This window comes from Neolamprologus brichardi, chromosome 6, assembly GCF_056152115.1.
Source record: "Neolamprologus brichardi isolate AB-2024 chromosome 6, ASM5615211v1, whole genome shotgun sequence".
Taxonomy (NCBI): Eukaryota; Metazoa; Chordata; class Actinopteri; order Cichliformes; family Cichlidae; genus Neolamprologus; species Neolamprologus brichardi.
Genome location: NC_142109.1, coordinates 16,309,269 through 16,381,357, shown reverse-complemented (window position 1 = coordinate 16,381,357; position 72,089 = coordinate 16,309,269). Strand labels below are relative to the sequence as shown.

The 72,089-nt window shown below is 39.6% G+C and overlaps 2 protein-coding genes, 1 long non-coding RNA gene and 1 pseudogene across 3 annotated transcripts in view; 2 read left to right on the top strand and 2 right to left on the bottom strand.

Moving 5' to 3' along the window:
• The first annotated feature begins 22,728 nt into the window (after positions 1 to 22,728).
• Positions 22,729 to 23,495, top strand: LOC148102515 (uncharacterized; annotated as a pseudogene).
• Positions 23,496 to 43,270: 19,775 nt separating this feature from the next.
• On the bottom strand, positions 43,271 to 43,979 carry LOC102792648 (uncharacterized). Its single transcript, XR_436780.2, has 3 exons — positions 43,897 to 43,979; positions 43,694 to 43,735; positions 43,271 to 43,594 (listed from the first exon to the last, which is right to left on the bottom strand). It is a non-coding gene; the product is annotated as an uncharacterized LOC102792648 (long non-coding RNA).
• Positions 43,980 to 46,415: 2,436 nt separating this feature from the next.
• On the bottom strand, positions 46,416 to 69,558 carry suclg1 (succinate-CoA ligase GDP/ADP-forming subunit alph). Its single transcript, XM_006787175.3, has 9 exons — positions 69,424 to 69,558; positions 67,490 to 67,590; positions 64,378 to 64,494; positions 63,918 to 64,130; positions 63,431 to 63,488; positions 62,094 to 62,177; positions 59,398 to 59,549; positions 55,040 to 55,228; positions 46,416 to 49,072 (listed from the first exon to the last, which is right to left on the bottom strand). The coding sequence occupies exons 1-9, from the start codon at positions 69,455 to 69,457 to the stop codon at positions 49,046 to 49,048; spliced, it is 975 nt and encodes a 324-aa protein (XP_006787238.1). The 5' UTR covers positions 69,458 to 69,558; the 3' UTR covers positions 46,416 to 49,045.
• Positions 69,559 to 71,024: 1,466 nt separating this feature from the next.
• The window catches only part of cisd2 (CDGSH iron sulfur domain 2), a 4,172-nt gene continuing 3,107 nt past the window's right edge, over positions 71,025 to 72,089 (top strand). The window contains exon 1 of the mRNA XM_006787174.3: positions 71,025 to 71,233. Coding sequence (XP_006787237.1) covers positions 71,131 to 71,233 — 103 coding nt within the window. The 5' untranslated portion in view covers positions 71,025 to 71,130. The remainder of the gene's footprint in view (positions 71,234 to 72,089) is intronic.

Genomic DNA, 72,089 nt, shown 5'->3' with positions numbered 1-72,089 from the left:
ACTCCTCGCACATGGGCGGTGCGTGGGAACGCATGATAGGAGTTGCAAGGAGAATCCTAGACTCAATGCTGATGCGTACTCCCTCCTCCAGTTTGACCCACGAAGTCCTGTGCACCCTGATGGCGGAGGTGACGGCCATCATCAACTCCAGACCGCTTGTCTCTGTCTCTTCAGATCCTGACATCCCTCAGATACTTACCCCGGCAATGCTTCTCACTCAGAAGCAGAGTGTTCCACCTCCTCCAGGGACATTCACTGAGAAGGACCTGTATAAACAGCAGTGGCGCCAAGTGCAAAGATTGGCCGACCAATTCTGGAATCGTTGGAAACGCGAATACTTGCAGACACTGCAACTTCGTCGTAAATGGCAGGAGACCAGCCCAAACATCGAAAGAGGCGACGTTGTCTTGATGAAAGATGATAGTACATGCCGGAACGACTGGCCCATGGCTCTTGTAACAAACACTTTCCCCGGCGGTGATGGAAAGGTCCGCAAGATCGAGATCCGGGTCGTCAAAGACGGAGTGGCCAAAGTGTTCCTCAGGCCTATAACGGAGGTTGTTATGGTTTTAAAGAACCAGGACTGAAAAGGTTATGTTGTGGTCTGAATATTGATATATGGCATCTTAACAGATACCAGACGGGGAGTGTTCCGCTCTTAATTTTATTGCAATACAGGCGCTCTTTGCAGTGAGCTAATTTTATTTTGAAATTCGTTTTATTTTGAAAACCAGTTTCGGGAAGTGACCGGAAGTCAGCCATGTTTTGTTTAGTTCCTAGCGGATCACATGTGGAGATATTTGATCCGGCGACATCTGCCTTTTGTTTGTGCCATCGACACCACCGTCTGTAAGTTTTCATTTGTATTGAATTGTAGGATTGTATTTTATGTATATTTTGTGAAAATATTTGCTGTAGATGAATACTTTAGTAGTTGCGTGCTAATGCTAATGGATGTGTATTGGAATCTAATTTTGTTGTGCTAATGATGCTAGGTTAATTTTAGCTATGTTATTTGTATTTCAGTTTTACTCCATGAGGAAATACTTACTAATTAAAAGGAGTTGGACGCTACATCCTGACTTCGCGCGTTATTTCAAGTGGAGTTAGGCTACTGCTGAATTGTGTAGCGTACACACACAAGGAGAGCAGGATATATATATATATATATATATATATATATATATATATATATATATATATATATATTAGGGGTGCAACGATACAAAAAATTCACGGTTCGGTTCGGTTCGATACTTTGGTGTCACGGTTCGATATTTTTTCGATACAAAAAATGTTCATGCCTTTTTATTAATTTGTCATTTATTAAATTTCCACGGCACATTCTGCACCACATCTCTGTGCGTTCATCATTTGTTTAAAGCCAGCTCACCTCCTGCAACCACTTTTCCGAGAATATGCGCTTCTTTTGTGGTTCGGACTCCTTCTGACATTTCTTTTGAGGTGGAGGAACATCACAGTAATTGCTTAAAGGAGCTTCTTCGACATCTTTAAGAGTTCTAAACAAATGTCTGTCCTCCTCCAGAAAATCTTATGTATGCAAACACGCGTTGCAACTTCTTATCTTGTGCGCGTTTTTTTATTTTGACAGCGAATGCGCACCTGCGGACCACTTATGTGCAGCCCTGGTTATTTAGCTCGTCATATTGCAGCCACAGAAATTCGTTTGTCCATGAAACCATAAAGCTGCACTTTCTTTTTGCCTTATAGTCTGATTTGTCATAACTTTTCCGTTTTGTGGTAAGCTTTTATTTGGCTGTCACTTCTTCACCCTGACCTGTCTTATTTGGCTCAGCAGGACTAAAATATATATCCTGCTGCTTTTACACACGCACTCACATAACGCTCAGCGATTCTCTGCGCGATCAACCTCTCACATGTTTAAGCTGCGGGAGATTTCACTTGTCATGTTTGCATAGTAAGCTAACGATTGATAAGATGATGTCAGAGGAATTGGTGCGCAAATTATCATCACTCACCAATCAGTACTGTCGCTCTCTATACACAGTTGCGCGATTGCAAAGTGAAAGTAAAAAACAAGCGCAAATTCAAACGCGATTTCAATATGTCACATATTGACAGTGGCTCACCGATGCCAATGACATAATTACCCAGCTACATTTCCGAAAGAATGCAAAGGCATTGACATATATTTTTCCTTCCTACGATAGGCCGACGGGCAGGGCAGCCCGACTGGAAAAATCGCTAGCCCGGGACATCGGGCTTGCGATTTTGCGAGCCCTGTATCTGATTGAGGAATCACTCATCTTTGGAAAAGAGAGTTTATTACAGAGAAATGGCTCTTTCCAAAATAAAAGCTATACTATATGCTTCTTCTGGGCTATATTCTCAGCAGCATATTAAACATATCAGGTCCCCATAAGGAGAATCATGTGCTAACGGCTGTCTAAATGACTCGGGTAAAGTTTGTAGCATGCCTGCTTGTTGTTTTTGTCTGCTTCCACTTGTCTTTGCACTAGGATGATGTCAGTATAAATGTGCAGTCATATTCGTTGTGTTCCCACTAGTGCTGTCAGCGTTAATCTGAAATGAGGTTAACGCCACAACACGGCAAATCTCCTTTAACGAGCTACCGCGGAGCGCCCTGGGCACGGGGCTGGACGGCCAACACATTAACGAGCTAACTGCGCTAACACACTAGTTCCCACTCATGTAATTGAACATTGCTGGCACATCCAACATACTGTTTTACTTTAGTCCATGACGCGCTTACCTTCAGGGTCATACATCACATGAAAACCAAAATAGTTCCAAATGCCAGATCTGAATGAGGGTGGGGGAGGTTCAATTTGCCATGTTGCAAGGAGAGCTTAACTTCTGTCTCGCTAGCTTGCACTGCGCTCAGTGAATCTGTGTTCGACTACTCCGCCTAGGCTGCACTGTCGAGCGCAGATCCACTGAGCGCTCAACACAGACAGCACCGTCAGAAGGAAAGTTGATAAAATAAATTAAAAATGCTGTATTGTTCGATACATATGCGTACCGAACTGAAAGTACTGTATCGAACGGTTCAATATCGATACGAGTATCGTTGCACCCCTAATATATATATATATATATATATATATATATATATATATATATACACACTTGTCAGGTTACTACTATCAAATTATCCACCATTGCAGTAGTATTCAAATATATGTATCAGGACACAGTTTTTACTTATTTCCCTTTTAAATAGAAAATTACAGTTTGGACCAAGGGATCTTGAGATCATTTAAATTGTTAATCTTGTGAAACTTTGGTTGGGTCAGCTAGGTTTGGGACCCAGTGAGCTCATTAGTTTCACTTGAACTAACTGCAAAAGTGGAAAATACTTACTGATGACTCAAGAATATCAACTATCTGATAAGATATCATTTATTAGTAAAATTCAGTCTTTGTGCTTAATCCTTTGTATTAGCAACAGCTGAAAGGCAATGTACTGCAGCACAATTAACCCAACATATTTTTGGTGGTGGGACAAATTAGAGCCCCAGAAAGAAACATGCCTAGGTTTTGAACCCGGCACCCTCTTACTGCAGTAACGGTTCTAAGCATTATGAGCGACTGTGCTGATTTTTTTCAGTGTTCATATACCTGTGGGTGTCTGCCATGGACCAAGCATGATTATTTCTCTCCATTGAAATCTCTAGGCATTCTTATAACACTCAAATTTTTCATGAGAGTCTAAAGATGCTATAGATTTCCACCCCCAGCACTCATAAGAATTCACATAAAAGATATAGGGAGGCATTGCACTACTTCTTTACAGTGGGAGAGCTGAAGAAATGGGCAAATGTGGTTATCTCCCCATAAGATTCAATCAGAAACACCAGAGCCTGCACAGCTCATCTCACCTTCATTTTACTCATGTGGAGTCAGTTAGAGATATTAGTCCTCTTGGCATACATTCAGAAAAAGCAGCAATCCCTGTGAAGAGGATATTATAATCAGATTGGCCAAAACATGCAGAAACATTGTGGCTGCCCATTAAATCCAAACCAGATAAATTTTGCTCCATTCTATCGTACACGTTTATGAGAAAATCTTCTTCTGTTACTACATATATTGCCTTTTCATATGATATAGTTGTAGCTGGGTTGCAGTTGCATCCTGTACAAACACAATAACAGGATTTTGTGATCATTTATCTCATCACTGATTAGATTCTCTTGTCTCAAAGCAAGACAAAAATAGATAGATAAATAAATAAATACATTTTTTTCATAAAAGCTCATCTATGTCGGAACCCAGATTGTCAAAGATATGAATGTTAATAATGTAGCATTCCCCACTGCTCTCGTCACTGTTAATATTCATGGTTACAAATGCAGCCTTCAAAAGGACATTATGTTTTATTAGATATTTGGATATGTTTGTGCTTAAAATATTTTGGGATCATAAAAACAACAATATTAATTACAAAGTGCTTCACACATGCTGTAAATATCACTTCACATGTATTTTAAATACTCCATGTAAACAGTGGACTTGCATTATTATATGTTTTTCATTTGCATTTTAACAGATGCTTTATGTTAAAATAAAAGGTATTTGCACTGGAATAAAATTAAATTACCAAACAATACAGTTACGCACCACTGTACTACAATTAAAATAAAATTACACAACAGTATTGTTATTATTTTGGTCTCATTGTGTCATTCTATTTGAATGTGATAAAATTTACATTCAATATAATTTAATATGTGTTTAATGTTCTATTATGAAATGAAATGGTAGTAGCTTTATTTTTTTAAATGATAGACAGTGTGGATGAATAACATGAATTATAGAATGATGGAATTTAGTTTTATAATCACGTCTCTTAAATAGAAAACGGCCGCTCCTTTAGAACCAAAACTAACAAACAAACAAACAAAAAAAAGAACATTTAGCAATTAAACTAAAACCTAAACTAAGAATCATATTGAATCCTTCTTTTGCTGCAAACACCTCGAACAATTTGGCCACAGGAAATCTGTGTGACAACCCAGGCAAAAAGGGTCAGGTTAACAGTGAAACTACTACCCAGGAAAAGGGATGGTACCTGAAGCCTACTCAGGTTACACAGGTGGTCCAGCTCCTCCAGGATGGCACATCTGTGCATAAAATTGCAGTTACACTATGGAGGCACTCAAATGAGGTTGCATTTGGCACTAGCTCAACAAAATTGGACAACAGAAGAAGAGGAAAATGTTCTGTGGTTTGATGAATCTCAGCTGTACAGCAGCATGTAATTTTGTAGGGGATATTTTCCTTACACACTTTCAACCAACTGAGCATCGTTTAAGCACCACAGCCTTCCTTTGCTGATGACATCCATCCATCCTTTATTACCACAGTGTACTAATGGTCTAATGGCTGCTTCCAACTTGATAATGCATCATGTCATAAACCTGCGCTTATGAACTTAAAAACCATTATGAAACATCAAAATTGGCCACGCCGCCAAAGACCTCACTTTTAACAAAAACTCAAATCTACCATTACAAAGGTCTTTAGATTTGAATGCTGTCAACCTGGCTTTGTGACTCTGTGGGAGTTTTTAAAGTATAATGCCCAAAGATAATGGAAAATGCTTTTCCCTCTTTTTCCCCATATTTTTTTTTCAGCTCTGCAATATTGTTTGACACTTCACTAAGACAGTCTGTGCCCACAAAGTCTCCTTCAAGTGCAAATACTTCATTCCTCTGTCCTCTGATTTTCCATTGAGCAGTCAAACAATATTGCAAAGCTTTTAGAATTCAGTACATTGAACTGGTTGACACAAGACCGCCCACTGCAGCACAAACAGCTCTCCAGCCAAGAGCGCAGAAGTCATTAGAAATGCTGTGTATTATTCATGCACACACTCCCAGCATCTGCCCAAATACACATTTTCTGGGGAGTGTGTGGAAAACCCGTCTTGCGACATAGATACTTGACACAGAGCCTGATTTTAGTTAGCATTGAGACTTTATTTAACATTCACACTGAGGCTCACAGCATCATCTAGGAACATTTACTGTAGGATTAAATCATCATTCAGGGCTCTCTATGCACATTCACTTAACAGGATTTACATTGATAAAACAGCATGGGGGTGATAGATGACAAAACAAATTCCAAACCAACTCAAACCAACCTTAAGTAAATGTAATCCATTACTGTAAATTTTGTTCAAAGATCCCATTAAGTCAGGAAGATTCACATGTACCTCCAGGTTAAAAAAACTTAAAAAAAAAGGGAGACTGAAACTAGCAATCGAGCAATCACAGGCATAACAATAAAGCAATTACAGTTGTGTAATGTAAATGTCAAGGTGATTACATTTTTTAACCTATTTAAGGTTTCAAACTTGATCCACGTCCATATTGAAAATTTCAAAATTGTTAACAACTAAATTTAAAATTGCTGACCTCTTCATTCCCAGACTACACACTGGGGTTTTTTGTCATATAACTTTATTTATGAACAAAACAGGACGGCAACATAAAAAAGGCATATCCAGAACGAGAATATAAACGACTTTAAACACAGACAGGAAAACAATCATTGACACAAGGGAATATAGGAGTGAGTGTGGTGTGTATAATAAGGAACCTCCACGTAAGAGTTTTAACCATCACCCCGCAGTGATTAAGCAAATCATAACAACAGACTAAACACTGTCAAGTGCTGGTCACCCATCCAAAGGAAAAGAAATGAATAACTTGACTACTATAGAAACAAAAATTATAAAAGCCTAGCTTTAAAGGTTCTGTCTAACTAAAAGGAAAGTTATCATTTTGAGAGTTCAGAATAAAAGTCAGACTAAAGCTTATAGTTGTGAACGTAATTTCAAGAAGCAAACAAAAAAGATGTTTGCATTTGGAAAAGAGTACTGGGGGCATAAGAATGGACCCAGCTGTTAGGATGCCTGGGTCGTTGACCCAGGGTTTTGAGTTTGTATATTATTTATCATTTCTATTCTTTGGTTTCTTCGTTAGAGTTATGTCTTATGGTTTATGTCTCTGTGTAATCCTTAGTTGCTTTATCCCCGTGTCCAGTCAGTGTCTGTCTGCCCTGGTCCCATGTCTTTGTTCCCTCTGTTGCAGTGCCTGCATGTGAGTCTGTGTCTTTAGTTCAGTTTGTGTTATGTTTCCTGTTTTATTTTGAAGGTCCATGTCTGATGTAAATGCATCTGGTTTTGCTTGGTTTGTCTCGTTAGGCCTGATTTGCCGCAGCTGTGTTTCCCTCCTGTTACCCATTCCCTGATTGCTCCCTCTGTGTATTTAAGCCCTGTGTTTCTCTGTGTCCGTGTTGTGATCTACCCCTATCTTTCTGTGTGTTCTGTCTGCGTAAGGTTATTTTGTATTCTCAGGTTTGTTACCCTTTTGAGTTCAGCATTAAAGCTGTTTTGAGTTCACTTTCCGACTCAGAGTGTCTGCACATTGGGTCCTCCTACTACTACTCCTGCCTGCACACAGCCGTCACATAACACCAGCGGGAACTGAAAAATAAATAAATAACAGTTTAGAAGTTCTAACTTCAGTGTGCTGATAGTCTAATAATATCCTTTGTCACTGGAAACCTGCAGCATCTTTTTTGGGTGTTATCAGCAATGCCACGTGTCTTCACTGCAGTACTCGTCTGTTGTGGTCTTGTTGGAATTGCATTTCTTTGCTATAACAGGTACAGACATCTCTTTGCATTTCTACTAAGAATGTATTCAAGTTGTAAGTTGTAGTTATGCAAATAGTTTTTATATAGTATCTATGTTATATATATCAAAAATACCACTACAAAAATGTTAAATAGCTAATGCAACTACATAATGACTATATTACTAATATGTAATATTTATTTAATATTAGATACATTTTGTTAAAGCTCATTTATTACAACATTGTCAAGTCAGGCAGCTGTCAGTAGAGAAACAAAGAAGGTCTCATTCTCTAACGTGATAAGTCACAAGCAGCGGACTGTTTACCCTGGCTTTGGAAGGATCATCCGGGTGAGTGGAGAGGATCTGGAAGCTGAAGAAAAAGAACTCTTTCTGTCAAGCATGTCTTGAAACATACACAAAGAGCACTGAATGCGAAGTTGCAAAGAAGAAAGGGTGGTCCCACGATGTGATACAAACGGGATAATATGCAATGAGTGGTGTCATTTTTTTAAGTATGTGACAGTTACGTAAATGGCAAATCAGCTTTGCAGCTTTGTCTTTATGTATTAAAGCACCTTGCAAGTACACAGTGTAGTTCTTCAATCAAGAACATCTGTCAAAGTCATCTAGAACAAAGAAAGTTTTATGCTCCAACTGACAGACCTGAGTGCAGAAAGAAAGGGGGGAAAAGCTGTTGCTGCACAGTGTCTGTCAGGTGTTGAAAGTCTCTGATGTCCCACTGATAGGGGACATGGTAGAGTGGTTTCAGGATTTTCCAGTTTCATTTGTTATTTTAAATAGAACAATGTGTACTTTAGGTTGTGGCTATCTTATGATTGACAAGTCACTGATGTGTGATGGACATTGTAGCAAACAAACATGGGTAAATTTTACTCTGCAGTGGTTGACTGTAGAAGAGGCAAGCCCAGAGGAGTTTACACAGTCTGGGATTACTGCTTCACCTCGTGTACCTGCACAGAGGCATACAGTAGTACATGCAGAATTAATGGACAAAAGAAGAAATAATAAAAAACTTTGTCTGTAGAGCACGCCAAGACTGAAATTCTTTATGTAAACTCATGCATAATTATTTATTTTACATTTATTGCATTTGCTCTTTAAAATGTTTTATTTTTATCTTTGAATTAGTTGGCAGGAACTGTACTATTAAGATCAAGAAGAAATACATGCCATATGTGAAAGACATGAGTCTGACATTTGCATTTTCTCTTTAATATTAGCAGAAGACTACCTTGTGTGCTTTACTTTCACTGAATGTTAAGTATGTTGTTGTATGCAACAACTGTCTATTTCACATCCCAGTAGTTTAGCTTTGCTTATAAAGTGATACCCTCAGGCTACATGTCCCACTTATTTTTGTAGAGAAGCTGTTGTTGACTTGGCTTTTTCATACACCATGTCACCAGTGACACCTTCTTGGGCAATCAAGGCTTTTGGAAACATTTTGTCACAAAAGGGGAAAAAAAGAAAGGGAAAGAAAAGAATAAAAGACAACACGAATTAAAAAAAAATGAGGACAACAAGAGATTTGCAAGCTGAGTTCAAATGCAATCAGCAAGGAAGGACTTGCTAGTATTTCAGACATGACATGCAGTTGTATTCTCTAAGTAGGCATGGGGCACAAAGTAAACCCCCCTTTGTACTTTTTTGTGTGTGCATCCACTGGCTTTTGTACCTGTGTGGTGTCAATCACACAAATGTTGCACATTAGATTAGATCTTACCAGACATCAATCACAGGGGTGTAACTGAAAGCGGCAACAGTATTCTCCTCAGGATTAAGCTGCTTTTAAATTGGCTGCAGTGAACAAGATGAGCTGTGGACCAGAAACGTAAAGTAAGCCAGAGGATGAGGGAAACAAAGGGAGGAGGAGAAAGCAGTGGATAATGAGCTTTGTGAGAGGAAGAGGGAAAAAATGTGATGCTGTGTTCAGCTTTAAGAATTATGGGCCTGGCTGTCTGAAATGAGAAGAACTTGAGGAAATTATTCACTGAGTGGTAATTAAATTCACTATGAAACTTTAAATCAGCTAAATAAATTGGTTTTCTCAATTAGCTTTCCTTGATTCCTCCTTAGAGCAGCTTCCAGGTTCTAGTTATGTGTTTATTTTACCCAATATTTGCAAGATGAAATGTGTTAGGACACTTTTATAAACTATTTTCTCAACTCATTGATTCTTTCTTGGAACACTGATTTGCCTAACAAATAATTTCATCAAATAATAGATAATGTCACTTTTCATGTTAATATATGTTCTAACCTAGGTGTTATTATTTTAAACCACACAATGTATAAAGGTGTTGACACCCCTTGTATATTGTTGCTATATTTATTTCTATATATTTTCCTTAAAACATATCAAACTCTTTACATTTAAACTAAAATGAAACAGCATTGCCAGAATTTGTCTACCCTAAAAGATGTAAATATTAAGTGGACAATAATCAGAATTGGCCATTCATTTTAACATATGTCCAATTATGAAAACAATCGCAGCAGCACAAAAATCGCACGGATACTCATAGCCACTTGCTAACATGAGTGGACGTTATTGGAGACAACATTTGCCAAAATAAACTGTGAGAAGAAAACCACCAAATACCTAAATCACATTTACCCAGCTAAACATGGATATTTTAAAACACTAACAACTGCAAAGCTAAAGCTATCCAGAGCTCAGAGCCAGCAACAAGCTAGCAGCCTCAGTATGAGCAAACAACCAAAGCAGTTATGAGAAATTATAAGAAATCAAGAAGAAATAACCTTTGAGTATTTCTTACCAAAACAATGTATGCACATCTTTATCTTCGCATTCAGCAAACCTTAGAGCATTTTCCTCACTTCAAATCTGTCACAACGGGACTGAACGGACTCACGCGCAGGCTCTAGGTCATGAAAGCACAAGAGTCTTTATTATGATACACCAGGTGAATATTTACAAAAGTGAGGGGAAAGCCGGGCTCCGGGGGTCCACACACAAACGGGAAAGACGCCGAAAGTCACACACACACACACTCCGTCCACTCCTCACGCTCCTCTTCACACTCCAATCACTCGGGTAACACAGGGGTTGGTCCAGGGAATCTGTACACAGAGACACGAAGGGATTACAAAGGAAGATCGCTGTGAAAACACTCTAGAGTTAACTGAGCTGGGGTTACACTGACGAGGGTCAGCAACGGTCCAGCGACGAGAAACACAGAGCTGCCATCTTATAAAGGAGCTGGAACACTCGTGATGAGCCACAGGTGCGTGATTGCGACCAGGTGCGTGGGCCAAGGGCAGGAGCCCGCAGGTGAGCTCCGCCCAGGCAGAGGGAGGAGGGAAAGAGGAGAAGGGAGAGAGCAGGAACAAAAAAGAATATAAACATATGTAGCCATACTGAGCCGACCGGGTAGGCACAGGGACCCTGACAAAATCACTTTTAGTTTTTTAAGTATTTACAATTGTCCATTGTTTATCTCCAGTCTTCTCCAGAGTTCTTAAGGTCTTTGAATACTGGCTGCCTGAGGTGGTGCTTCATATTTTCTGAGAGTTTCTCTTCTTTTTATGCGAGATCCTAACCATTACAGAGCAGAAGCTCTTACATGAAACCTAATGAAGACTCTAGAGAGGTTGTCCTCGGTCACATCATACTCTGGGTGAGCTCCTCTGTGCAGTTCGCCATCATATACCTAGTGTGCAGTTTCCTGTATCATCTTGAAGAACAATATGAAAAAGTTGTTTTCCATGCTTTTTACTCTTCACTGCCAGGCTTGCATACAGAAAAGACTGAGATGGTGGATGCGGATGAAACAGACACTATTTTGTTGCATTGCATGACTGTGTTTTTTTCTGTATATTTTTTAGAGTTTGTCATAATGATTACTTTGTTACTGTTAGATGTACAAAATATCAGCAGCTGGCACTTTCAGAAAATCTGTGGTGATGAAACCACTCTCAGGATTTCACCAAATGCTAAAAACAGAACTGATGTAATGCTAACAAGCTTAAGAGGAGTGTAATGAACTTTCACAGGAAACAAGCCCATTCACTGGTAATCTAATGCTTTTATGGAATGGACATTTGGATTGCTGGGACATACAAATACAGTGCATCTGGAAAGTAGTGAGTAGTAGTAGTAGAGTTTCACTTATTCCCCATTTTGTCAAGCTTCCAGCCTTATTTAAAAAATTGATTGAATTCATTTATGACATCATAATTCTACACATGATACAAAATATTTTCTTTAACTTCTTGCTATTTTTTTTACACAATAAAAAACATTGTAAAATATACATAAGTATTCATACATAGCCTTTGCTCAAAACTTTGTTGAAACACCTTTTACTATTACAGCCTCAAGTCTCGAATATGATGCTGCAAGCTTGGAACTATTTTTGGGGCAATTTCCCCCATTCTTTTTTGTAGAACCTCTTGACTTCCATTAGGTTGGATAGGGCACATTGGTGCAGAGTCGCTTTCAGATCTCTCCAGAGATATTCAGTCCACTCAGGAACATCACAGATTGGTCTTAAAACTACTCCTTTCACCCCAGTCTGAGATCTAGAAAGGTCTGGAGTAAGTTATCATCAAGCATGTCTATGCACATTGCTGCATTCATCTTTCCCTCGACCCTGACTAGTATCCTAGTTCCTGCTGCCAAAAAAGTTCCCCCCAGCATGATGCTGCCACCACCATGCTTCACTGTATAGGTGGTACTGGCCAGGTAATGAGCAGTGCCTTTTCTCCAGACATGACACTTTGCATTCAGGGCAAAGAGTTCAATCTTTGTTTCATCAGACCAGAGAATTTTGTTTGTAATGGTCTATGAGTCCTTCAGGTGCATTTTGGCAAACTCCAGATGGGCTGTCATGGGCTTTTTACTGAGGAGTGGCTTCAGTCTAGTCACTCTACCAAACAGACCTGATTGGTGGAGTGTTGCAGAAATGGTTGTCTTTCTGGAACGTTCTGCTCTCTCCACAGGGCGATGCTGGAGCTCTGTCAGAATGAGCTTGGTCACCTCCCTCACTCAGGCCCTTTTACTCTATTCACATAGATTAGCTGAGCAGCCAACTCTAGGAAGAGTCCTGGTGGTTCCAAATGTCTTACATTTAAAAATTATGGAAGCCACTGTGGTCATTGGGACCTTCAGTTGCAAACGTTTTTCTGTAGCCTTCGGCAGATATTTGCCTCTATACAATCCTGTCTTGGAAGTCTACAAGAAGTCTCCTTGGAACTTTTGGCTTGGATTGCTCTCTAACATGACCTGTAACTATGGGGCCTTATGTAGACTTATATAAACATCTGACAGATGATCAGTGATCAATATGATGCACTTGAGCCCAGTTTTGGGTGTCATGACAAAGGTAGTGAATACTCATATACATGTTTTTATTTTTAAGAAATTTGCAAGATTTCCAAACATTTTTTTGTTATTCTGGCATATTGTGTGAAGAGTTCTGAAGTGATCCGTTTTAGAATAAGGCTGTAACAGACTCCAGAAGCACTGTACCTGTTTATTTATCTTAAGAACCTGCCTTAGTCAAAATATGCATAAGAATGGCCAAAGTGGGCATTATCTGCCAAGGAGATGGAGCCACAGACAGTTAAAAATCATTTTGTATCACTGTGCTGGCAATAGCTCTTAATTTGTGTTTGTGCAGCAGTTTGCTGGGAAGGAGAAATAATCAGAGAGAAGGATAAAAAGCAAGAGACTGAATAAACTAATTATGAATGTCAGCGCTGTCCTTGTGTGCCCCTTGGACACAGTGGAAACACTGGGGAGAAGAGCGTCATTGCTAAGCAGTGGGTGTTCCGAAAAGCCCCTTCAGTGACAGGCTCATGAAACCATAATCTACAAATCTATGTTCTGTGCCTTTGTTGGTGCATTGATATGTATTTTGGAATAGCATGAGACTATAGTAATTTAATTCCCCCTCATCGTGTAGTGATATAAAAGTGAACAGGCAGAGAGAAATGCATCACTACACTCTCACATTATTGATGTAGTGTGTGTCTGTAAGTGCACAAGAACACACTTTTGACTACCTTAAACTGAAACCAATGAAGTAATCACTGACTAAACATACTTTATGTGTATATACACCGTGCATTGAATTATTGCCTACACATTTCTCCTGTTATTTCCACAACTGTCATAATAATAGGTACGCCTCTGTAATCCTGCTTTTATTTTACTTGAACATTAACTGCTGGGAGTTTGGGAGTCAAGATATGCTGTTGCAAAGCAATAAAGTAAGTCATCTGTCTTAAAGGGTACAATAGCTAGATATAGTATTTATTAAGTTTGAGATTCTGATTCAACCAAAGTAATTTTGCTTGACTGAAATATCATTAAAAAACATTAAAGGAAGACTGATTACCCTCCAGCAAATGCGTGAATAAGGATCACCGAGCATTGTCTTTGAGATGTAGCAGCATGTGCAGTGTTTTCATTTCTTTCTTTTCATAATTATTTTAAAGGAACCGCCAACTTCAAAGGCGTCGTTGTCAGAAGATGCCTCTCCCTACTGTTGTGTTTCCAGTCCCATACCCAAACATTTCTTCAACACAAATGGAATTAAATTAATTGCAAAGGAGACTGGCAGCAGGGAGGAAGTGACTCAGGTAAGAAAAGTCTTGCATTAATATGGAACAGATCATTTACATATGAGGACTGACTTGCACAGAGAGAAGTTATCCTGAAGTTCAGTAACTTTACACTATAATTTATACATATTCTTGTATGCATGCACATTTCCCTGGATATATATATACTTCTTTGTCTTCTTTGTCGCATTAAAACTAACGTGTTGCTGTAATCTGATTACTTTTTTACTATTGCAAAAAAGTGATTAGATTACTGTTACTTTCCCGTAAGGCTGCATTACTGCGTTACTAAACCATTATTTGGTTTGTGAAGGTGTCTCGCAACAATGACGTAAGTGTGTGCGACAGCAACAGACGCATGTAGATCAACAATGGATAATATGAAGTGCTGGGCCGGGAATGTGAAATTCACAGAGAAACCCCCGGATCCCCCCACTGACATGAACGCTTTGGCACCAGGCAAACCTCCGACAGCTCCACTTCTGCTAAACAGGTGAAAATAGATTAGATAGAGTGACAGGACTTAGTGCAGCTAAATCTTTGATTTTACTTATTTTTTACTGTGTTTTACTTTCATCTATTTGAAAGAGTGAGTGTAAACACAAAAAATAATTATAGTTTATATGAATTGGGCTGAATGGTCTATTACTTTATAACATATTCAGGTTGTGTATCATGTTTTTAAAAAGTAACTAAGTAATAAGGTAACTAATTACTTTTGAAAATAAGTAATCAGTGAAGTAACTGGATTACTTTCTTGGAGAAGTAATTAGTAACTAATTACTATTTTCAAGTAACTTGACCAACACTGGTGCCAGTTACTTAAACTCATCCACCTTAACTACCTCTATCTCACCAGTCTAGTTGCTTCACTTTCACATACACACACGTAGTCTGTCTTGCTTCTACTGAATTTCGTTCTTCTTCTCTCCAAAGCATACCCCCACCTCTCCAGGCTATCTTAGACCCGCTCCCTACTCTCACTACAGATCATAGTGTCATCTGCAAACATCATAGTCAACAGAGACTCGTGCTTAACCTCATCTATTAATCTGTCCATCACCACTGCAAACAAGAAGGGACTCCACTAAAGGGCTCGATTAAAGATGCAGTTACACCATCTTGCTTCTATTCACAAAACCACATGATCGGCCTTATATATCAACAATAAATCCAAAATGTTTGGGGGTTTTTTTCTGCTTTATTCAACAAACCTTTATTTTGTAGTGATTTAATGGTTTTCTAGATTGCACACATATCATCTGATTGATTATTTAGCTACAACGCTATTATCTTTTGACAATAACCTTTAAAAAGGGCAGTGTGATATTACTTTAAGTGTCCCACACTCCCTATATTTTTTTTACTTTTTCCTTTTAACCACTAATGCACCACACACATACAGTGTCTCATAGCCTCCCTTCTCTGTATGTGCATGCTGTCTTGCAATTTAATGAATGGAAATAGTCTCTTACCTCACTTAGTGCTGTGCCATGTGGCAGCCACAACAAAGTGATCACAAACCACAAGGGTGAAAATAAATTGCTAGAGGAAGGGAAAAAAAACGCCATTTCTAGAATAGTGGGAGATATTGCCTCCTGTGCACCATCCTATGCTATGATACGTTACAGGCACATGTAAGATAATGTGATTGTTACATAACTCTCATTCTCTAACAAAAGTAAGATGAAGGTCAGAGGCAACTGAATCATTATCTAAAGCTGTGCATTTTTCCATTTAATGTATTTTCTTATTATTAGTTTAGCTATGAATCTGTGATTAATAATTTTACCCCTTTTGCAAGCTGTTAATATAGTTCCTCACTTTTTAATCATTTTACTGTCACAACAAGTCATGCTGCTAATTTTTATATCACCCGTCCACCCACTACCACCACTGATAAATCCCTTCTTTCAGTTTTAAAATAGGGTTTATCTGTTATTCTGTGGTTATGGCGAATAGAGAAAGGGGAAATAAATGTGTTCATTACTGGGAAACACTACTGTTCCACATGCACCTGAAAAAATCCCCAGAAGTAAAAATTTGGAGGTAATGTCTTATAAATATATCATCCACATAGCTAGTCAATTCCATGCAACTTATTTGATGTGATTAAACAGCTGCGCTGTTTTTAAATTTGTCAAATTAAATTATGTGTTATTGTAAAACAGTCTCCAATACTAATACTGTTTTAATACTGTCATTATATCACCTGAATATTCTCTGTAAATTAAATTTAATGAAACATACAGCAGGTATCAAGTTTGGTTTAATTCTCTTCATATGTGACCCTGACCCTCTAACAACTATTTAAAACAAAAATGGGTTAAAGTGGGGTTTAGTATTTGAAATTACTTGCCACTTAAAAAAAGACTACTCAATTTATGCTCACTTCTTTTTACTTATTATCTGGGTAGATGAAACATGAACACAACATGAACTGAAACATTTACATTTGCTTCATGAGCACATCACACAGATGAGAAGGAAAAAGGATTTGGTAAAGGTTTAAGTGGGTCATTGGATGTCTGTATTTTCTTATTACTGAGCACTGACCGCACCATCACTGGAAGTGAAGCCAGACTGCAGGATGTGAAAAATGAACCAATTTATTAGTAATATTATTATTACATGTATTAACCTACCAATGTTCCAGCACCTTCAGTAACCCACTTTAACCCTTGCGTGTAAAGCAAAAGAATAATAGGGTCATGCTCTGGTTACCATGAACATTGGGATAACTGCTTATGCTGAGTCCCATATTAAAAAGCATTACAGAAAATAAGTTCTAACAAAAGTGCTAACAAAATGCACAGATTTCTTATTTATTTATTTATGGTTTATCACTTGCTAAACTCCACTGCAGTTAATACCATGTTTTTTAGGTGCGCCTTGTTTGTGCCAAGTTGGACCCCTTGCCTCAGAACTACCTTCAAACATGCCTCAGAGATTGTGGTCCATATTAACATGATAGCATGATTGTTGATAATCTGTTGGATCAGTGCAGAGAATCTACTATCACATCCTAAAGGCGCTCTAGAACTGGTGACTGTAGAGGCCATTTGAGTACCGAGAACTTGTTGTCATTTCAAGAAACCAGTTTGAGATCATTTGAGCTTTGTGACATGGTGGGTTATCCTGCTTGAAGGGATGAACATAGTAAGCAGCAATACTATTCTGCTGATGTAGCGAACTTCCGTCAAGGTTTGATGTGTTGTTCCTTCAGAGACGCTCTTCTGCAGACTCTAGTTGGTAATGAGTGGTTATTCAAGTGTCTGTTGTCTTCCTATCAGCTCAAAGCAGTCTGGCCATTCTCCTCTGACCTCTAGCAGCAACTGCCACTCAATGAATAGTTTAGATTGTTTAGCCCATTCTTTGTAAACCCTAGAGACAGTCGTGTGGAAAATCACAGCAGATCAATACTTAGAAATACTCAGAAAACCCGTCTGGCATCATCCAATGTTGCATCTGGGGGATGATGGAAGTCCCAAAGAGCCACAGAGAGAACTTGTCAATAAAGAATGGATGTTGTATTTATTATTCAACAGATTTACAAACACATCTTGGGGTGAGCTAAGGCCAAAATAACAAACAAATGGTGCTGCCTACCAATGCAAACTGAAATAACCTACAGAGAAGAAATAAATGTGTTACCTCCCCATGCTGATATAAACAAGAGAAAAAAGTTAAGAAGAAAAAAGTCAAACTTCACAAGTTAGAGCAAACACTAGTGTAGCTGGTTTGATGATGGGGAAGTGAATGATCAGCCACAGGTGGCAGCCATTTTGGCTCTTCATGCAGTTTGTGGTGCTCATCCTGGAGCCAGTCACATTAAGTTGTAGTCTTGCCACACCAGCCAAAGCCAGACAACTGCACAGTGTAACTAGCATGCTTTCTCCTCACACAATACACCCTTTCATAAATGGACGGAAACATGAGTTACAGTTCAATTCAGTTGAGTTTTATTTATCACAGCAACAGTTGGCTTAAGGTGCTTTATACTGTAAGGTAAAGACCCAAATTAGGAAAATGAAAAATGAAATGAAAATAAAATGAAATATGGAGTGTGATAGGCTGAATAGATATTTGCATCAACAAAGAGTTGATGCAAATATCAACAAAGCTAACATATATCTACAGGGTTATAAATGATGAATCGTGATTAAAACACACATTACCTTACATATTTTCCCCCTCACAAAACCGATCGATGCTCTGCTTCCTTTCTTTTTGTCTCAGTGCAGTACTTGTTTTGGTTCTTTTTCTAACTTCGCTCAGTGTTTCACTATGAGAATTGCCTCGGCGTGACCAACTAAGGAAGTTCCAATGACACCACGTCTGCCTATGACAGACCTGTCAAGCCACGCTCAGGGCTCCACCCCCACATTCTAACATGGCCGACCAGCCCCTCCTAACTCATTCTCGCTTTTGTCCTGTGAGAAACTACTTTGAGCTCCCTCAGCGCATCCAGGCTAACTGGATTAGCTGCTTAACAGTTCTCAGGTGTTCCGTACATCACCGAACGCAGTTTTTCTGGTTCCAGTTTGGATCATGCTGAGTAAGTCCTACGAAAGAAGTGTACTTATAGCTACATTGTGGAACACCAATCGCATCAGGCAAGCTGTTCCAGCGGTTCCTGGTTTTAGTTATCGAGGAGGCGGACGTTGTGTAACTCGGGCTAACGCGTTACGGTGAGCTGTTCTTTCAGTGTCCGGCTAGCATTAACTTGTTAGTAGGCCACAAACCATTTTAGTGTCTCGCTAGCATTAGCTTGTAGTCAACCAAGGGTTCGGTTAGCATTAAGTTGCTAACAATATTGGCTAGCGGAGTGCAGCTAACGTGTCACGACGAGCTGACTCCCGTGGTGACTAGCTCGGATTTAACCCCCGCTGCTAGTCCTAGCTACGTACAGGCTAACGTGTCGTGACGAGCCTGGTGTAGCCTAGTCTCACCCCTTTACTCTAACCATTTCTATGGCTCCTACCCCTGCCAAATGGTCGGAACCGAAAGCCAAAGAGGCTGTATCCCGCCCGTGCCTCGCATCATGCGGTGCCACAATCTTGGGCAGGAAACCTCATTCAATGTGCATCTTCTGTATGGGTGCCAAGCATGCTCAGGCTTCACTGCCAAACCCACAGGGATTCCCACACTGTGCGTTGATGCCAGAGAAAGTCCTGGAAAGGAGGCTGAGAGTAGCAGTAACAAACAGTCAGGACCCCTGCCTGCCGGCCACTACTGCTACAAGTGATATCCGTCATCTGCGAGCCTCCACAAGCTGGGCGGACATGATGAAAGAAGAGTCCCCGCTCATGCCCCCATTGTTCAAGGACCTCCTCGATCAAAACATGGGTGAGCCAGGTGGCGAGGACACGGAGGGCGATGCCAACTCTGACCTCCTCGACCTAGAGGACGTGGATGATGAGGAGGATGACTCTACCTTCCCTCCCCAGCAGTCCAGGCCACCAAGTGGGGCTGAAGTTGCACCCCCGGTGGACAGCAATTTGTACGAGGTCTGCAAACGGGCTGCTACCTAGCTAGGCATCCCATGGCCAGCCACCCAGGATGCCAAAGGGGCAGAACGGGACCTGTATGACAACAAGAGGCTCCCACCAGCCTTGCCACCATCGAAGCAGCTTCTGCCAGCAGTCCCGGCCTGCATGAAAGAAATAAGTCACTATTGGTCAAGCCCTTTTAAAAGCAAGCTTCTGACCAAGGGCTGCTCTAAGCTTGAGATCCAGGGGATGGGTGAACTGGGGCTGACCAAACCCCCAGCTGTCAGTGGCATATCACCTTCACCCTAACCGCAGGGCAATCTCAGCTTCTTCTAGCATTTCTTTGCCCAGCAAGATGGATCGCCTCACAGCATCTATTTATCAAAGGATGTACAAATATGTTGCACAGTCAGTATGCTCGTTTAATGCAGTCTAAGGGTGTGGCCGTGTTATGTCCCTTGCAGTCTCGGGTGAGAGAGCCTTGTGGCTAAACCTGTCAAGCTTAGGTGATGCTCAGAAGGCTGACGTTATGGATGCAGCCTGTGACCCAACCAAGGGTCTCTTTGGCCCAGCACTGGATAGAATGAGAGAGACAAGCACCCGCAGAAAGCAGGAGGGAGAAGCATTCAACCTCTGCTTACCCAGAAAACCTAACCCTCAGCCCCAGCAGGTGCCAAGAGCTGGCTTTGTGGCAATAGCAGCAGCTGTGAGAGGGAGACAGAGTGGGGTCAGAATGCAGAGAGGAGCAGGAGGCCTACAGTCTGGTAGAGGTAGAGAACCAAAGACCTTGGGGCAAGCATTCCTTGCCCCAAGGTCAAAGAACAAACCATCACACCCCGGAGAGGGAAAAATAGAAGTGGTCAGCCTGGCAAACCTGCAACATTCTGTGTCACCCCTCTCTTCTCCCCCAAAGAGAAGGAAGGTGTTAGAAGGGGTAACAAAATCACTCCAAGGTTCAGGGTTTCCGGAAGTTTCCAGTTCACCAGGAGCACCCTCTCAGTCTCCTCCTCCAGTTCAGGGAGGACGGACTTGTGGACAAATGGCACAGTGTCACCAAGCACTCCTAAGCACTCTGTCAGTGTCACCAAGCACTGCCCAGAGTCACCGGGCACTTCAATGTGTTTTGGGGGTAACAAAAGAAATAAAACATGCATTTCAGCAGCCAGGCAGTTTGTCAAGGGCAGAATATACCCCCGGTTTGAAAATAAAAACAAAATCACTGCCATTTGTCTTTGTCCCCAGCGTGAGGAGCTCACGCTCTTCCCGAGGGGGACAGCCCAAACTCCTTCCGGAAGACAGGGGTCTGTTTGGCTGAGGAAGAATACCTGGGCGTAACTGGAAGTAACTGGAAGGTCGCCGGTTCGATCCCTGGGCTGGGCTCTCTGTCCTGGTCGTTGTGTCCTTGCCCAAGGACACAACGACCAGGACAGACACACTGGTGGAGGCAGTGTCCTTGGGCAAGGACACAACAACCAATAGGTGGTCCTTTACCCTACCACCTACTGGTGTTGGGCAGAGGGGCCGATGGCGCAATATGGCAGCCTCGCTTCTGTCAGTCTGCCCCAGGGCAGCTGTGGCTACAACTGTAGCTTGCCTCCACTAGTGTGTGAATGTGAGAGTGAATGAATAGTGGAATTGTAAAGCACTTTGGGTGCCTTGAAAAGCGCTATATAAATGCAATCCATTATTAATATAGTAGTCGTGGTAATCACACGACCACTTTAAGATGACAAAGTAACAAGACAAATAACAGTTTTTAAATTGTGTCGACAGGCGACATAAAACCAGAGTCATGATAAACACTATATACGCTGTGTTTTTTCCTCAATAGTTTCGTCACGTTTACTGTCTAAGGACAGCGCTAGCAAGCACTCTCTGCTTATGAGCAAAGAATAAAAAAACAAAAGACAGCCCATTCGTGTAGGTGGAAAATATACCATGTCAACCAATCAAAAATTATATGGCAACATGACATTTGGTTGTTTAGGAAGAGGGGGAAGTTTTAGGAGTGACGGCGAGAGAGAGAGAGAAAGAAAGACAGCAGAAAAAGAGAGAGAGCGAGTTTTGAGATGTGAGAGATTTGTGACGTTTAGCGTGTTTGGAGTGTATAGTTAATGTGTTGTCTTGTGTAGTTAGTGTGTAGTGTTGTGGACAGTTTTGTGTTGTGTGTCAGAACAATGAGGCGACTGCTGTCTCCAGGTAGAAAACAGGAGTGATACACCTGCTGCTGTCAGACCTGCAGGTCTGTGATGTTCTCCTTTATAGTGGACAGAAATTATTTTTTTGGAGTGGCATAAATAATTTGTGTGGAACCTTATTGAATGCAGAACACCTGACCCCACTCTGGACCCCAGAGGGTTAAACATTTTTTTAAAGTAACGCAATAGTTAGTTTTCCGTCCATTCATCTATCCATCCATTCACTTCCGCTTATCCTCCCTGTAACACAAACAGGCGATCAGAGCAGTGCCGAGCGAAGAAGCTCAGCAGGGCTTTTACTCCCGCTATTTCCTCATCCCGAAAAAGGATGGAACATCGCTCCATCCTATTCTGGATCTGCGTGTTTTAAACAAGCATTTGAGAAAGTACACATTCAGAATGCTCACACACAAAATGCTTTGTCGCTCAATGCACACAGGCGATTGGTTTATTACAGTCGACCTCTCAGACGCATATTTTCACATCGCCATTTATTCTCCACCCAGGAAATATCTCAAGTTCGCTTATCAGAGTGTAGCGTACGAGTTTCAAACTATCCCATTCGGGCTATCCTTAGCCCCGAGGGTGTTCAGCAAATGTGTGGAGGCAGCGCTGTCTCCGTTAAGGAACAGCCGCATCAGAGTATTCTCTTACATAGACGATTATCTAATATGCTCACGATCGAGCAAGCAGGCGATCAAAGATTCCGGGGTGGTAGTGAATCACCTCACGGTGCTCTGTTTCACAATCAACCTGGAAAAGAGCAGGGGTACCTTTCGGGGCAGTATCACCCAGGGTGACACTGACCACAGATGCATCCCTGTCACGTTGGGGTGCAACTATGATGGGCAGAGCAGTATATGGCATTTGGTAACAGAGACAGGCTCTGAATCACATAAATGTGCTAGAGCCCTGCACGGTGCTCCTAGCCTTACAGCATTTTCTGCCATATCTCCAGGGACAACATGTTTTAGTGAAAACAGACAACTCCATGGTAGTTGCTTATATCAACCCCCAGGGCGGTACCTGTTCCCGGCAGCTACACAGGTTAGCCAGGGAAATAATTGTGTGGAGAAGCACACGGCTCCTCTCCCTTAACGCAACTCACATGCCAGGAATTCTGAACAGGGGGGCGGACCTTCACTGTTCGGAGAATGGAGGCTTCACCCACAGGTGGTGGAGCAGATTTGGCAGAGATACGGCCGGGTTGCCGTAGATCTCTTTGCCTCGCAAGAAAGCACACATTGCCCACTGTTTTTCTCCCTGTCAGACGCAGATGCGCCACTGGGCGTGGATGCGTGGGCCCATCCATGGCCAAACACATTGCTGTATGCTTTCCCTCTCCTCAGCCTGATTTTAATAGCTCCACGGTGGCCATCCAAACACTGGATAGCAGAAATCATCCAGCTTCTGGAGGACGAGCCATGGCCACTCCCCATCCCCAGGGACCTTCTGTCTCAGGCGCATAGGAAAATATACCATCCTTATCCAGACCAGGTTGCTCTCTTGGACTGGCCCGTGAAAGGTGGAATTTGAAGGCGACAGGCATGCCTCTGAAGTTTATTGAAACCATTCAGAATGCTAAAGCCTCGTCCACTCATTCCATTTACAGCAGTAAATGGCGTGTTTTTGAAGAGTGGTGCCATGAAAAGCGGATAATCCCTTTCCAGTGTTCATTGGTGGAGCTGTTGTGTTTTCTTCAGGACTTGCTAGACAAAGGGAGAGCTTTTTCCACCATAAAGGTCTATTTAGCAGCTATTTCATTTTAGCTATTTTGTCTTCCATTGTGTTTTCCAATTCTTCCATTGTGTTTTGTGAGATTTTATTTTTATTTTATTGCTTCTGTTGTGGTTTGTTTGACTTCCATTGTGTTTTTTGTGCTTTTTGCAGTGTTTTTCTGTTCACTGGTGTTTTCTTAAGTTGCAGTGTATTTGACCGCTCAGGGCCACCCTAGGTAAGGACCTGTCACAATATATTCGTATGTGTCCCTCTACATTCTTTTGTTTTGTTTTTGTTTTTAAGTGAGAATCACAGAAAGTTCAGCACCACATTTTGACCTTGTATGCATACTCAACACTGTAGAGTGGTAGGGTTCCAAAACACCTTAGAGTGGACACACTACAGACTGTTTTTCTGTTTCAAAATATTTACCTATCGTTGTTCATTTTCACCTTTAGACCTGTGCTCCCTGTCGCCGGCCAAGAGAAACAAAACAACAGAGGGGAAGAGAAGAGGAAACGATGCTAAAAAAAAACTAAAAAAAATGAAAGAGGATGCACTGGATCCAAATCATAAATTAATCACTAGTTTAGTCTGCTGCATGTCAAGTCAAATGAAATTAAGCTGAAGTACCGCTCTTTAGTGTCCACAGAGGTCTTCACAATGCCATTATTTTAAATTAATACCAAAGGACAGCAAACAATAGCCATCTAAAAGCGCAAGAAAACGTTTTATAAGGAAATAACTATGGAAGAAACTGCTTAACGGATCTGACAGAGAGGGAACTATTCCAGGAGAGTCACGCATAGAATGGGCACAGACAGGGGGTTAATGGAGATTAAATGCTCGTAAAAACTTGGAATATATTAGCAGGAAAAAAAAGTAGAACACCACAGTGTGTTGATGTTTTTGCTGCATCAGTATGCCATTGCTATTTTTATGTACAAATGACAAACAAAAAAGAAATTTGTGCGCTGAGTTTGAGTTCATTCCTTAATCATTTTTATTGTTTGGGATCGATGGGGCATGGTGTGAGTAATAACAAAGCAAAGTAGTAGTGGTAATGTAGACGGTCGGTGCATTTAATTTAGGAGGTTTTATACAGTGAGTGTCTATCTGGTTGAAATCTATGTCACAGCTTCGGTTCTTAAGAATAGCTCACGACTGACTGTATGTAATTATGAGGGCAATTCCAGTATTTGCTACAAATTTAACTGGCACTAAAAGGTGTGACTGCAGAGGAATACCAATTCAGAGAATGTAATAGATAAAAATATCATCAGCCACATTTGGTTGATGTCTCCTCCTCAAGGACCAATGTTAGATAATGCTCTGATGAGGAGGCTGCAATGAGGCTGTACAGGAAAGCTCAAAGGCTTAGCAGTGACAGGTCACACAGGTAGGTGCATTCCCATCGTCTGAGTAACCCGAAGAATATTATTATTATTCACTGCTTTCGGCTTCATCTGCTTCTCAAAGGCTTTATTGAATAATGAATTTATAAGATAACATAAAGTATGCATGATGCTTTATTGCCAGGATCTCACTAGAAGGACACATTTGTGGAAATTTCTATGAAGAAAGCAAGCCAGCTTTGACTGTTTGTGATTCACAAAATCCAAGTACTGATATCTGAAACACTGACTTATAGTCACTTATAGAGAGTTAAATAACTTGTAAACACCACACAGAACTGTGTGAATTCTCCTTTTAATGTTACTGTGGTAAATTTGTTAGTGAACTTCCTATCTACCAGACACTGATAATGGCGCTTTAAAGAGTTGTTCCTGGTACTGAGTGAATGTAGTACAGTAGTTTCCAATTAGCTGCAAACATCTGTGTCCTGCAGATGGAAATGAGGCTGATGAGAGCCCAGAGACTAAACCAAAACAGTCGAGGTGCTGGCAGGAAAACAAAAACAATGGGATGAAAAACATTAGCTGCAGAACTGGGGAGAAACCTCTTTCACATATTAGCGGATATTGATATTTATTCATAGATATTGATTAGCAGAGTGTTAAATGCTTCATTTTATTCTCCATTTGTCCACATTATCAGACTTTAAATTGAGAGGAATAGAATTGGACAGTAAGGCACAAGCTGTCAGTGAATGACCAGACTTCAGGCACGTCTTCCACTCCACACAGCCTCCTTTGGCAGTAACTTAATTATAGCTACAGTACCTTAGAAATCAGTCGCCTTCGCCAGGCTACCTGTCTCACAGAATGGAAAAAATACCTCGAGGCCCCAAAGAAGGGAGTGTTACTTCACCCTTCAACTTCAATCAAGGGTTGCTCCGCCAACTTAGCGTGAGAAGAACTTTTGAAGTTGGTTTTTTTTTTTTTTTGAGAGTGTATCAGCAAAGAATTGACCACAGAACACCTGTCAGGGTCAATCATGAGGCATGTAGATCACATATTCTACAGAGTGAAGTTTACCTTTTCCCAAAGACAGTACAGTCTTGTACTGTTAGTGTATCACAAGATGACGTGCTGCAGTCAATGAAATGTTGAGGGCTCTGAATATGAAATTCTTCCCTAGTGTAATAAAGTTGGAACAATAGTGTTAATCTACTTTAAAAGCTCACTAACTGCAATGATGGGAGTAAGCACAGGGGGCTCTGAAAACTTTCCCCACTTAGTATTTTTTATTTTCAATTTGACGTCTATCATGATGAGCATACTGAAATGTATGCATCCTTTCTGGTCTCCCCCAGTGGACTGGGAGCCTGCAGCACAGACTACAACATAAAGTGCTGAACACGTCACGTATGCTTTAGGCTTTCATGCTTTCTGTAATCCTCCTGAATTTACTTTAAGATTGAACTTCTGGTCCAAAAAGCACACAATGATCTGACTCCTCAGTGCGTTTCTCACTTGCTTACGATTTATCAGCACCAGACTTCTGTGATCATGGGCATGGGAATTTATGTTGGTCCAAGAATGGAATCAAAATCTGGTGAAACTGCTTTTAGTCACTCTGCCCTGAAAATGCAGAGCAGCGTGCCAGATGACCTGTGCCCCAAATCTTATCTTTTTAAAGAGCAGGCTCAAAACATAGCTCCTCTGCCAGGCTTTTTATTATTATTTATGTGTTTTATCCAAAGCCCTTGAGTAAGTGTGTGCTTGTCTGTGCACTCTGTTGTTGTTGTTTTTGTTGTTGTTGTTGTTGTGTGCCTTAATCTTGTGTCACGCATTTTGAGTTCAGTATTTTTAATAGGCAGTGTTGGGTTTTTGTGTATGAATCACTCTGAATATACCTCTGTGTGACTCCATGGGGGGTGTACAAAATAACAGAGACAGCTGACAAGTAGCCTTGAAATCAACACCACATTTCAAGCGGTTGTAATCAATATTGTTAAATCAACAGTGGATGACATGAGTACTTGTGTATGAAAGAGAATAATCAAGCAACTCCCCTCATCTCTACAAAGCTCTATAGTGTCTTTCATCTTGTTGTTTTGATTTTTCCAGACGGCTTTGGGTTCAGTCTCCCTACTTTCATCAGGATAATTTTTGAAGCCAGCGGGAACATGTTTTCATAAACCTTTTGCTGCTTCCCAAGAAGCAGATTGAGAACGCTACCTAACGGAGTCAAGACTATATCAATAAAATTGTTCATTGTTTCTGTAATGGTTTGTGGAGCTCTAAACTGAGGCAAAAGGGAGTTAATATTGGTGTTGCATTGGTAAGTTGGCAACAAGGAACTCAGACGAACCCTAATATTACTCCGGTTATTCTCGCCTTCATAGTGTGGTCCAGATCAGTTTTGACAGGCTAATACAGTAAGTGTTTATATCAAATTCTGAACTACTAATCCGTTTTTTAAAAAAACAACTATTATCACTAAATGTTTGGCCTCCTTTATCTAATACATCAAAACTTAACAGGTTTAATGGTTTAAATATATTGTAAGAATATTCTGGAATTGTTGGGCTTTACTATATTACTATATATAACCATGAAAACCATTAAACACCGTTGTCATAGCTATATTATACACTATTGCAAAACCGTCATTATCAATTTTAATTCAAAACTTATTAACATTAAATGTGAAAACCTCAGTCAAAGCAGTGGTACGAAACATTGCATGTGTGGAATCTGCACGTGTTTCCCACACTCACTGAAATGGCAGGACAGGTGCCTTGATAATCTTTTGATCTCTGTTTTAGTCTTAGTTTGTTTAATGTCAGTCAGCTCAGAATAAATTGATTTAAATTTGGTTATTTTTGTGCTTTCAAGTGCAGATCTTGTGTCAGTGTCAAGGCACCCTCTGACCTCTGTGTGACCTTCATTTCTCATGTGCACCACATATGATCACTAATGTGCTGTATTACTGTTTTATTATTTCAAAGACGAGCAGGTGACAGTCTTTGTGGGAGCTTTGGCAAATGTGGTGGGAACAGAGATAGTATGGCAGGACTGTGTCAAGGTCGTCGTTGAACTCTGTCGCCACTGTCCCATAAAAAAGTAAACAGAGATATTGCAAGTACCGTTTGACAGTTTTAAGATTCCCTAACACCCAAATCTCTCTTGATTTGAACCACAACAGTGGATCTAAAATCAGAATAGTTACAAGTTACATTTGACCAACCTCCATGTACAAAAAAAAGTGCCGTACCTGTACATGGATGTAACAAATGTATTATTTTCTTTTTGGCATAACTTTAGGAAAAGTAATCAAAATCCAAGCTAAGTGACATCCATTTATATTATTTTTACTGCTGTCAAATATCACAAAGGGTCAAATTTGATCCAAACAGTAAAGCAAGGTTAAACTGTGTCATACTGTGGTGCTGTCACTTTTTCAGATGAAGAACTGACAGTACCACACAGCCGGCACTGGCCACAATAAAATGCCTGCTCTCTTAGAGAATCAATGACTTACACAAGTGGCAAATTTTGGACAGCCTCTGGTCAAAGGCATTCACAGTGTTGTACTTGATTGCACTTGATTGCCCTCACACACTCCATCCGCACTGGCTGCCCAAGATTCATGACCACTATTTTTGCTGTTGCTGTTCTGGATTGCATTATTTGCTGAGCTGTTTTGTTATTTTGTCCTTGTAGATAGGACGTTGCTGTCAGTTTCCAACAGCAGAGGAATTATAAAGTTGTTGCATAAAGTCGGAAACGTTGTCAGTGCTTTTTCATAAATTCATATGCATGGTTGGCCACACACACACACACACACACACATACCAAATGGCCATGACAGTCGAGATTCACACTGAGTAAATCTGTCACTGAAAAAACACATTTCAAATGCACTTTGGATACAAAGGAGCTTGCTCACAGTGATTTCTTTTTGAGAAACGCTGATTAGATAGAGTTGAAAGGAACATGAAAAAGAAAAGTTGTCTATTTCTTCTTATACCACATTTCACAGTCATTCCTGATTAATCTTGTTTTTAGCTGATATTGGGAAGCTGATTGATGATAAGAATGACAGCACCAAAAATATTTTTTTTGGGTGGTGGGGAAACATCTGCCGGGAGGTGATTGATTCCCAGGATCACCATAATCATAATGAGCTCCTTTCCTTGTCCTGTCTGACTGATTTAAATACACTATCAAATGGTTCCTTCCTGGACAGTACTAATTTAAAGCAGATGGCACCCCCCCCCCCCCCCCCCCTTTTTTTTTTTTTTGGCAGGCACCTTGGAAAAAGCAGGGCAATTAAACAAGTGTATGGATACATTATAAAGGTCTGCTGGGATTGTTTTTGTCCTCACAAGGGCCTATTGATTACTTGTCTAGTGACGGCAAAGGATGTACAGTCGATGTCTAGAGGTCGTCTGAACAGTGAGAGTTGAGCTCTCATGAAACATGGCTCCTTTTTTAAACGCAATACAATGAAAAAAAAGAAAAATTTACAATCAAGTTTCCTACAACTCCATTCATTTTCATTAAGTTTTCAGCCAAAGCAAACCTAAAAGAATAACCGAGGAGTCAGGACAAATTTGGAAACATTCATTTCTGTGCTGTAATTGTCACTAATTAAGTTATGAGGGGAAAAAAAAATCACTTTGAACATTATCGCTTTTTTTTTTTTTTTACATTAAAGTCGGTGCAAACGCAAAGCCATTAGGAAATGCACAGATAAAGGCACTTGAGCAGTCAGCAAGACGCCTTACAGGGTCTGCCAGTATCTCCCTCTGGGTGCAAGCTATCTTGCAGTGTGATTGAGCAGAGCAGCTCAATGAATGCAGATATATTTACTCAGAGTGTTGGTTTGGCAAACATCAATCCAATAGACATTGGGGTTTTTTTTTTTTCAAACATGGGAGAACATTGATCCACAAAACGTGCTAAATGATTTAAAAGCAAGTATTTCTCTAGCAGCACTTACATAACAGTTAAAGGGCAAAGCTTGTAAAGAAAAAACAGACAAGACAAAAGCGGAGGTTAAGTCTATTTGCGACGGGAAAAAAAGAGGACACGCTCTACCAGCTACAGAGCAGGAACAGAATGAAAATTTATTCGTTAGATCATCACAATTTTATTTAAAGCTTCGTGGCAAACTTATTCTTGAATAACCCAGCTGGAAGCATATGCAATCATGTGGCTCATAAATCGTGTGCCAAGTTCATTATATAACTGCTTCGGATAATCTTTTGTGACCTCTGGTCAATATTGTTAATATTAGCTCAGCATATAAATATATTTTTATGAATCTCAGAAAAAGGAGCTGAAGAGAAGGAGGAAGAAGAGGCTAAACTACTGAATAATTAGTAGCTTTTGTGTATAATAATAAGCAGGGAATGGAAAGTCAATATAAAGTGCATGCTGAAGGCGACACAGAGTTCTTAATATTTTATTTTGTAACTCTTTTGAAGGTATTTACACTGATTAGGTATTCAAAACACATGTAAAAGTAAAGACAGGATCATCCTACTTTACTTTTCAGTGACTGTGGCACAAGTTACCTTTGCAGACTATTGTCCTTACTTGATTAAGTTTAGAAAGCTAAAAAAAAAAAAAAAAAAAAAGCAAAGCAAAAAAACCAAAAACAAAATGTGGGTATTTTAGCCTCCAGATCAAATCATTTCACAAGATAATTTATTCTTCTTCATCATACCATAAGCTGTTGCACTATAAGGAGTCTTTCTGTCCCTCACCACATGATGAGCTTTAAGGGCTAAGTTGAAAAATTAGGAAGACCTTTGCAACCAGTGGGTTGTCCTTTTGAGAAATACACAGGTATAAGTCCTTCACTTCAGTTGGTACTCACAACTGAAGTGAAGGACTTATAGTTAGAGAGCAAGCGAGCAGTCATTTCTTGAAATCTATTTAATGGAAGGAGGCAAAATGAATAAGCTTAACAATCTCAGAGATTTTCTAACAAATTTTGATGACTAGATGACTGAACCAGAGCAAGAAAAGATCATCTTGAGTATTCCTGGAATGCCGACATCGGCACATAATTCAACACTTACTAAAAAAACTAATTTACCAGAATCAGTCCACCAGACAACCAGTAATTCTTCACTAGGGTCATGGTCACCCAAGATTAGCTGTTGCATGAGGGGAGCTCAGGCCAGATAGTACTTCATACTGTATATGATAGAAGTGTCAGAATACACAGTGCACTACAACTTGCTGCACATAGAGCTAGAGATTGGTCACAGTGGCCATGCACATGTCCAGCTGAGTCACCAAAGTACTCCTGTGACAACACGTTCTTACATTTAATTAAAGCACAGTGTCAAGTCTCTTCTGATTCTGATCTCAACCAATGTGGTCAATGTTTTACAACATTGAACATTTTGTCCTGTCATATAGGAGGAACTCAGCAGAACTGGGTCAGGTAAAATGGGCCATTTAGGATTTGAGTGTTTTAGCCCTTTAAACAACCAATAATATAAACAATTTAAACCTTTGTTGCATCAGAACCTGATTGTTACCATTTGATTCTACTGGTCTGACTTTGATAACAGATGTGGGTCACCGATATCCATGAGCTTGTTGAGCCTCTGAAGCTTCGCTATGGCATTGACAGCAAGTTTGCTAAATATGCTGGATGGTCTTTTGCATATCTGCTCCTCATTTTGAAACCACCAGAAGTAGTATAATGATTGACCTGTCACATGACAAGACTGACCTGATAAGACTTGATAAATAAATGTACATGTGCAAGTAATGATTTAAAATCAGTGCCATGATGCCCTCTGTTGTGTTGCACTGTACAAAAAAAGTAACTATTTGTAGACGTTTAAAAAATATTACGAATATTTTTTTTTCTTGGCAAGTCATCGAAAGTGCCGTAAACAGGAAAAAAATAGAGCCGATTAATATTTGATTTGAAGAGCGTCAGTACCTTTAAAAATTCTTACTTCCACTTTTCATGGTACATGAGATATTTGAAGCTTCTTGGAGAATTTGAGGAGGCCTCAGCTGCTTCTGTGTCTTCATGTAATCCCACAGTGATTTGATAATGTTTAGATCGCGGCTCTGTAGGGACCAATCTGTTGAAGGACTTCTTCTTCTTCCCATGGCTGCAGATGGTTCTTTATAAGTGTGCTTGTGTATTTGGTGCCATTGTTGTGCTGCATAATAAATCTGGGACCAATCAGATGTCTCCTTGATGGTATTCCTTGGTGGATTGTAATCCAAACATCTAAAGTCTAAAAAGCTTTGAACAGCACTGTATGCGGGACTTTGTATACTATCAAATGCATCAGATCAAAGAAGAGCCAGCAAAGCTTTTGAGAACACTGGTTTATTCCCAGTGCAGTTAAGGAGTGTAAACCCAGTTATTAGGCAGATTAAGAAAGAAGCTTCCTCTATATTTCATGAAATTTACATGATGTCATAGATTCATAGACTGTGCTGCTAAAAACTGACATATTCCAGTGTATGCATTTATCTAATATGACATTATAATACCAGTTAATTTCTAAGTGTTATTTTCCAAGAATGCATAATAAAAGCAGCAGTTTTGTTTTACAAAAAGAAATAACTGTATGCATCAGTGGAAACAGTGGGAGCAATATTTCCCTGTAAAGAATTATAAAGTCTGCATGAAGCAACACTCCAGCTTTTCACTCAGCACTTCATTAGTTCTGACGTCCCCAGGCGGCTTCTGAGAACAGGTAATCTGCTAAATCAGTTTACCTAATTAGGGCCGTAACCACCTGTAAACCATAAAAAAGACTAAATGTCATAAATTTCAAATGTTTCTGTATCTTTAGAGGATGGTGCTTCATAAAACCATTCAATAATTTATGAAAAACTTAATGCGTGAGCCATAATCATGCAAAGAAGTCCTCATCTTTTAATGCGAACAAGACAACAAGATGTCTTCAAAACACCCAGCACTTCCCTTTCAGTTTCAGCGAGCCGTATTTTTCCCTCAGCTAAGTTGTTATGCAAGTGTTCAGCTCAGACGCTTGCTCATTCACAATTCATGCTCATTGCTTGCACACCCACAACCCCAAACCTCTTTCCTGCCTCCTTATTTTTTTCATTTTTTTAATTTATTTTTTGCTTCCCCAAACTGTAATTCTAAACCGCATAAAAAAAACAACAAAAAAAAAGGTTTTTAAATAGTCTTCATCATTCCATTTCACACTTTGCTAATGGTTTGCACCTTCTGGTATGTGTGAAGCTCCATGTGACTTCCAGGACAGGCTGTCATTTATTTAGTAGGAGACATTTTGTATGCGGTTTGCAACATTCTTCTTCATCTTGTTATCCTCTCCATGTATGGGAACAAGAGGCAATGCTGTGCTGGATGCTTTGAGTCATGTCAACATATTGGAAGTTAGGTAGTAAGTAGTAGCAAAAATAAATAAATAAATAACAAAAAACAAATGTTAGCAATGCATTAAGTGAAGTCCAGTTGCACATACAGTATCAGTACTTATCTAATCAGACAACTGCTCTCTAGTCACTTTTATATTAAGTTCAAATTGATTCCGTCTCCAGCTGAGTGTTGTGAAGAACACAGTATGTACAATTTGAATGTCATTATTTAGATGTGGGCACCCAGCGTAGCAGAAGTGATATTCTTATTAATGTCCCTATCCGATGTCAGCGTTTTAGTCATTGGAAGCCAACAAACTGTAAAGTGAAACAGAACCTCTGCACTGTGAGAAGCAAATTAAAACGCAGTGTGAGTGGTAGCCAGCCGTCCTAATTAGCCAATTTTGTCGAACATGCCTCAAAATGGTGCTTGTGTTTTCTTTTTGTTGTGTAAATGCAACATTTCAGTAAAGGAAAAAAAATCTGAATAATTCAACACCTGAAAAGTCACACTAGGTCAAGCCTGTTGTTACACGGGAGAGAAGTTTGTTGTCTCCCTGGAAACTGTGAGAAAACACGTCGAAAAGAAAGCTCAGAGACCAGTAGGTCTACCTCGGGGAATAGGGGTAATCTTTTGATGTCAGTGTTAAAAGGTGCAGAGATAATAATCCACTTTGGGAATTGGGAGCAGCTTAACATTTTCTCCATCATAATTATGTTATTGCAAGTGCCTTCAGTTATGTTCCTCAGTTGTGCAGTAGGCAGAAATGATAATAGTGATTTACAGTATTTCACCATGAATGTGAAATGATTTGCACAAAGCTGCATTTCTGACAAGAATAGCAAGTCGTGTAAAAAGAGGACACAGGTAAAGATGACAACAACTGTGGTAACTTCCAAAGTCGAACAACTGAGAAATTAAAATAAAATTTGCCTTTCATTTGAATTTCTGTCGAGCTGTTTGTTCTGGCACCTCACAAAGTTTTAGTTTACTATGACAACAAGGTCAGATTGCTCATATGAACTCTTCTGAAACATTGATCCTTGGTTAAAAGTGTAGAGACAAAAGCATGCTTCTTTTGCTGCAGGAAATGACACCTCTAAGAAGCAGATTTTATCACCCATGGCTAGCTGTTAATTATATAACGACTTAAGTAGGTTGAAAGCATTCTAGTCTACAGCTGGGTGTTTTTAAGATAAATATATTGCAGTACAACCTGCCAGCAGATATCCCATCGGTGCAGATGCAGTGAGCTCCAGGTTTGATTCTTTTTTAAAGCATGTCATTGCCCTACATCGCCTGGCATCAGGCATCCTCTGGGCAATAAGAGGAACACCTTAAAGCCAAGCTCTACAAGACGGTCATACAGCCAGTGGCCCTTTATGGAGCACAATGCCGGCCAGCCACCAAGAAACACGAGCAGATCCTCAACACCATGGAGATGAAGATGCTCAGGTGGATGGTGGGCTTAACCCGCCTTGATCATGTGATGAACAAAGATGTCCGAAAATGTTTCAGAGTTGCCCCACTCGAAGGGAACATGAGGGAAGGGTGCCTACGGTGGTATGGACACGCCACGGACAGCGAGGAGAATTCAGTGTCAAGAACAGCCCTTCAACTTGACCCTGGAGGCCGCCGACCACGAGGAAGACAGAAGAAGCTGTGGATGGACGCAATCACCGAAGACATGCACAGTGGATCTTGCACCAGAGATGAAGATGTTAGGAAAAAAGGCTGCCCGAAGGACATCCAAAGCTCTTCTTTGAGTGTTGCCTGCCTTTTGTTCTGTTCTCTGTCAAGATGATCCTCCACTGCTTCAATAATGTTGAGGAGGCCAATCCATGACGGATTTTTTCTATGCAAGTATGCTTTTACTACATTGGCAGTTTGTTTGGGATCATTCTCATGCTGAAAAATGAAGCTGTTATCAATCAAAGGTTTTGCACAGTGTGAATAAGTTGCCCTAACTAAGACATCTTAAGTAGGGTGTACTTAGTTTTTTTAAGGCAACAAGTTTACATAACTTTTTTTAAGTTCTGGGATCTAATTAGATTTTACACTGTGGTCAGTCAAAATCTGGAGGTACAGCCACTTGACAGCCACTCTTCCAGTGAGACCATTTCTGATGAGGCTTCAGTGAACAGTGGATGGATCAACTGAAGAGCCAGATGCATGTATTATGCCCTCTGTCAAGTCTTTAGGTTTCTAGATTTGGATTTTCTGGATTTTTTTTCCAGCCTGCTACTTCTTTGTTTGTCCTCCACTTGTAACTTGTAAATCTTTGGCAATCACATTGTTGGTGCATCAGTGCTATTTGTTCCTGTCTAACTGAGATAATTTTGGCATTATTCATAGATTCAGCTAAAGAAGATGCAAAAGGTGGAGTGATATGTGGCTTAGCAAACAAACGAAAGATCCTCTCAAAAATTCAGCTCCAAGGACCGGCCTGAAATGAGTGTAAAATCAGCCAGTGTCCAAAGAAAAACTTTGAAAGACCTTCAGAAAGTCTAGAGAACTATTGCTCAAGACCAGTTTGAAAAATGATAAGAAAGTCTGGCTCCTTCGAAGCAAAATATGAAGAAATAATAGAAGACTCAAAACCTTTGCGGATAGTATTGTATAGATGAATAATTCACAAGAGAGTCTGAAGTTTTATGTCACAAGAAAAAGAATTTGGCACCTTCTTGAGTACATAACTCCTGTAAATCCAAGGAAAATACTATTAGGCTGTGGAGGACCAGGACAAATACATATGGAAAAATGCATTGTGGTCAATGATAACAAGCTTGACTGGAACAGAAGCATCACCTTAAATAAATGCTTATCTCCATTAAAAGATATTTACATATGAATGATCAGAATCTGCAGGTAGGATAAGAATGATTTATATTCATAATAGTGTTCTTTTCTTTAAAAAAAAAAAAAAAAAAATCACCTGTATTTGTAACCAATGACCAGCAGATGAAACAGGACGTCAAGCGGACTAGATATCCACTGGCATACCCACAGGCTAAATAGACAGACTAGGAGTTGGATTCTGAGATTGAGCAAAGTCATAAATATATATGCTAGCATTGCTGATCTTTTCAGCCATCTATAAGCCCATATTTCCTGCCACTGTTATAACAAAAAGCATCCATTTCCTTTATTTTTCCTGTATAGATTAAGTATTTCTTTTCCTCCGGCACTGAATCTGAACCTAAAGTCTTGCAATGCTTACTTATAGTTTTGATTCACTATGTAATTAAGCCTTTCGTAATAGAGCATGGTAACCTCAGTCATTTTAGCACACACAAACATTGCAAACACTTGGTTTATTCCTGCTCTTTTGCTCAATCCTCACGTTTTCATTTAATTTGTCCAGAGGTGTCCCAAGGCAGCAATGGCTCTATTGAATGATCTCCAAGCTGTGACCTTTAAGTCAGACCGGCCGCACTAATTAATCCTAGCAGAGCGATACATTCAGAGGCTGAAACAGCATGTAACACCGGCATCAGCCTGCTTAGAAGCCTGGCAGATGAATACATTTCACACCACGAGGAAGCACTAAAGCCCCGTGTACATATTCCAACAGCAAACATACGAATGCAATACTCCCTGAGCTAAGCGCTTTAAGGAGGGTTTGAACTGATAATAAAGATTTGAATAAATGTTGAGGAGAACCTATGTCCTATCTTGGGAATATAATATCTCTGGGAACAGTTGGCAGAGAAATTCATGAGACAAATATTTGCACCAAAAGATAAAAGTAAAGAGCCAGGGATTTGAGTCCCACACCTCGCTGAGCACTGCTGGTTTGGTATTCATTTCCCAGCTGGATGAAAACAGAATTTAGTGGACACATAGATTATTCATCTGTGACTGCAGCACAACCACTTACAGCCCTATATCTCAACAGCAGACCAGAATGTAAAGCTGACGAGAACAAGCGCACGATTGATGATGAATGTGAGATATTTATAAAGCTAATGTGCTGTCCTTAAATATGATGGCACATCTACTTCAACCGAGAACATGCATTTTTCTTCAGACTGCCATTGATAAACACAGAATGGCTTACAAGACAAGCAGCACTGTCTTCCCTTTCAGACAAGACAGCACGATTTTCTGTTTTTTCCTTTTTTATTTATAGAGGATTGGCAGGAAAAATGGCATTCACCCGATTCCATTTTTGATGTGATCTGGGATTCTTAAGTGAGTGTGAGTGATGGACTTAAAACATGGATGAATAACTGATGACTAGAAAACAGCTGAAAATGAAAAGCCCCGAGCTTGTCTTGCCCCCCTCTCTCCCGCTTTCGCTTGTTGTCCTGCTTCAAATGCAGCAAAGCATTTTCACTGAGTTACCATAGAGATGATTATTGCAGTTGCTGTTGTGAAAAATTTGGCTCAAAACCTCAGGGACAGTAAGAACATGGCAGATATGCAGAGCAAAGGAAAAAAGATAAATAAACAGGCGTGCTTCAGAGAGAGAGGCTATGTAGAGTCGTTTAGGGTCAAGAACTTTCAAGAACGGTGCGTATACCCTTTTCAAAAACTTTAAATTGCATTAATATCTTTTTTTTCTTTGCTTTGAGTAAAGAAATTTTATTTTATGTATATTTATAAGAAGCCATGTTAAAAGAAAGCATGAAAGCAAACAGGTGAGGGTCATGTCAGGCCTCAAAGGGCTTGTCACTATTTTCATCCAAGTGCCCTTGAATAAGACAGCTAAGTTAAGCTGCTCCAGTGGAGCTGCTCAGTGGTCAACAGTTGAAGACTAGCCTGAGTTGCTCCCAGGCGTGAATGTGTGCGACTGTACCATGAATGTTAAGCAGGGCATAGCTGGGCAAGAGCAAGCATGTTTAGCTGACCTTCCCAGTATAATGTAACTAAAAAAAAAGAGAGAGATGCTTCAGTGGTGTTCTAAGGTTATGTGATTTTCAGCACAGCTGTGAGTCAGTCTATATTCGGCTGCGCTGGAATGATCCAAAATGTAATTCCAGCACCTTTGGTTAATGAGCAATTAAATCTGATATGGAGGTTAATGCATATTGCTATTAAATGAGATCTTGTCTTGTGTGCTGCAGCATGGCATTTCTTCTAATGATAGCATGGACATACATGTTTAAGAATACAAAAATAGTAACATCCCACAGCTTGTTTCTTCTCATCCCTATGATGTGTTCATGCTGCAGATATAAATTCAGTTACTGTCGAGTTGCTCATTTAGCTGCTGCTGCAAAAGAGAGGTGAGCACAATAAACAGAGTAACATTTTTTTTGAAATGGCAGCTCCTTTCAAATGCAGCATTTCAAACACCTCAACAAATATCAGCAGACACACAAACTGTGTGTAGCAGACTGGTAACTAAACATACAGATGCTTTATTTCCAGGGACAGAAAAAAACATTAATGTGGGACACAAAGATGGAGAAAGAGGTGGTGAGCGCTGTTCAGCATGTGCAATTTTAAAAACTCTAAATTTAAATTGTTTTTGGATGGATGGATGGATGGATGGATGGATGGAATGTCGCAATTCGATTTGATTTTTGATTGTTTGCGTGTTTATTTTATAAAACCACAAATGTGATCTAGACATGATGTGTTGCTGAAATACATTTTTGTGAAATGGCTTGCAAAAAGAAATTGATGTACACTACTTTTGTATTATTCAAACTTTCCATTGAAATATTGTATTATGCAATTTGGTAGAGTTTCTTGCATGGTACACTAGTGAGTTTGCAGGGCTGTGATGAAGTCTATGTACTATGTTGGCTCTCAAATTTAAGAGCACAGGTATCTGGCACAATACAATGTTTCAAATTGACAAGAAACCCATTAATACACATCACCACCCAAATTATGTACATAATGGCTTTTAGTAACACTGACATTTGTACACTCTGTCCTGGTGAAACAGAAGATTATTTCCATTCATTCTGGCTTGATGCTCCAGTAGAAAAATTGCAGTTGGGGGTCATGGAGAGCTGTCCAGAGTCCTCAGCATCCCACAATCCCTTCTGTTTTACTTTTAAGAAATGTATCCTCAGTGACCAGTAACCACCACCAGTTGAGACGCAATGTCACATAATTACCAGTTAACAATATAAAGCTCAGCCTATGACCCCATGCACTGACCCAGACCTGTGTCATTAAGAGGACACACAAGATTTTGTTCTTTCACTGTTTAACTACTAACACAAATCCAACTGAAACTACTCAAACAGCACTTCACAGTGATCTGCAGAACCACGTAAGGGCATAGATCGGCTATTATAACTGCTCATCACTGATTTTTCACCTGTATAACACTACTATGCTAATTGTGTCACACGAATGGAATAGCAAAGTTTTGTAGGTGCAGCTCTTTATGCACACGTAGCTGGTAAGGCCTTGCACTTTTTTCTAATCCTTTTTCGACTTCCTTAATCTCTCTGTAAATTGCTTAGCTGTGTTTGTCCAAGGTTTGATTGAGAGGAAATCAGAGTGGAAATTTTCCCTTTGAGCATCAGCATTGTGCTGTGTTTACTTCATCACATGAAGCCCTAATCAAGTCTGGTTTTCACTGCCGTTACAGTCACCTGTGTTTTGTTGTATTTTTAGAGCTAAGTGTTGCTGAGGTCTACAGGGTTTCTTTAAATATGCCAGGTTGCAGAGCCTGAAGCCAATCAGTCCTCACTTCTTCCTATGTTGGTGAGTAGCTATGTGGGCCCTGGCCTGAAAAGGGTGTTCCAGCATCTTCCATATTTCCTAGCTCCCGCATCAAAATAAATAAATTCAAAGAGGTTTTCATGCATAGTGTGAATCAATTTACATACCTGGTTGCAAGTCGGTAAAGACAGCGAGAAACCTGCTGTCTGGTGTTAGAGTCACAATCCACAACAGCCACATTCTCTAATTCTGATGCAATCCATAAATTCATTCAACCGCGTCTCGAAATGCAGTCCAGCCAGCAGTAATGCTGCATGTAAGCCTGACTGGGATAAGATATTTTGCTGTGCAAGTAACCAAACTCATCTGTCTTTGTGTACAAATGGATCAAACAAACATTTGTTATTGGTAGGCAGGTTTTTGAGCTTTTCATGGAGCTCTGTCACTGTTTGTCCTTGGTGTCCTTCAGCTAATGACTCTGAGGCAAACTGTCTGTCGCCTGCATGCAATGCTATTGGCTATTTGTCAAGTGTTGGTGCCATCATTTGCCTGAAGTTAGTAGGTGTTTCTTTAAGGGAAGAGAGGTGCATTAAAGTGGAGTATCATCAAGCACAAACATAAAAGACCCACTTTTGAAGAAAAAACGAGGATGCCTTAGTACCATGTTCTGAAGGATATTTTATAAACTAACAAAGCTGATTTATTGTCAAGTAGTACTCTATAAGGGGGTGGTAGAGGGAAAATCAAACAAAGGATCTTTTACGTTCTGTGTAAAGAAATGGTACCTGGTCAAGGACAGGACTTTCAGGATTTCAAGCATCTATGTGATATGATTACAAAACATGAAAGCAAGTGGAGTCATCTAGAGTAAATGCACAGCAAACATACTACCCAAATTGAAGAGCACACACAGAACTGAGCAGTATGACATTACCTTCAGAAACTGTAAAATGGTGCATAAAATAAAACTGTAAAGTGCATTTTCTAAAGCTGTAAACATTCCTGAAACATTTCAGGTTAAAACAGATTGAAGACCAGGTGAAGATGCAGGATGCACCTTAAGACGAGTTGTTATTGTCTTGTCGTCCAAAGTATTCCCACACTCCCAAACGATATGACAGTTAATCAAATGACCACAAACCAGTTTCCACACAGTGAATTTAGGGCTTTCGGGGAGGGTTGGACCACCTTGGAGTAGGTAATTTTGCTTTGTTTAGGAAAATGAAGGAACGCTTCAAAAGGGTAACAATTCTGCTTTCTTTTATATATATATATATATATATACAGTGGGGCAAAAAAGTATTTAGTCAGCCACCGATTGTGCAAGTTCCCCCACTTAAAATGATGACAGAGGTCAGTAATTTGCACCAGAGGTACACTTCAACTGTGAGAGACAGAATGTGAAAAAAAAATCCATGAATTCACATGGTAGGATTTGTAAAGAATTTATTCGTAAATCAGGGTGGAAAATAAGTATTTGGTCACCTCAAACAAGGAAAATCCCTGGCTCTCACAGACCTGTAACGTCTTCTGTAAGAAGCTTTTCTGTCCCCCACTCGTTACCTGTATGAATGGCACCTGTTTGACCTCATCATCTGTATAAAAGACACCTGTCCACAGCCTCAACCAGTCAGACTCCAAACTCCGCCATGGCCAAGACCAAAGAGCTTTCGAAGGACACCAGGAAAAGAATTGTAGACCTGCACCAGACTGGGAAGAGTGAATCTACAATAGGCAAGCAGCTTGGTGTGAAAAAATCAACTGTGGGAGCAATCATCAGAAAATGGAAGACATACAAAACCACTGATAATCTCCCTCGATCTGGGGCTCCACGCAAGATCTCATCCCGTGGGGTCAAAATGATCATGAGAACGGTGAGCAAAGATCCCAGAACCACACGGGGGGACCTGGTGAATGACCTGCAGAGAGCTGGGACCAAAGTAACAAAGGTCACCATCAGTAACACACTACAACGGCAGGGAATCAAATCCCGCAGTGCCAGACGTGTTCCGCTGCTGAAGCCAGTGCATGTCCAGGCCCGTCTGAAGTTTGCCAGAGAGCACATGGATGATACAGCAGAGGATTGGGAGAATGTCATGTGGTCAGATGAAACCAAAGTAGAACTTTTTGGTATAAACTCAACTCGTCGTGTTTGGAGGAAGAAGAATACTGAGTTGCATCCCAAGAACACCATACCTACTGTGAAGCATGGGGGTGGAAACATCATGCTATGGGGCTGTTTTTCTGCCAAGGGGACAGGACGACTGATCCGTGTTAAGGACAGAATGAATGGGGCCAAGTATCGTGAGATTTTGAGCCAAAACCTCCTTCCATCAGTGAGAACTTTGAAGATGAAACGAGGCTGGGTCTTCCAACATGACAATGATCCAAAACACACCGCCCGGGCAACAAAGGAGTGGCTCCGTAAGAAGCATTTGAAAGTCCTGGAGTGGCCTAGCCAGTCTCCAGACCTCAACCCCATAGAAAATCTGTGGCGGGAGTTGAAAGTCCGTGTTGCTCGGCGACAGCCCCAAAACATCACTGCTCTTGAGAAGATCTGCATGGAGGAATGGGCCAAAATACCAGCTACTGTGTGTGCAAACCTGGTAAAGACCTATAGTAAACATTTGACCTCTGTTACTGCCAACAAAGGTTATGTTACAAAGTATTGAGTTGTATTTTTGTTATTGACCAAATACTTATTTTCCACCCTGATTTACGAATAAATTCTTTACAAATCCTACCATGTGAATTCATGGATTTTTTTTTCACATTCTGTCTCTCACAGTTGAAGTGTACCTCTGGTGCAAATTACTGACCTCTGTCATCATTTTAAGTGGGGGAACTTGCACAATCGGTGGCTGACTAAATACTTTTTTGCCCCACTGTATATATATATATATATATATATATAAAATTATTATTATTATTATTATTATTATTATTATTTCTCAATCAAAAAAACAGCACTATATGTATTTACTTTCCTTGCCCTTAAAAAACAGACACGAAAAAAAAAAAATCAAGACAAGTCCAGACAGCTGCATTTGCTCCAGGTATTCTTCAATAACTGGGGTGGTATAGGACTCCCTATAGTCCAACGAAACCTGCTCCCATTTTCTACCCTTTTCAGGCATCACACCTGTAACCTTTAAATCACAGGAGATTCTCTCTCCACCTTTTCCAGTGTTGTTATACAGTAGCCGTTTCCTCTTGGACTTTTGTCTAGCTATCAACTTGTCCACAGAGACTCTCTGCACGGGCACTAAATTTAATAAAAGCACAACACAGAGAAAAGCTTAAACTGTGTTACGGCTAACATTACTTGATCTGGTGTGTTTTCTCAGGGTATGATGGATAGGCAGCTTGAAGAGGTACTCCGCAGCATTGTGCTATAAGGGACTGAATGAGCTGCCAGAGGAGATCACTGCCTTTCTGATGAGACTCCAGGCTGTTAGGAAGCCATTATGCGGCAAAATACAGCATTCTTCCATCTTCTCCTTATCAAAAGCGCAGGTAAACTAACCTCTGTGCTGTGAGGAACACAATGGCTGCGATCAATACATCAATCGGGAAACGATGCAGTTTGAGACAGCTCAGTCATCCTTCTGGTGAAATAGAAGTTACAATACCTTTATCGTGTGTTAGGCTGTTTTTATGAAGGCCCAGAGTGACTGTGGAGACAGCAGCAGGTGAATTCCCAAGCTTGGCTATGAATAAAATGTGAATCAATAAAAATGTGCGTTTTCTAACAGAATTTTAACAACAAATTCCTAGGATCTATGTGAAGCTTGGGTTATTTCTAAGCTCAAAGATGATAAACTTTATAAAGCACCTCAACTACCGCAGCATCTCACATCCTGAGGCATCACCCGGAGCTGCGAATCATGACTTGTGAAGAGATCCCTCCATCCTGCGGCTGCAGACAAACAAAGCAGCATGTAAACTGAAATTCAAATAAGCATTTAACGATCAGAGGAACTTACATTAGACATCCCTTTGTAAGTTCTGCTAACTGCATTTCAGTTTCACTGGAATATCTCGCCTGCTGAACAACATGATTCAGCTTTCTAAAAGGCTACAGATTTTTTGGCCTATTGAAGGAAGGAAATGACCAAAAAAAATGTTTGTATTAATAAAATATGATGAGATAGGCTTGTGTTGGAGGCAGATTATTCATTAAATTATTCCCAAAACACACGTGAAAGGAACTGTAATGATCTTGTTAAGATCTAATTCTGTTTTTTAGAATTCCTATTTGTGTCAGCCGTGTTCCCATTTTTTTTTAACAAACATCACTTTAGGCAAATTAAAAGCCACCCATGATGATATCATAAAAATTTATCCCTGCACATCAAAGCCAGTCCCTTCTCAGTATCAGCCCACACTGCGGTCATTCCCACTGGGAGGAATGCTGATGAGCCACGGCACTGACTGGTTGGACATGATAACCCAGCATGTGAGCTCACCATTACAGTCATTAAGTGTTCACCAGTGGACCTCACTGTAAATGAATTTAGCCTTTTCTCAAATCCTCATGTTTTCTCTCCTGCGAGGTTGAAACTGTGGGACAGTTTGAAACAAAAAGATTTAGAAATTGAGCCTAATGTCATTTAATAAGTTAAGTTATAATCTGTTAGTAAGATGTTAATACTGTTTATTGTTATCGAGCTAATGTATTAATTTACAAACATATAACTGAGCAAATTATTGGGTGCACCCCTAATTACTGTATATTTGCTTTCAAGGGCCAGACTTTCTTATATTTTTTTAAAGAGGTCTTTAATAGTACTTTTCTGTAGGTCTTTCAAAGTTTGCCTTTGAACATTTTCATCTTGGATCATTTTCAGGCCAGTCCCCATACCTGACCATTTTTAGAGAAATGCTATTTTTTGTTTGTTGGTTAAGAATTATTATTTATTTTTTTTAATGACACATCACTGAAGGGAAAGACATACCAGAGAACCTAAATTGTATCCTAGGGTCCTGTACGGCAAAGCTATCTTTGTCTTATGTACCCTTATGCACTGCATTTCCATGTATGTTTGCATATTTCAATACATGTATACACCCAAATTCTTGTTTTCAAAAAATATATATTATAAAATATGGGTTGACTTTTGCACAGTATTTAAAAGCTAACTCCATTTTATTTTGAAAAATCTGCAGTTCACTCTCTAGATGAAACATTGTTTTTCTGTCCTTATATCCTCATAAGCTAGACAAATAAAGCCTTTCCTCTGTCAGAAGAAGAAACTAATCCGCTGCTGACTTGGGGGGGGAAAGAAAGAATGGGGCTCTGTTTCAAGATCCCTGTACATCCGCTCTTCTATCCTCATTCCTGCCCTCAATTCCCAAAGCAATCTCAAGTTAGTGCTTCTATTAAAACAATACCACCTCATGCAAATTGCTACTGCCAAGCCCCGTGATTTTGTTTCTGTTACTACTACTGCTCTCCGATGCTTTAATGGAGACTGCACCAACCTGACACTGCAGGAGGTATGTTCAATGTTATCAATAAAACAATCTGATAACGATCGCTGGCACTTTCAGGCTGAAAGGAGCAATATGTGACACTAAACCGATTAGCAGTTCATTGAAGACCGCTGCCAACAAACAAGGGCAATTACAAAACAAAACAAATCTAACCTGCACCTGTACTGCTTCCAGATTGCACAGATTTTTTGGTATTTAAGCACTGTTATCCTAATTGGCAGGTAGCAGCTCATGCCACAGATACATTTCAATAGTAATGTTAATGACCCGACACACACTGCCGGTTAGCTTCCCTGAGCATACTTTTAAAGGAAAAGCCTTTACAACTCAACACAAGATTTACCTGGTCTGTGCCTTTAGCAACTGTTTAATTAAATAACTGATTTACATGCTGGGCACCTTGGTGCTGCTAACCTCTCCTTACATACATTAGTTATAAGGTGTTACAGCGTGCACAAGGGCACTTGCAGAGTACCCTGTTGAGTTCATTAGGGCTGCTGCCTGCTCCGAGGAATATTCTTGTTTCTTCAGCTCAGACGATTGACTCGGCTGAAGTCAGCTGAACTCTCTTCGTAATGAGGACTTTGCTGCAGGTCTGTTCCTGGACTTTACTCAGCCATTTATAGCTTTATGAATAAAGTTAACTCTTTGGCCTGAGGGAATAAATTGTCAGCTCAGGCCCTCCAGCTACTCCACCCAAAGAATGACATCAAATGCAGCTGTCATCAATGCCGCTTTGTTAGTGGAGTCAAAGGTTGCACGTTATGTTGTAAAAGCAACGTCCACCGATAACTAAACAGAAACCCACAAAACAACCCGAGATGTTTTCAAAATGAACCGAGCACACTGAACTCCAAACCAATTTCAATAGATTTATTATGTAAATTATTGGGATCATGTCTGTGAAAGGCGCTTTATAAACAAATAATATAGTGCTTTTCTACTCTGAGTATTCAAAGTGCTTTTATACTACAAGCCTTTCACCCATTTATTTACATACACACACACACACTCTACAAGCACATTTTTCAATGCCAATTTGCTTTTTATCTAACATTCACAAATTCACACTCCACTGGATGTATTGGGGACAACTTAGGTTTCGATATCTTGCCCATAGATACTTCAACAACTGATCTTTCGATTAGTTAGTAGTAGATCCATTTTACCTCCCGAGCCACAGTCGCCGCTGTGTCCAAATTTCTGAGTATGACTGGAGATAGTAAACGTTTATCATCTAAACTAGAAAAACTTCCATAGGAAATTAACCTTAAGGGCTTTGTATAACTTACAAGATGAAAACAAGCCAGCTCCCAAAGTAAGTTCATTTTAATTTTGAACCTTCTGTTACTTGTGATAAAGTTGAGTAAATCCTAAAGACGGAGCAGTTAAACTGCACCAAAGGGTTAACTTTGGCCCGACTTAGTTCTTGCATACAAGCAGAACACAGCTTGGAAGTACAAGAAGGAACTTCTGAGCCTCTAAACAAATAAGCTTTCTGTGCCACTGTCAGTCATTATGTTAATTCACTAATGCAGATTAAAAAGTAATTGTTAACAATGTTTACACATAATAATCTGCCTTGGCTGACTGCTGTGGAACAGATAAGAATAGGCTGTAAAGATGTCCAGTGTAGGGCTTTATATGCTTCATTACACACTTTTGTTCCCAGTGAGTTAATTTAAATAGATTCTGTGGGCGCAAAACCAACTGTAACCTTATCTTCCCCTTTCATTTTCTCTCACCCGCTCCACGCTCACCTTGTGTACAGTAATGAGGTGTCGGTTTAACCTGCAACTTTTTGTGGAAGTTGACTTTGTGTTGATCAGAGAAAAACCTGAAAGTTTTCTGTGAATGCTCACACAAGCTGTATGTTGCTCAAATATACAGTCTTAGAAAATACTAGCATTCAGAGCAAAGCTTCACTTTACCTTGGCTCGATAAAACTCAAAAACCACACACGACTGTTGTAGAAAGCTTGGGAAAAACGACAGCCTCAAAAATAATCATGCATTATGAAAGTTTTACGTTTTGTTCCAGAGGTAAGAAAACCTATTACACAACCCAAATGAAATTTGTTATGCTAATAACTGAAAATCCAACCACTGAACTGAAGTTCCTCATTAGTATGTCACGCAGTGCACTTGGCTAAGTGTTCATTTTATTTACTTATTTAATATTTTTCAGCTTGGATGCCTCCACTCAACAATTTTCCTGATAACCTCTGGATGTTCAGTGGATAAATGTCACGACGCAAGAGTCGTGCCCATGAACAAACGGAGAGAAGAGAAATCTGTTGAAGGTTTTAGATTAACGATTATGGGTGTTGTGTTGTCTTAAAGTCAAGCGCAAGGACAGGCTTCATTTTTCAATACTGGCAAAGGAAATGCTACATTAGATACTGCATTGAGTTCCAGATACTCGTGGAGACCATCCCTGGATAGACGTGACATTACGACTTCCACTCTCTTCACGTCTTTTCATTCAATAGTGACTTGAGGATAAATGACGCTTCAAAGAACTTAAAGGACACTATGCTCACAATTTATTCAAGGGACATATTTGTGGTACTGACTCTTGACAAACCTCAGAGCAGTTCACACTCCAACAAAGAGAGGTTGAGTAAAAATGGAGGGTGAAACAAAAGCTGCTCTCCCTCAAAGATCGGCACTAACAAGCTGATACTAGTCAATACTAGTGTTCGACTTTATGACTGAATGTGGTAAATTTGACTTCCAATCTCTGAACGAAATAATCAATTGGCCTAATCATCGTTTCTTCTTAAGAATGAGTCAAAACTGAAACCAGATGCAGTGACTTTACAATGGCAGTCAGATAAGGCGTTTTTATTTATTTATTAACATTGCAATTTATAGAGAAGCACTTTTGTCATAAATGCTCACCTGGCAGTTGTTTCTGTATCTATACCACATTGCCTGCACCTTCTGCATCCCCATTTAAGTGATGATTTGTACTTCTCGAGTTATTTTAATGATGCCTAAAAATCTAGGGACAGCAATGCCGTTCTACAAGGAGACCACATCTGTTTCTTACATATGCCACGTGAAAGTACAGGCGACACAGCTGAAAAAATGATATGAGAAATGTTTGTTATTCGGGTGGGCAACCAGTGAAATTAGTGATGAAATCCATCATAGAGCAGGAACAGCAGAACAGAACGAAACAGATCACTGTGGCGTCGATCCGTAAGCTGCCGACATTGTGTGGAGAAGGAAAACATCTATAAAGCTTTTACATTGTGTAGAATGGTTTCTTTAGGATACCAGTAAAACAGTGTTTTATTCTTTCCATTTATGTGCAAGGTATGAGTTCATGGCAGAAATTACAATATAAACACTTCGTGTGCGTATCGTAGTTGAAATAATCGGGGTTTACAGACACTGTAGGGGCATATCCACCCCCAGACTCAGGCTGCTCATCTCAATTTCGAGGCAGGGGGTAAGAGGTCAGCTGCCTTCTTGCGCAATTTACAACATCTTCCTCTTCTCAAACTCCTGCAGAGATGGACAACACAGAGGAAGAAGAAAAGAAACAACGTGACATGAAGTGAGACAGACGTGAATGATTTATTCATGCAGAATTCACTCAGCTCTGTTTTGATCCCATGTATCAGATCTGCTGTTGAAGGGGGAAAACAGAGGCGGCTAGAGCTGTGGAGTGCCTGTTTTTTTTTGTTTTTTTTTTTCCTGGAGAGTGCAAATCATGTAGCATGCACATCTCACTAAGTTCCAGTTGCCAGCATTAAAATAGCACACTTCCTCTGATTGATAGGGACTACCCATCTGCAAAAATCTGATTTATGCGTGGTTATGGTTGTTCTGTTTATCAGCACGGTCCAACCATGTGACTATAAATGAGAAAGCATTATGTTAGCCATTAAAAAGGATGTTGCTATTTACATATTCAATTTGGGAAATATCACACAAATCATAGGATGATAGAATACGTCGTTCCCAGAGAATTTTCCATTCCACAGGAGGAAAGTAACTTAATGCAAAAGTCATTTATCAGGTCTACAGAACACACAAGTAGTCATGCACATGTCGGCCTATTCCTCTGTGGCGTCTGGATACCTGAAGGTCTACTGCCACCTTCAGGAGGAAACAGGCTTGTGTTTGAATAATGTAAAATGCTCGGTAGCCAACGCAAGCGCCTTCTTTAAAGCAACAATTAGATGGAGTGGGAGGAGGGAACTGGGGAGCCATGATCTTGTTCACCAAGTTTGTGCTTTATAGATGAGGTACAATTAGAAGAGGGGAGGTGGTTAGGCTTTTGGCTAAAAAAAATAAATAAATTACAGGACACAAAAAAAGAGTAATGGGTTGGAAAGAGTGACAAGAAAGACAAAAAAAGAGGGGGTGTTTGTGACAAGCAGAGAGATGCTTTGTTGGTCCGTGTCAACAGACTAACTCAAAGGTAGGAATCATAGCACTAAGGTAAGAAAGCAGAGCCGTCTGTGAGGGAGGGGGAGGAGAAAAAAAAAAGGAAGAAGAAGAAAAAAAGAAGCCTTCTTTGTGAGACAGTGTCTAATGGTTGACAAGTCAAGAGCAAGAGGGGGAGTAAAAATGAGCAAAGTAGAGGTTGCCACTCAAAAGCGACAGGTGAGAACACGCCTGGATTGAAACTGGGGAGAGCAGACGAACATGTAATGTGAAAGAAAAGCAAAACCTTTACAAGCGAGCAATGACAGCTGTGACACACTTGGGCACGGATACATGAAGAAAGCAGGCCTTGTAAATATGGTCAGCACGCCTGCTTTAACTTTTAAATATATTATAAAAACAAAATCCAGATTCGATATTTTTGTGTCTCCATAAGCCTTTGCAGCTTTATCAGCGGGATAGGATAATACTGTCTGATTTTGTAAACAAGTAAAAGGTCATAATTATTCTTCCTTTGCATATAAATTAAGTTGTTCTCAGATAAATATAGGTTTACTGATTTCTTCTCCTTGCACCCAGCGCAACTAAATTTTGCCTTTGTTTATCATTGCGAGTGTGTTACTACTAATTTTTGGCTTTGTGTGGGACGTGGAAACCTACAGGAGCTTATTGGATTTTTTGCATTTCTTGCTGGTCTGCAGTGGGCAGAGATTGTTTTTAAATGGATGTCACACACTTCCAACATAGTTCAGCAACAAAGGAATCTGATGACATTTGTAAGGTTGTTTGCTTATATAACTAATACTGCATGATAAAAATCACATCCATGCAGCTCTGTTGAAGATTTCTTTTGTAGTAGGGTGCACATAAGATTTTCTTTTCCCCCCCTTATTGTGCGTTTAATGTTATTTGGAGATTCAACAGTTTAGAAGTTGTACTGTAACAAAAACATACAGTACATGCACAAAGAAAATGTTTTTAGTTAACTTGAATAAGAAACAAAAAGGGTGTCCTAGCACTGCTGAAACAATAAAAATGGCACAAACACTAAAAGGATGATCACAATCCTGAGATCTGTGGGAAAGAAGACGCAGAAAACAAATTGTAAAGATGAATAAAACATTCCACAATAAAATAACAGGAAAAAAGAGAAAACTTCAGGCTTTAAATCTTTTAAGGCTATGACTTTATATCTAGTTAAAAATGAGCCATGAACTGGTCGTTGTCTAATCTTCATCCTGTTACCCCCCGTCTGAACTTTTCCCTCTGATAGAAAAAAAGCCGCTGACTCAGTGCGTTAGTGCAGCTTGATGCTGAAGATGTACACCTTGTTCAGTTTCATTTTCCTGTCTAACATGCATTAGACAACAAAGGACCAAAGTTACACCCGAGGAATAAATATTCCTCATTCTGCCACATTTTATTATTAATATTATTTTTTTACTTTTACTAAATTTTCAAATGGCTACACACAGAATGACAGAAGGAGGCACTATTAGTATACTGTGTCCTACTTACAAGTGAGCTTGCAGTCTGTACCTGATTATTCTTATGATGAACATGGTGCAAGGATTGGTGTGGGAACAAAAAGCAGTCATGTTCCATTAAGATGTTTAAGAGGTTAAACTATTATTAATACGTGAAATTAGAGATTTTATGGAAACCTTGGCCCTTCTGAAATGTCATAAAGTTTTCTCGAGCTCACAAAATATTGTTATAATATCTGATTGCATTTGATGACGCATGTATAGATTTCTGCAGATGCACGTTTGGACTCCTGATGTTCAGGTTCATGCAGGTCAGCTGATACAGTAATGCCCCGGTTGTTGTTCCTGCCTGCAGAGATAGCATTATTTCTACTTTCTTCTCTTACATGTTATTACTCCGATTAAGGCGGTCAATGAGATTAACAGAGATGTATGAACACAACGTGCAGCAATATGAGCAACCACGCAGCACGTTTTTCATCATTACACACAATGATTATGAATTAAACTTTGGGAAAGAAAGTCATGTAAATCTATATCTGCGTGCAGTAGTGCCAGCAGTGGTAATGAAAGTATAAGATGATGAATGGGTGTAATACATGCTTTCACTTTTTATACATCTTGTTAACAGTTCTTCCCTAGAGATAAACTGAAATAAAGAGGCAATGCCAGCAACTCTGCCACAGTAAACACACATTTATTCATTTCTGCCCTTCTCTTCTGCCTTTCTTTATAGCATATTAAAAGTTCAATCTCAACCTTTGCTACTCAGAAGAGATAAATAACTAAATAAACCTCCTTACATGAGTACATTAACTGTGATAAGAGATACAAGTGACCAGGATCACAAGATATTTTGGTCTGTGAACTAAAGAGAAGAATTATCACAATCTCACTTACATGTAATTATGCTTAAAATATGTTTATTCATCAGTTGATACATTGCATTTATTTTATTTTTAAAGTTTATGTAAACAAGTATATTTTATTAGTTCTACATTAAACAATGAACCACATATTTATGCATGGGGTAGATATCATCATAATTTTTTGCTTTATATGCATTTGTTGTCCTAATTTTTAAATTGCATGTATGTAAAGATCTGAAAAAACATAAGTGTGACATAAATTGTTTGGGACTATAGTTAAATTAATAAGAATTCTGCTTGCTTCTGTTTAAAGTGAAGCATTTTTAATACCGTTCCCACCAATGACTAAATATTCCAGCAATAAGTATTTTCATATCATGCGATACTGTTAAATTTAACTATCAATCAGCTATGATCCACACACAGACACATTGGCGGGGGGGGGGATTAATTATTTATTGGATCGCCTGCTGAATTTGTAACTTCGCCCATGCCATTAACAGTCTCTAATTTTTGTGGCAGTTTTTGTTTTTTGTTTATGAAATTCAAATAGATTTGTATGAGTTTTGTATGTATGCATGTATGTAGGTAAAGTATTTATTCCTTAAAACCCAGCCAGAATTCCCAAACCAACGGATTGCAATCTGTGTGCCTCATGGGCACACATGCCAATGAACATACTGATCACAATTCAGTATGTTTATAAATCACACTTGTTCACAGAATCTCTTCCTTCTATTCCAACCTTTCCACCACCACAGGTGAGACCAAAGACTTGTTAAAAGACTGCAGAAGACTACTGGTTTAAGCCAGGGCCTCCTCGCGGTAGGATATCCCAGACCGGAAAACCTTACGCAAGAAGCAGCCGTCTCCCTTCGATGTGGAGGAGTAGCAGTTCTACTCTGAACCCCTCCCAAAGCACTGAACTCTTCACCCTATCGCTCAGGGAGAGACCATCCACCTTTCGGAGAAAGCTAGATTAACAGATTGATGGCTTTCTCATCAACAATGCGCCATTTGGTGACAGACTGTTGCATAACATTTAAGACAGTTTACCGACATAAGCCATCAATTCAATTTTACCAATTAGATTAAACGTCAGCTAGTCGCCTAATTACACACATCCCTAGTCGTGGGTTTTCGAGTATGACAATGTCCCAAATCATATACAACAAAGAAGCCAACAAAGGAGTGCCTAAAGAAGCACATTCAAGTCATGGAGGAACCTATCCAGTCTCCCGACCTCAGTCCTATTGAAATACTGTGAAGATTCAAGCTGCCAAGTATCATTTAGAGCAGCAGTCCCCAACCCCCGGGCCTTGGACCAGTACCGGTCCGTGAGTCGTTTGGTACCGGGCCGCGAGAGTAGAGGCTCAGGTGTGAAATGTATGGATTTCAGGGTTTTTAAATCGGTTTTCAGCGTTATTTTGTTAACGTTTTTATCGTTAACTCTGTTTTCCTGGGTCTTTTCACGTGTGTTATGAATAAATCTTCTTTTATTCCGGTATCGGTACTAGTTTTATTTTGTTGTATTTATCCGCGACACCTTAAAGGCTGGTCTGTGAAAATATTGTCGGGCATAAACCGGTCCGTGGCGCAAAAAAGGTTGGGGACCGCTGATTTAGAGAGTTTCAGTAAAGAGGAGTGAACCAAAAATCCCTCCTGTAATCTTGCAAACCTGGTGATCAACTTAGAAAGCATCTTACCACTGTGCTTTCCAACAAGGGTTTCTCCACCAACTACTAAGTCACATCAAATACTTATTTCAATCAATGACAAGCAAATTAATTTATAATTTAATTTATTTTTTTTGGATTATGCAGTGATTTTCTGTCTCCCTCCATTAAAACAAAGCTATCACAATAATAATTTATTTATGTGACCAAACTTAAAAATTCAGGAGGGATCAAAATTATATCCCTTACTATAGATACATTTTTTTTTCTTTTTCAGGGCTGGCAACACTAACGGGTAAACGCCATCATCACAATTAACGCGATTAAAATTTTTAACGCGATAAACCCATCTGGAGCGTAGAATGACTCTCTGAATGTCTCTGCCAACACATTTTGGGCAGTTTGTTCAAAGTTTGTTCGTTCTGCGGTCCAGATGCGCTCCAATAACGTTGGCAGCCCTACTTTTTTTTTTTCTTGTAAGAATCTTACTGAATTTATTTATTTTTTTTAAAAAGTAGGAAAAATACAGAGAGGTTTTTCGGGGGGGGGGGGGGGGGGGGCATTAGTAAGTAATAGGTCTTATTTTATAGTATAACCATATTATAGAAAATCAGCAAATTGCATTTTTGCAAAAAGAAAAAGTGCTCCTTACACAAAATAAAAGGTTAATGTACGTCACTGGACTCCCCGAGCACCATTTTACTGCTGTAGATGGATGAAGCAGAACTTGTTGATCAATGGTTTAGCAGTTTAATACTGCACTCTGATTTTAGGCGACAAAATTGGGCTACTCTAACAAATACCAGCTCTGGATCAAGCTTAATTTCACCATGACAAAACCATGCAAATACACCCACCTGGGCATTTGTTATTTCTGGCACTGCTAGCTAAAAAGCTTGCTGTTCTCAGCTGATCTAAAGTCACCTGCAGTCATTTCTGACAGTTATCAATCACTGACACATTGGAGCCTTACTATAGGACTTTCCATCACTGTTCATGATTACTAATCTTTGAGCCTTTGAATATTTACTGGGCCAAGTGACTCACCTTGAACATAGTGCTGCCCAACTGAGCAGGGGACATGCTGACTACAACTCCAGCTGACTGGAGGGCTGCAATCTTCTCTTTGGCTCCACCCTTTCCGCCAGCGATGATGGCACCAGCATGGCCCATTCTACGGCCAGGAGGAGCAGTTAGACCAGCGATGAAGGATACCACAGGCTTTGAATTATCACCCTGGAAAAGGAGGAAAAGGAAAATCTGAACATAAAAAATAGGGTGAAGATGCACAGAAAAGGGGAAACTGCTCAAGAGAAAGTGTCAGATGCAAATAGCGTCAGGAAGCACAAGAAGAGAAAAGTTGAATCCTCTTTCTGCACCTGCATTTTATTCATTCATTAGAAATGAAACACCCCTTGTCCTCCTATTAGAGAATCCCATGATAACAGGCTTGTCTAACCCACCATCTCTGTCTCAGTCTGCAATATTAAAACAAAGGGTCAATCAAGCCATTTAATTGCATGGGTTGGTGTATGACCAGATAGGGGTTCAGGCTCCCGCCGTTTCATCTCATTTCTAAAATGGTAATTAGTCATGTAGGCACTGATTAGCTCAGTACCCATCTATACTGCTTTCTCACTGATGGATGATACATTCAACAGTTAAGATCATTTCCAAGGTGAAGAGAGCTAATATTTCATCTTCACCAATAACACAACTAGCAAGGGGGACTGTGTGTGTGTGTCTGTGCGCACGCACATGAACAGCAGCTAATATTTCATACTTAGGAATAACAACATAATTGCAGAGGACGGCTTGGTGCGTGCATGCACAAATTTAAACTAGCGCACAAACAAACACAAGTGCACGCACGCAGCCTTAGTCCTGTGCTTTCAACAGATGCTGTGGCTCATCCGGCGAGCTGCTTTCAGAGGGTGAATGTGGCATGCTTTACAGCCTTTACAGCAATATAGTGAGGTCCTTCAAAGACACCCACTTCAAACTGCCATTTCAGCTTCAGATTCAAACCTGACACTGGCAGGAACAAAATGGCAGCTACTAATATATACTAGAGATGACTTCTGATAATTAAGACTCACAGGACACCAGCCGGGGAAATGCTGAGGACCTTGGCTCAGAAATGCACCACTAATGAGGCATTAACACTTGAATAGTTAACAGGGAAATGAAAATAGGGAGGGAGCATCATTTTAAAGTGCTCTAAATATGTTGGAAGCATCTGTTCTATGCATCGAAAATGTATGCATAAAAACAAATTAGCACAAACAGCCCACTCAGTATTCAGGAGTCAAATCACGTTCTAAATAAACAAACCAACCTCGTGTGGATCAAGTCTTAAATCTACCTCAAACGCAAGAGGTTTAATTACTCCATTAATCCCTGCTTCCCCGGGCTCCAAGCAACAACTCATACAGAGAAGGGTGTCATATTACAATATCCCTTTACCCGTCTTTTGTCTTCCACTGTTAGCTGTACAGATTTATTACATTAATTATGAGACCAATCGCATAATATAACGTTCTAACACCTCCTCTGTGCCAACATGACTGGAAAACGCCTTTGTTCTATAAACACAAAATACCCTGCTCTAAATTGAGGAATTGTTTTCACAAGCTTAAAAGTAAAACTGGGACACGCAGGTGGCCTCACCAACATGAGGGCGGGGTGTAAATAACATGTGCCAGCGCTTCAACTTCAGACTTCATCCAAACTACAGCCTTCCTTAATTTTCAGGGTTTTTTTTCACAGAATAAAATGCTTATTTAAAAGGTCAGTGGAGATGGGGTGAGGACATTTTATTTATACATACCCACCACAGTAGTCGAGGTGCCAAATACTATGACGTATTTGATATGCGTGACCCAATTTTAATATGGCGTGGAAAGCCTTTTTCTGTTAGAAAGCCTGTGAGACTCTTGTATTGATAAACCGCTGATACAGGTGATGTTATAAAACCACTTTTTACTTGGCAATAGAGGGCATCAACACCAATGAAGGCTTAATGCTGACATATGCCCTACATCATAAAATCTGACAGCAGAACCAAGTGGGAAGTGAGTTTGTTTTCTTGCATTTCACTGAATTAAAGCAGCGGTAGACAAAATAGTGTGCAGTAACTCAGCTGTAACACTGATGGATACTGAAATCAATACTTTCTCCCCTTTTGGTCTAATATGTCGTTCGCACGTCAGGAGATCAATTTATTAAATGTTGCATAACATAAATCAATCATGACACTCAACCTTGGGCACTGAATACACAACGTGTCCAATGTGGCACAATTTGTCAAACTAATGCGAAACAGGGCATTTAAGAAACAGTTTCGGGTTTAACGTCTTGAAATGAGTAATGTGGCCCTCTGTGAATACAGACTCATCTGAAAAAGCTCAGCACAAAACTGTTTTGTTTATTTCACATGAGATATTTTAATCTTTCCTGTAATGGCTGTGTTGTGCCAGGTTCAGCCAAGGCTCAGCTGGGAAAAATAATAATTTGCTAAAAATAAAACGCATCCCTTCAATAAAACCCAGTTATTATGGAGTATGAACCTGTTTTTGAAAGATGTCGAGTCAGTTCGGAGGTCTGGTTATATAAAAATAGAGTGGATGATGTAACCACGCTAAAAGACCAGAGAATAGTAGATTTGTGGTGGTGCGTGGGTGGGTCGAAATTTTAGCAAATAAAAAAAAAAAACTGATCGATTTATACTGTAAAAAAACCCCCTAAAAAACAAACAGAAACAAGAATGACCTCCATGAACTCTGCTACATGTGCTGCGCTCTAGGGACGGCCATATCGTTTTAATTTTTGAGCATTCGTTGAATCACACTAGAAGTTGATCGTTTATGTGACGACATGTTGGTCTGGTAGTGAGCATATCTACAGCTGCTGGTAGAAGGTGATGGCAAGGCACTGATGATACTAAAAGATAGAAATCCAAAGACTATGACAGCTCTGTGTTCAAATCCAAAATAAGATTAATAAAAATAAGAGCCTTTTTGAAAAATCACAAATCTATCAGCAGAGATCAAACCAAATACCAGAATATCAAACAATGGCCATTAGAGAGATGTGCAAGATTAATGCTCATGAGCACAGCTCCAGACCCTTTCAAAATTGACAAACCAATCTTAAATGTGGGATTTAGCTTGGAACAAGACATAAGGTGGGTTGATCGCTTATATCACTGGTGTCAATCAAATTTAATCAAATCACACCTACGCTACCCTGATGACGCACATTGCCTGTTTTATAATGTGCTTGACACTAAACAATAATATTTGATATGTTCTTTTTCCCTCCACTCACCTTAAACCTTATTTTAGATAAATCCAAGTTTCAGATCAAACTGAAAGTTTATTGGACCAGGTTTTGGAGTTTTCCACCCTGCGATTAAAGCCAAGAAGATACTGATAGAAGCAAAACATACTTACGTGTATTAACATTTTATTTTAATGTAGCCTACTGCTTATTCCAGACACAGTGCATCAGTGACTTGAATTTGAATGTATCCAAATCTAGAAAAGTTGAGTTAAAGTAAAAACAATGTCTTCAGATATCCCTCTACCCTTTTTCAACTATTACAGTTAAAGAATGCCATTTTATGTACGATGTTCTACACAATTAACTTTCAACATGAGATCTGCAGCTTACTCCCACGCTCTGCTGGGCTTTTTCTTGCATGTGTTTCATTTGAACTGTCCCTTCCTGTCAACACTCTGGATGATTGGATGGCGGGTGTTTGTACTTTATTTGTTGAGTGTGAGAAGTTATTCTCCTGAGACACCAGGAGGAGATGTGCATGCATTAGAGAAGCTGAGGGCAAATCAAATTCATTTCTCAGCTCGAGAGCACCATAAACGCGCACGTGGACACAGAAGCAAACACATGCACACGGAAAAATTAACAGGCTAAAAGTATTCTGCAAAACACCAAGTTCAGACCCCGAAATTTTTTTTTTTAAATATATACAAGTTCATAGCCACTGGGATACACAAGTCAATCCTCACCCCACTCTTTATCACATGTGGGCATCACAAAAGGTTCACTGTTCATCAGCACTGCTGATTTCAGAACATGTCCTGTGAATCATACCTTCATCCCATCTGTCAGCTTATCTTGATCACACAAATCACACTGACACAGAGAAGTAAGAAAGCCAGCCTGAAGATACGATCAAAAAGAGATACGCTCATAGCTCATATGATGGCTTCCAGTCTTCACTTGAGCTGACATATTTTGAAAGGGCATAACTGAGAGCTAATTCAGAAAAGGATACATTTTTTATAAGAACAGATATATGTGTTAAGGTGAAGCGCTGTGTGAGGGGATATTAGCAGGAGAGTGAAGTGAGATTATGGGTGTCCAGTGTGTCATTTCCTTACAGAGTTGTGCTGCTTCAGGTACTCTGCTGCATTCTCCTCTGCATTTCCTCCAATTTCTCCAATAAGAATAATGCCCTCCGTCTTGGGATCCTGCAGGAACACCTCCAGACAGTCTATGAAGTTTGTGCCATTAAATGGATCCCCGCCAATACCTTGCAGGAGACAAAGTAAACACTTGATAATGATAATGCCTGTGAATGAGGATCACATGGCTGTTCAGGCTTCATCAAATAAGCAGCTGCTGGAAGCCAGCTTCACGTCAACAACATTCGATAACCACTACCAAGATAATCTGGGGATGCTTTGCCCGGACTGTTTCACACCACAACAATTAATATTAACTGATTTAATTTCCCAGTAAATCTGGTCTCATTTTCATTGAATAGTGCCTTGATTAGCAAATGATGTACAGTATACTGTATATCAAGTGACTTTTAAGTTCTAGTTTAGCATTTCAGCAGGGCAAAATTGACTCTACACAACAAATAAACATTGGACACTGATCCTTTAGATGTCCTACTACTTGCAATGCCAGCATCAACATGGCCGATATTCGGCCAACACATCAATACATGATCCCTGACACTTACACAGACAGATTTTAAAAAGCTTAATTTAAATAGCTTCAGTTAGCTACCAACTTCGTCAGTCTGCACTTTGATGCTGGGCTTATCACGTTGTTTTGTTTTTTTTTTTGGGGGTGGGGGGTGGGGGGGGGTGGGGTGGTTTGCAACAGCTGCCTGCTCTCCATGGAACCAGCTCTAGGAGATGCTGTAAAGCTCTATAAAATTAACTGCAGTCATTTCTGAGACATTTTGTTAGGGGAGAAAAAAAAGTTAAACTGGACAGAGTCAAATAAAAACAAAGATTCTCAATCATTTTTCAGCTTTACCTCAACTGTCCCAAATCATCTACATCTCTGCGTGGTACTTTAATGTCTTTCGTTTCATATCCAGGAAACAAAAATTACAAAGCTTTTGAAAACCACAAGGGTGCAATAATCATTTTTAACAATACTTTCCATCAGGATCTGCAAAAGCATGGGCAAATATCCACAAGACAAATCTCCACAGACTCAATGTCTTCTTAATTTATATTCACACCATTAGAAAACCTGGCAACACCAAGAAAAAAAAATTACATGCATACTAATCAAAGCGCACCCACATTAACAGCAACAAAGATGACAGTGATATTAAATATTGCATTAACTGTAATTTGCTGCAGCCCCTAGGTCATACTCAAACTTCAGAAGTCACGAGCAGACCCACCAATAAACTCCGTTTAATGAACTCTACAATATTTAATACTGTTGCGGCACTAGCTTTATGAAGTCTGGCTAGAGGACACTCCATAATTAAAATGTCTAAATAATGATGAAGCCAAGTTGTTTTTCATTTAATTCCAGAGTCCAAGTAGCTCTTTGATATGGATTTTCTGGTGGCACACAAGTTGGCCAAAAGAATTTGTTTTTGTAAAACAGTTAATCTTTTGATGTTTTGCCAAGATGTAACAAAGCTGGATGTGATTGTGTCATTACTGAATGTCAAGATGTTCTAATAAAATTTAAACAGATATTCTGAGCTGCCTCCTAGAAAGCAAACATGCTGATGCTCATACTGTGAATAACAATAGGGAGCGATACAAAATTGATGAATGAATACACTGGGTTTTTAAACAGCAGGAAACAGAGTTTGGGAAAATGTCACAGGTTGTGCTATCAAGCAGCATGTGTTGTTAATCCATGCTGTAAATCAATGAATTATTAAAACAAGGCTATGAGAAACTGCAGAGAAAGTAGGGTAATAAACAGATGGGTGGGTTAATGGAAAGTCCCACATCTATAAACATATGAGATATGCAGAAAATATGATGTTACCTGCAATCCTTTATCTGCTTTTATTTACCAGCTACATTTGTAATAAATGTGTCATTATTTTACAGAATGTGTAAAAACTAGTATTGTCTTTTTTTTGATGTACCTAAAAAACAAAAGAAGCATGAATTTAGGAGAAAAAAGGATATATTTAAGATATATGGTACACAATCACATTTTACGGCTATAGATGAGCGAGTGAGATGAAAAACACTATCCTTAAGATTTTCAGGACAAAGACTTCTCTTCTCATCTCAGCCACTCAATGGATCTGTCCGATCTCAATAGGGCTCTTCAAAGATAGTAGCACCTTTAATGCTCAGATCTGAGAGGAATATTCTGAGCACCGATCAGAAAAGTGCCTTTTTATTAGAAAACGTCTGAGCTATTTGCTGAAATATATTAGCATCTGATGAGTTTTAGACCAAGGTGAACTTGGAAGATCACCTTCCTATTTCTACCGAGTCCTGTAAAATATTCTTCTTCTTCTTTTTTTTTTTTTTTAAATCTCTGGAGTAATTATTAAAGATGAAAGTCTAATATCTTATCACGTCTAAGGTCCTGCCAACATTCACAGTGAGGTTTAAATTAAATATAAGGATGTGATGTTGAGTGCTTGGTAATAAGTGACCAGCATGTCTTCAAACCAAATGCAGCACATACTAATATAAAATTCTCTCTGTTCATGCCTACAAAATCTCCCTGGCATCTACTTTGAGCAGTTAAAAGCTTGTTTTATGTTGCACAGATATAAAAATACATTCAGCAGCACTGCGTGTTCAGTTTAAACTTAATATGCCAAAAGTCATTAGTAGCTTACCAACACAGAGTGACTGGCCCAGGCCTACTTGTGTAGTTTGATGCACAGCTTCATATGTCAGGGTACCCGATCTAGAAACAATGCCTGAAAGAAAGAACTTCTTAGGTTTCTTTGCTTACAGTTAAACATCATTAAAAGAAATATTGGTCAAAGGTTGTATAATAAAATAAAATGCAGCTGCCATTTTTTGTCAGCATCTTTTCACCAAGACATAAAATACAAAACTGATCACCATCATAACAGCTGCTCCCTCTATGCTGCGGTAAAAAAAATAAATAAATAAATAAATGGCAGGCGATTTACTACATATATAACAGACTTCCTGTAAAGGTTCACTAGCCGGCAGCACATGCTGCACGTCAAGCTGTCAACAGCAGGAGCTCGATGTAAGATCTAAATAGTGCTGTGTTAAAAAAAAGGGAAAAAAAAGTTCAACCTGGAAAGAAAGGCAGCGTGTTTTTCTTCAGCCATTTAATGACTGTGGTTGGAGAAGCCTGATCCTACAGGTGAGTGTTATTCATTTTGAATTTTGACCCCTATATTGAGTGTCCCCATTCAACTACTAGTTAGCACAAATATCTAGTGAGCCAATCACACGGCAGCAACTCAGTCATTAGAATGAGAAAAGAAAGGTGATTTTAAGTGTCTGAGCGATCCATGGTTTTTAAATTGCCTGACATACTGAACTGAGTATTTTAAAAAAATTGTTGATCTGCTGGGATTCCCATCTTTAGGGCTTACAAAGAATGGTGTAAAAAAGAGAGAATATCCAATGACAGGCAGGTCTCCAGGTGAAAATGCCTTGTTGATGCCAGAGGAGAATGGCCAGACTGCCTTAGGTTCAAAGGAAGGCAACAGTAACTGAAATTACCACTCGTTACAACCAAGGTATGCAGAAGAGTATCTCTAAATACACAACTCTTCAAACCTTGAAGCAAAAGGGCTACAGCAGCAGCAGATACCACTCGTGAACAGAAAAAAAGGAAACTGTGGTGACAATTTGCACTGGACCACAAAAGATTGGGGAAAAAAGGTTGACTGGTCTGAGAAGTCTTAACTTCTGTTACAGCAGTCGATTCTCTAAGAAATGTTTCCAGCATCTTGTTAAATTTGTGCCATGAAGAATTAAGAAGGTTCTGAAGTTGAAAGGGAGTCCAACCTGATACTGGCAAGGTGTGCCTATTTAAAGTAGCCAGTGAGGGCATACAACACCATGTAAGCTCTCTAGATTTCACACATTCTTAAATACATTAACTTTTGGCATTTTAAAGTTATATTCAATTAAGCTAAATGTTTAAAGCTTTTGCCTGTGTGACCTTAGACACATCACCACTCACCGATTCTTCCTTTCTTGTGAATGTGGCCTGGCATGATGCCAATCTTACATTCCCCAGGCTGAGAAAACAAATAAAACCCACATATTTCAGTGTATATCTAAAACAAAACACATTGTTTTATAATTTATGACAGTGTTAAATCATGATTTTTGTTCATTTGCAGTTCCTTATTACTTCATTGTAATTTTTTTAAATTTAAAAACCTGTTTTTAAACTTTTTCTTCTATAACAATAAGTAATAATAATATAATAAATAACAATTTTTAAAAAGACAGTGATTTGCCATTTTCTCCATTTTATCTACTGGATAAACTCCCATGATATTAAAAAGAAAAAAAAATCACTCTTATTATTAATGCATTAAATCTCAGGGAGTCCATGAGAAGGAATTTGGGCTTTCAACCCTCTCAGCCACCCCCACTCACACAAAAAAAGAAATAGAAATAAGTATATTTGTCCCCCGCTGTGTATTTATGTATGCACTTACATTAATGACTCCTGGGCAGTTTGGGCCTATGAGGCGAGTAGCGCTCTGGCGCAGAAGCTTATGTTTGACTTTAACCATGTCCTGCTGGGGGATGCCCTCAGTGATGCACACCACCAGAGGTATCTCTGCGTCAATGGCCTCAATGATGGCTGCTGCCGCGAACGGAGGAGGTACATAAATCACAGAGGCGTCTGCCCCTGTGCCCTGCTTTGCCTGAAGCAAAGAATAAAAGGCATTGGCATTGCATCAACAAAAAAAAAAAAAAAAAAAAAAAAAAAAAAAAAAAGGACATTCTCAAGTTATGAAACAGTGCCACCTAATGTTATGTTACAAAAATCCATCTGCAAAGGATCACAGTAGGAAGAATACAAACTACATATTTTAGTTCTTGTTTTTAAAAAGAATTACAACAGCAACAAGCACAATTACAAAACAATTAGACAAGGAGTCAAACACACACCTCCTTCACAGAGTTAAAAACTGGCAGGCCAAGGTGAGTCTTGCCACCCTTGCCAGGGGAAACTCCTCCAACTAACTGGGAGCCATAGTCGAGAGACTGCTGACTGTGAAACGTCCCCTACAAGTGAAGAGGAAGAGAGCGCAATCAGTTTGTGTACACATGTGTAATGAAATGGGTACAGCCACTTCTACGGCACCAACATTGAGATATCATTGCAGACAGAGTGGAAGTAGGAAATATGATGCCATCCAAGATTAATCACCGGTGCTGCTGAGAAAAAGAATAAATACAGAAACTAGGCTGGATTCTAGCAGGGGGTGAAGGCACCGGTAAATATATTCAATGAGAAGGAATCTAAATGATCTTGACAAATGAGTAATGATGTAAGCTAAGTTTAATCTCCTAGCACAACATTTGAAAAACAAATCAAAAGCAGCGTTGGATAGTCGCCAGCGCCGAGTGTGAAATATCTCCCAAGAAAGTTCGTTTACAAAATATTTCACACACTGTCACTTCCATGTGGGCCACGGAGAACATGTCGTGCTGCACTGCCAAGGTTTGTGCATTTTATTCTAGACACGCAGGAAGGCGATTCACCACTTTGCTTCAACCCTGCCCATAGAAACGCGTAAAATATAATAATCTCAGACATCCTAACTCAAGCATCGGGTTAAGCATAGTTAAATCTCAAGAGTATACACATTATGATGCACTAATACTTGATCTGCAAACACAAATGGGCTGTTTCTAACAGTCTGTGGATGCTGTAACTTTAGTAAGACACTTTTACCTTCCACACCTACACGTAAACAGAACATTTATAATATTTCACATGATCAAACTACAGTTTCAATAAAGAGCTGGAAGCAACTGGCAAACAATATGTGCTGTACACATGCTTTAAGACTTACTTCAATGAACAGGATGCAGCCGCAGTAACACTAAGGGATCACAATGCATTTTGTAGATCTGAGAAAGAATAATTTAACTGAACCTCAGTTGCACCTTCGCAGAAAATGAGCTCATGAATTCAGACCGAACTGATTTTCTGCTGAACGAATCCTATCTGCGTGCAGTCAGTTAATTATCACTCGAGAGGCTGAAACAATGTAGATGGAGCAGCACAGACCGTAACTACAAGCGCAAATAAATGACCTTAATGTAAAAATTATAACCAGCCTATTAAGAGAAATTAGAAGCTATGAATCAGCATTTTCCCGCACATTTGTAATATAGTTCTTCACCCTGCTAACTTTGCTGTTTTTGCCGGTCATTATTATCGCAAATGTTGGTACAATAATTTTGAAAAATGGCTTGCTTATCAAGCCAGGAAGACACGGCAATGTGCACTCAATAGCACTTGCTTCATTTCTCATCCTTTTCTAATTACCCAGAGTGTTCACTAGAACTATATTTAACAACCTTTTATTATGTTGAAGAGAAAATGGAAGATGAAAAATGAAATGTGAGGAAGGACGCGGGGCGGGGGGAATATAAATCTGTGAAGTCCACGTTTCTGGCTTGTTGAACACACTTGCCAAGAAGATTGTAATTCTCCTTCACTGCCACTTTTCAAAGCAAATCACATAAGGTTTTTCATGCACGGAAAAAATAATAAATGAATCAAAGGATCAACAATCTGCCAAGCAGAGTTAAGCTTGGTTAAAACCATGATAAAGGGTAGTTGTGGGGGGGAGGTGGGGGACAAGTCAAATTAAAAATGAAAATTATTTTCCATTTAAGAATAAGCTGGAATAATTAAAGGATCAAACTTGATTTATAAGGCTGAAACAAATACACAAAATCCACAGCAAACAGCAGAATCACAGCAGTATCAAGTGTTCCAGCATTTACACAAACTTCGCATCAGGGACTTTTTACCAAACACTTTTACATTTTGCTAACTTTAACTATTTCAATTATTACAGTGCCGCAAAGCCTTGAGCCACCCCTTATTTCTTTGTACTTTACTTCAAAGGAGCCAGACTTTCTTTTATTTTTAAGGTGCTCTTGAACAATAGTTCTCTGAGCTTTTTGAAGGTCTTTCAAAGCTGTTCTTTGGACACTGAATGTTTTTTCACTCATTTATAGCCCAGTTCTTGACACTGACCTATGAACACAGCTCAAGGGACAAACCAGAGTTGTGTTTACATAGCACAGAAAAAAAAGTTTTTAAAAAACTGTTTTAAATTGGACTGAAAGTCAAATGTAAAAGAGTCCTATGGAGTGATGAATCCACGTGTGGAATTTTTGGCAGGTGCAGGCTGTGTCATGGTTTGGGGCTGCATTTCAGCCAGTGGTGTTGGAAATCTTGCCAACAGTTCATAAGTGTTGGACTTATGAACACAGGAAAACCCTCTGGTCTGGACTTTAACTCTATTAAGAACAGAACAAAAAGCAGTTAACATCAGAAGGTCATTCAAAACAGCTTTGAATGACCTTCGAGAAGCCTGGAGAACTATTCCTGATGACTCCCTGAATGTTTGCATATGTTTTAATAAAGCTCTGCACTTACTTTCCGTTTTCCCAACAAAACAAAACAAAATGACCAGAAGACCAAGGCTTTTGCACAGTACAGTATTTGATTCCATTTTAAACCTTTTAAACAACTTTTAAATTGTTAGTGAAATTATGATTCTCTGTTTTGTCAATCTGTTTTGACATGAGTATGTGCCCTGAGAGAATAGAGTAAGGACTATGTTTGGGTTGTTAAGGAGAAATAAAGGATTCTGCTCTCCTTGGGGCAATGCAGGAGCTTTTCTTCATCTTAGCCAAGGTTTTAATGCTAAAAGGTCTGAGACAAATCTCTAAGACACAACAGACTTATTAGGCTGTAAACATAAAATTAACTTGAACTACACTGACATAACTTGTGCCATTAAAACAAAACTGAATTTAGGCAGAAATAAAGAATGAGATTTTTACAGCTGATGGAGATGAACTTTTAAAATGTCCTTCTGGTAATCTTACTCATACAGAAAGTCTTTGACATACAAAAAAAAAAAAAATGAGGAATTGTGTGTGCAGTAAGGAAAACCTGAGATTTCACAACAAGATTGCAGTAACTTAAACTGATGTGAAGCAAAAACAACGAGAAGTTTTCAGTCCAAACCTGCTTCCCCGTGAAACCTTGGCAGATGACCTTCGTGTTCTTGTCGATGTACAGGTTCTTTCTTGTGCCTGTGTAGCAGTGTCTGACTCCACTGTGCTGCACTAATGGACGGGGGAAAAGGGAACAACAGAGTCTTTTTGTTATTTGTGAGAACTTAACATACAGGCAAGACTACACATTAAACCCGTTTTGTTCAAAGGAGACGTGTTTTGCAACAAGTAAACTGCAGTTTCTCTCAAATCTGAACAGATCCTAAACCACTCTTCTCACAGTGGACAGCACAGTGTTTAATCAAATATTTACCTTTCCGGGGAGCTCCTACGCTCCACACTGTTTTTGGCAACAATCTTTTACCCTCCAACTATCCTTCAAAGTTGCTGAGCAACATTTAAAACTTTCTTTTGAGACTTAAAGAGATATGTTTTACAGAAAATGTTACCATAAAAAACCCCACTCAATTTGTAAGACTTCTGTTCAGTTTTATGATAATTTTAGTTAACCTACGGAGGCATTACAAGTTAGTTAGTGTTTGGTGTAACAATATGTGTCCAGCAGCTGCAGGTCACGACTCAGTTAAAGAACTTTAATCAAGGTTTATGCACGCTGCGAGGCATCTGATAAGACAAAGACATAATCTCACCTAACAGGTAAAATGACAAATCTGCTGCACTACTCACAACATGGCTATGAGACACTTTTACTACTATACTACTGCATTAATGTCAAAAGACTATGTAGTTAAACTCCCCTCACAGCAGAAAATTACCATGGAAATCAATAAAGAATCAAATATAAGCAGTGACATTGATGACATTAATATAAATTAAAGCTCATCAGTCTCCAAGTAGCAAATGGGTAGCTAGGTGTTTCACATTTTACAATTCACATCCAACTGCAAGAAAAAGATCAATGTATTTTCTTATTGTGCGTACACACAGTTCGAAGTGAGTTTTCTATACAAATATTAATTATATTAAAACTGCATCTGTCTGACTAATAACAATTATTATTTCAGTTCTTGCAGTTCCTTCAATGTCATGTGAGACTCGAGCTTGTCTTGTGGTGATCTTTTCTTCCCTCTTACTCACTTTGTGAAGCTACTATTCAAAAATAACGGTGCAGCCTATTTACTAAGATGACACTGCCGAAATAAATAATATGACACCGTGATCTCTACAGGCTAAAACAAATAAACTCACAGGCTTCTTTTGCCGAACACACTGTTCTGTAGCCCAAACGCCCCAAAATCATTCCTGTTTTTCTTTTTCAGTTCAGCCCTAACACGTGTTTGTGACTGGGCTAATATTAACCAGCAGTCTGACTAACTGAACTTTGACCCGCTTTCAAACCTCCCACAAGACACAATTTATCAGTGAGATAAGCAAAGTTCATCTTAGCTAAAGTCTCAAGAAAGGCGTACTAAATTAAAGTTATGTCGCCCTCTAAAATCTAACGCAAACTTATTAAGTAAGTAAGTAAGAAAGTAACATGCAAATAAACTGCCTCAAAAAGTTCATTTAGCAGCTTTCAGTTACTGCTCGATAAAAAAAAACATGGGCTGATGAACCTGCTGTCACACACAGACGTTGTAGTTCGCAAGACATGCAAGGTCAAAGATCAACGATCAACAACTAACACTTGTCCGGAAGCAGGCTGGTAGGTGCTTAAAGTTAGATTTTATTTAGCGTAAGGCTAAGGTCCTGCTAACTGTCAGTGAGTTTTCCCTGCATTCCTCTACGGTCTCCAGGCTAACGTGGCTAACTAACGTGTAAGCCCCCTGACAGCCAACCCACAGGAGCCTTGCTAGCCGGTGCAAAACTATATGTGCCTGCAAAGCTAATGTAGAGCACACAGACGGTAAGTATACGTGTGATACCGAAAGCAAACTGTCAAACAATTTGTATGACTAAACTATTGTTTGCTACAATACTTACAAAGCAGCCTAGCAAACAACCTGCTGTGAGACATCTTCGGTCATTCACCAATGACACTGGAGACTGAGGACCTCTCACACGGATCTTAGTTGACCATAAATATCCCGGTGGAATCGAGAGTTTTAAAGAAAAGCACTATAACAAGTCGTTAATTTGCACTGAATTTATAATTGTCAGTATTAACTCAAAGAAATTACTATTATTTATTTTTAGTAAGCGGTGAGCTTGACAGTTACTACACAAACATCGGGGTTAAAAAAAAAACAGGCGAAAAGTAGGATACTTGAACCCACAATGAACTATGGGTAATGAAGTTCTGACATAGTACTTGAAAGACAGCACCAGTGCCATAATGGCACTAGAGGGCGCATAGATCATATTGATGTGGATAATGCCGCCGAATGTCACTTTACAGGACCCTGAGCCAGAAATAAATATTGTGTTTAAGATGTTTGTTTCTTGACCTTGGAACAGCAGTAATTTGAAAGGGTTCTAGTTCACCAAGGTCCTGGCAGTCTTAGGAGCTTGAAAATAGGGCAACTGAACTTATTTAAGTTTGTTGAAGAAGTTTTGCCTCTCATCCAAGAGGCTTCTTCAGTTCTAAAACCAAAAGGTGGAGAGTGCTGGGTATTTAAACTCTAGTGGGGATTGTCTCTTAGGAGGTGGTCGTTGACCCACTATTAATCATGTGTGTAAACACATATGAGCCAAGGTATGAAAAAAGGCGTGGATCATTACTAACAGTAACAGTAATGATTCAGGTGAAACCATCGTTTTTGGAGTCCATATTTCGAAACACATTGAGGCGATTGATGTTTGAACTAGCACAATATAAATACATCTGAGGCTTTAGGATATTTTTAACTGCAGGACACAGGTAGGACACAGACACGGATTATTGCCATTTTGTGAGATTTTATTTGTTTATCACAGGTACAGTAAAAACAAAGGTATTTAAACTTTTATATAGTAAAATGATACATAACAGTGAATATTACCGATACATCAATGCACAGCTGTAATCAACAAAACCAGACCACCTTAAATATAAAAAAATATATATTAATATTACACAGCCGTTAAATAATCTACAGACATCTTCAGCTATTAAAACTGCCGAGGTTTTCTTTCTTTGGAAATCCCAAGGCAGGTTTCTTTCAATTTTGAATTCACTGTGAAATGACAGTGCTCTTATAACTGCTGCTAATTTACAGTTCTACAAGTGTGAAACATGAAAAAAAGACTTTAAAAAAAGGGGAACTACTTAGGCTTAGGGGGTGGACCGCGACAGTTACTAAATGCGTGCAATAATTTTGATGGTATCAGATTAAAAAATAGGCTTCAGACTATAGTGCTTCTGTGCTGACTCTCTGACGAACACACACACACCTTTTTTTTTCAAAAAAAAAAAAAAAAAAGTGCTCATGAGCAGAAGAAGCCATCCTCACGCAAAATTCAAGTTGTCCAATCATAGACGACCAGGTCCTCGGACCCTGATTGGTCTGACGCCACCGTCACATGTCATCGTTACGTGTATTCACAGAGACGTCTACGCTTCTTCTCGGTTCTTTCTACTTTTCATCAGAGGGGGCTTACGTACCGGCAAAAAAAAAAAAAAACTGCGCTTAGTAATGAACGCCGTGACATAAACGAAGCTCAGGAACTATCCAAGTCAAACACAAAAGCTCCTCAACCGAGCAATTCACAATGGTTTTAGAAACGATAGCAAAAATAATAAAAGTCCAGCTTCCAGCCTACCTCAAGAGGCTACCGTTGCCGGAGACCATCGGCGGATTTGTGAGGTTAACAGGTAATTAGCAGCTGCTGTGTTGAACTTCAGACAGTCCCGGGGTGATGAGTAGTAAACTCGTGGGGGACAGAGTTTTTTACTCCAGCTAGCTGCTTCTTCAAACACTGCTTTAGTAATGTCGTGAAGAGCAGTCCTACAAAAACAGGGATTATGTCCCAGAGTGCTTATTTGAGTCATGAAAGAGCTAAGCGTAAATATTTTGTGCTTGTCTGTGTGTGTGTCAAAGACAAAGTAATGACCTTAAGGTCGTGCTTGTTGGTTGTTTGCGTCTGTTTGAATGTTCAAACACTCGTGATAATAACCACGAATTTGTTACAAGTTATAACTTTATAAACATTGCCTTTTTGTAAGTGAAGTCCTGTGAATGATGTGATGCTAATTGCTAATTACCTGCATATCGATTTTTCTTAATTATCCTGCTCATTCGAGCACTGGCCAAACTGTACTTTTGTGAAAAGCAAGTTTTAAACACATTTGTTTTATTTTGCACCATATGATCATCTGTTGGCGCTCCTGCAGAAGCTTTTAAATTATTTTGAATAAATCATACAAATGCGTCTGAGACTCTCTCGGGGCCCGTTTTGCATACTAACCTACTACCCTGTGGTCCCAGCTGCGCTGACTCTTTCAGACTGTTCTGTGAACTCTTAACATCACAATTAGTATCTGCTGAACCAGTTTAACTGAGAACCGAAATGCTGAACTTTGGCAAGTCTTGCGCAGTTTAAATATAGGAACGGAAGAAGTAAACCAGGGCTTCATAAAGTCAATTCAAAACTTGATCTTTTGAGCCAGCATAGATCATTGAAAAGTTTTGGATTTGTGGATGAGGACGTTTAAAGCAAGGCATGTGTAG

Bases quoted from the DNA above. Each gene is read 5' to 3' on its own strand.
- suclg1 (XM_006787175.3), bottom strand. From the start codon at position 69,457: ATGTCTCACAGCAGGTTGTTTGCTAGGCTGCTTT. The intron at 67,591-69,423 runs GTAAGTATTGTA...CCCGTCCATTAG, and splicing joins GTTGTTTGCTAGGCTGCTTT to TGCAGCACAGTGGAGTCAGA. The intron at 59,550-62,093 runs GTAAGCTACTAA...GTCTCCTGCAAG, and splicing joins GGGCCAGTCACTCTGTGTTG to GTATTGGCGGGGATCCATTT.